This window comes from Drosophila novamexicana, unplaced genomic scaffold, assembly GCF_003285875.2.
Source record: "Drosophila novamexicana strain 15010-1031.04,08,12 unplaced genomic scaffold, DnovRS2.1 tig00000193-arrow-pilon, whole genome shotgun sequence".
Taxonomy (NCBI): domain Eukaryota; kingdom Metazoa; phylum Arthropoda; class Insecta; order Diptera; family Drosophilidae; genus Drosophila; species Drosophila novamexicana.
Genome location: NW_020824787.1, coordinates 3941940 through 4014028, shown reverse-complemented (window position 1 = coordinate 4014028; position 72089 = coordinate 3941940). Strand labels below are relative to the sequence as shown.

The 72089-nt window shown below is 39.3% G+C and overlaps 5 protein-coding genes across 6 annotated transcripts; 2 read left to right on the top strand and 3 right to left on the bottom strand.

Annotated features, from left to right (window-relative positions):
* Positions 1-40270: 40270 nt before the first annotated feature.
* Positions 40271-41542, top strand: LOC115759268 (aspartic proteinase A3-like). Its single transcript, XM_030700169.1, has one exon. The coding sequence runs from the start codon at positions 40271-40273 to the stop codon at positions 41540-41542; it is 1272 nt and encodes a 423-aa protein (XP_030556029.1).
* A 1523-nt stretch (positions 41543-43065) lies between these two features.
* On the bottom strand, positions 43066-44653 carry LOC115759078 (tektin-2-like). The gene is made up of 3 exons (XM_030699911.1): positions 44391-44653; positions 43906-44331; positions 43066-43781 (listed from the first exon to the last, which is right to left on the bottom strand). Exons 1-3 carry the CDS (start codon positions 44600-44602, stop codon positions 43124-43126), a joined length of 1296 nt encoding a protein of 431 aa, XP_030555771.1. The 5' UTR covers positions 44603-44653; the 3' UTR covers positions 43066-43123.
* A 1066-nt stretch (positions 44654-45719) lies between these two features.
* Positions 45720-47088, top strand: LOC115758649 (lysosomal aspartic protease-like). Its single transcript, XM_030699384.1, has one exon. It carries the CDS (start codon positions 45737-45739, stop codon positions 46967-46969), a length of 1233 nt encoding a protein of 410 aa, XP_030555244.1. The 5' UTR covers positions 45720-45736; the 3' UTR covers positions 46970-47088.
* A 772-nt stretch (positions 47089-47860) lies between these two features.
* Positions 47861-49726, bottom strand: LOC115759138 (putative uncharacterized protein DDB_G0271606). 2 transcript variants are annotated; one of them, XM_030699987.1, is made up of 3 exons: positions 49222-49726; positions 48733-49160; positions 47861-48663 (listed from the first exon to the last, which is right to left on the bottom strand). In XM_030699987.1, exons 1-3 carry the CDS (start codon positions 49253-49255, stop codon positions 47989-47991), a joined length of 1137 nt encoding a protein of 378 aa, XP_030555847.1. In that variant the 5' UTR covers positions 49256-49726; the 3' UTR covers positions 47861-47988. The 2 variants fall into 2 exon arrangements, with proteins under 2 accessions (XP_030555847.1, XP_030555846.1); XM_030699986.1 differs by having other exon boundaries at positions 48733-49726.
* A 14628-nt stretch (positions 49727-64354) lies between these two features.
* LOC115758693 (secretion-regulating guanine nucleotide exchange factor) lies at positions 64355-66516 on the bottom strand. Its single transcript, XM_030699438.1, has 4 exons — positions 66068-66516; positions 65718-65969; positions 64894-65660; positions 64355-64539 (listed from the first exon to the last, which is right to left on the bottom strand). Exons 1-4 carry the CDS (start codon positions 66089-66091, stop codon positions 64419-64421), a joined length of 1164 nt encoding a protein of 387 aa, XP_030555298.1. The 5' UTR covers positions 66092-66516; the 3' UTR covers positions 64355-64418.
* Between the last annotated feature and the right edge of the window lie 5573 nt (positions 66517-72089).

The window sequence follows — 72089 nt, the reverse complement described above, 5'->3', positions numbered from 1 at the left end:
ACAATGACATTGCATATACCGCAAGACGTGGGCATTGCCTAAGGACGGGGCACTCGAGTTGGCATCGAGTTGCGTCTGAGAATCATAATTAAAAGATTCCATGCGACTGCAGCCTGCGTTTCTATGGATCTTTTCTCGAAAAACAATTGCCATCAAAATAAAAACTGCCTGCCCTTTTCTAGCTGGTTTCCATGATTTGGCATTGAAGAGCTAAAGATTTGCCCGGCCTGGGGGAGGGGGGACGGCAGCTTTGTTAAGCGGCTTACAAAAATCTTGCGTGTTTCGCAGTTGCCTGTGTTTAACGAAAAGATTAACAACAGGCAATCGGCGAATCAGATTTGTCACAGGGGTAGCTCAGGGTTGGCCAAAAGCTTAATTACGAGTCACATGCACGTTGACTTGGCCCTGGAGAGGGGTAGCAAGCCCTCATGTTGCAGGTTTGGTATTAATTTTGTGATTTTTCGGTTATTTGATGCCAATTAACTGTGAGAAACATTCGGTGCAATTGTACAAGATAAAAACCAATCAGAATCAAAGGACTTAAGAGTCTTAACTGTTACAAATGTTAGAATATAGATCGGACAAATATATATCTTTATATATTATTCTGACTGACTGACTGATTGAAGATCAAGGCACACTCCAAACCGTAAGAGCTGGGATGAAACTTTCACGCTCAAACGGGCTTTTGCCAAATTTCACCCACCAGCGTGGAAAAATGGTGAAAAACGTTTGCATGAATCTTTTTTGTTTACTGCTCGATCGGTTCCTTAAAATGTTATTAAAATGTTATTAACATTCTTTGGTTCCTTACTCGATGGATCTTAAGAATATTGCCAAATATCTTTATAAAATATAACTCTAGACGTGGAGCTCATTAAAGGTGAGGTAAAACTACATTTCACATTTCACAGCCGGACATGTGTGAGCAAGTTATATCTAAGATATTAGGCACTGGAGCAATGGGGTAATTCTAGGGAAGGTCTTTTGAGAAGAAGAGCATTGAATATGTGACTAAATATATAGGCCCGACCTTTATTTGCGGGAACTGTCCAAAATTGGCCATTCAAGCTGATAAGATATTGAAATTTAATTCGTTAACTAACTCTTTATGAAATTGTAAATAACCAGTCTATTTTCTGGCTACCAAATGATATAAACTTCAATAATTACACAATAATTTTGCTTGAACTGCCAAATTTGCTTACTCGGCGCTAATTAACTAATGAATATTGAGCTTCAGTTTTGTGTGTGGGCGTCTGTCTGACTTTGGTTTTGTTATCATTTTCCAGTTGCATTGTTGCAAGTCTCTCGTGGCAGAGCCAGACAAAAGGCGCAGTTACAGCAGGCCATCAATCAGAGTGGAGTCGATGCGGGGCGGGCGGGGAGGGGAAGCAGAGCGACAGATCTGGCAACCTTTGAATGTGATTTACATGAACGCGCGTGTCTTTTGTTTAATTGTTGCTACCCACACACACACACACATACTCGCACAGCACACACACGCACACACAATGTATTGGTTTTCTTTGCTGCAGTGTCTAGATAATTGATTAATGCACACACACACTGACACACACACACACACACACAAACACGCTTACAGCCTTTGGTTTTAATTATGCGTTACCAGCCATCAGCGGACCAATAAATCATAATCCATCAAAGATTTGCGGTACATGTGGCGGCTGCCACCGTTCGCAACGTCTGTGTCCCCTCCCCCTTCCCCTTCGACCCCCCTTCGACCGTCTGGCATTCGATTAATGCGCAATGTTTAATTGGAGTAGCTTAGCTCAAACTATGAATTGGCAGCTTCTCAAGACCAAAGAAAAAAAAAAGAAAAAGCACAGAACCAGCGGAAATGAATACTTGGCCAACTACTTGATGTCAGAAACAATAAGAAAGCCGACGAGCTGCTGAAAAGGTTTTCACAATTAACTGCTTCAAAGGATGCGAACGGGCAGTCGGCAAGTCGGCTCGCGCTGTCAGGCTACCCCCATTCAGAAGCGAAGCTGCACAAGTTTTTACCCCACTGACACACACACACACACACAAACATACACACACGTATAGGCAAAGTCAAAAACGCACCGGAAAGGGCTGATGGGGGGCGTGGCTGTCGACCTCCCGCTGCCTAACAGAGCCGCCCCTTCAGTGCGTCGGTTGATTACAATCACTTGAAATTTGTGCGGCAGTTGGTTCTGCAATTGCAGCTTAACCCTTAGGCAGGACAGGCAACTAATTAAGCTACCGAGAAGTGTGGTAAATAAAAAAATATATTATTTTACAGATATATTTATAAATATAAACAGGAAATTACCCAGAAATTAAGCTCATTTTGCTAATAATTTAAAATAAAAAGTTAGTTAAATTTCTCTGTTTTTTTGAGTGGTAATTTTTAAAAATATTTAAATTTTCTGCACCAACCTCCAATCCAAAGCGTAGAGAAAAGTCCACTTCTAGAATATGCCTCAGTTATTCATTATAGGTATTCATTTCTCAGTAATATAAATAAGTTACCCATCGAAAAAATTAATCAGCATGAATTTCAGCCTAATACTTGCCTCCTAGCATTTGTGCCATCTTTTCTGAATTTATTATAAGTCACAGAACTGAATGATCAATATTCCTGGTACACTCTTTCATGGGATGTTTTTGTCAACAGCTGATCATTTAAGGGTTAAGGTATTTAAAATTTGTAGGGTAACATTTGCGTACACTGCGATTCGGAGCTGTGTTTACAATATTTCTATTGCCGGCTGTTGCTTTACGACTACAGCGAAAAGGCTGAACCGTTAATTTGATTCGATTTTGAAAATGGCAACAGCAAACAACAACAAGGAGAAAGAGAGAGAGAGAGAGGGAGGGAGAGAGGAAAATAACAATGGATGAAGACATGCAACATGAAAATGCAAAATGTGATTGAACCTTTGTTGGTTATGTCGAATTCATCGAATGTGAAAGAAGTCGTTTAAAACGTGGAATGAGTGCGAGCGGGAGAGGGGTAAAGCATTACATATCAGAAAGAGCGAGGGAGGGGGGGGCGGGGGGTGGACATAAACAGTGCTCATTTGAGCTCGAAAACGAGTTTGAAACTAGAGGGAATGAGAGAGAGAGAGGGAGAGGGAGACAGAGCATGGGCTGCGCTCATTTGTAAGTCTCTGTCCTGTTCGCAAAGTAAGGGCATTTGTCTTATTTAGACAGCGGCGAGTTGGAAAAAAGTTAACGCCACATCAGCATCTACATCAGCATCAGCATCAGCATCAACGTCAGCACTGCAAATCGCATTAAGGACTCTTAATGAAAGTTGCTGCATCCTGAAGCATGTGGCACACACTGCGGCAGGCTCATGTGGGCATGTGTGTGTGTGTGTGTGTGTGTGTGCTCTTTGTATTTGTATTTGTAGACATCGTTGTGCGATGATTGATTTCACGCCAAAACGATTTCAATCAGCATTTCCGTTCCAAGTTGTATTATATTATTTTTTTTCGCTTGCCTTCTTATTGCATTACGCGCCCCTGCACTTGGTTACATGCGGGGTGCAGCTGCTGCCAGCGGGGGGGAGCTGTGGGTTGAGTTTTCATCAGCGTCTTGGGAGTATGCGTCAATCTGTTCAATTTCCGCAAAACTGGGTCATGGCTGGGGCCGTGTCCATTAATTGTTTATTTCATTTCATATTTGCCACTTGATTTGCTCTCGACATGCGGGTGACACAGCGCTTTTGGGCTGCGGTACCCCCTTTAGTGCCCCGCCCCGCTCCACGCTCTGCTCCCTCGTGTCTAGACGGACATCGTGTGCATGCAACAACCTGTCATGTGGCATATATCCTTGCGCCAGACAACGATAAATTTATTACCTATTTAGCTTTAATAGCCTGGCTTGTTTTTATGATGATGCCGTTGACATTCCACATAAGTGTAGATGTGTGTGTGCCTGTGTGTGTATGTGTGTGTTTGCTTTTGGGGGCGACAGTTTAATTTGTGATTAATTGACGTTAAAAGGGTTTAACAGCCTCCAGCTCCAACAACTGATTCCAAAGTGACATCCACTTGATTCACCGCCCATCACTTTCACTCACTTTCGCCAAAAAAAAGGGGGCGTGGCCTGGAACTCAATTTGCGTTAATAGAACGGAAATTGCTTCATGAATGCGGATGTTGAATATAAAATTTATTTGAGGCATTTAATCAACATGATAAATAAATAAAAAACAAAAAACAAAAAAAAGCTTCAAAAACTAAAGTAAATGTGATTTCCATTTCTTAAACGAGCGCAGTTAAAAATATTTTGAATAATTTGTTGATCCTTCAAGGATTGATTTTGCATTTACAAGCTTTTTTAAAAGGTATTCCTTATCTCTCATTTTCAAAAATAAAACTTATTTGTTAATGGAAATATTTAGAGGCACAACGATCTATTGTTAACTCTTTCCCAGTATGGCAGTATTCGAAAAGAAAATCTTCTTGAACTTATTGATTTGAATTTCCAGTTAAATTTACACTTCAAATGTGTTGTCTGCTTTGACAGACATGCTTGCCATTTGAATACCCTTTCAGAGCGCAATTAAAGTTGTTCAGTTTGTTAATGAAGACAATTAGCATTCGAAAACAATTCCAGTTAACACTCAAGTTTGCCGCAGGCTATTCATTTCCGTCATTACCACAATTTACCTGCCTACCTGACATGCGGCACCGACAAAACTTGACTGGAAAACTTCCGTTTTAGCCAGCTTTAAAGGCCACAAGGAGAACACGATGAAGAAGAAGCATAAGAAGACGAGCCAAGGAACAACTGCAAATGACATTAATAGTCGGAATACGTGCGACGTGCGGCTTTCAAACTCTGAGAAAACAAAGAATAGTAAAAAAATCTCCCACGCCTCTTTGTGACGGGGCGCAACAACCAAAAGTCGAGTGGTTGTGCGTTCGTGTGTGTGTGTGTGTGTGGTTAAAGTGGTGTTCCGTATTCCACACTGACCGCTTGATTAACATTTCCTAAACATTTCTCCAAGCCCATATTAATATGCTCGCCCGTCTGTGGCCAATATGTCAACAAATTCCTAAGCGGAACACGTACTCGAAACACTCGAAATTCGTGGAATTCGTGCCTGCGGCCAAAAGGACACCACTGCCAGCTTGGACCTGGACTTGTTGGACAGTGCCAAGTTTTTAATGCGTTTGTTTTCCAACTTGAAGAGTTAATGCGACTGCGTTCTGTCAAATGTATTCCCCAAATCCCCGAGGGCACGGAACCCCCATAGAACCTCTAAATATGAAATCACTTTCACAAAGTGCTCAGCGCCAGACAACGCAACCGCTGCCGCCCACCGCACCTGCATTCAACGCTTATCCCTGAAGTACTATTTGCATGGAGTATGTGCGCATCCAGGGGTGGAGTGTGTGGAGGGGGGTGTATGTGCAGGGCAGGGGCAAGTTTATCTAGTCGACAACACGAGTAACCAATTTTCAGCAAATTTAATGCACAAAGGACATGCACAGATTTCCCAGACAGTCGCAAGGCTTTGTCTTTAATGTGTTTTATAATTGAATTCAATGCAAAAATTCATGTCCCTTGATTACACTGTGCAACAAAATAGAGCAGCTCACAGCATGTGATTTTTACGAACATTTTTCGATAAGTTCTGAGAACTATGGAAATAATTCATCATGATTTGTAATACTTTACCTAATTTCCTCTACTTTGTTGCGCAGTGTTAACAGCAGCAACAGACACATCAGCATTTCAGATGTGAGTTCATTTTCGTCATCTCTCGCCCTCATCAGTTTTCACCAGTTTTCCAGAGAACTGTTGCTGTTGTTGGGCCTCTTGTCTGGCTGCCATAGAGCTGCATCCTTTGTGGCGCCGAACCGGTATCTGAATGGATTTGGCTTTGGCGCTGGCTTTGGCACTCGCATTCATATTCGCATCTACTCATGTGTACATATCAGTTGTCTGGCAGCCGTCTGCGGCCTTGAATAGTCCCAAAGTCAAAGCCACAATTTAATCGCTCTTTTGAGGCCAACAACAGCAACAGGCGCAACAACAACAACAACAACAAGTACAACAATAACAATCGAGTTGCAACAATAACCAGTCCTACAAATATGAAATTATTTCATTTCGCATTATTGACGTCGTTTTGAAGTTGTTTAATTAAAAACGTTGATTTGTAGAAATCGAAAAAAAAAATACTACCTTTACTTTAATAGCGAATTTTAATTAACTGAATTAGATCAAAATTTCACATTATAATTATTAATTTAATTAGTAATTGATACAATTTAAATAACTTAAAATGATTAATTCTTAAAATTATGTTTACTTTTAGAAAAATTATTTTTAGTAAATATGTATTGCGACTTCTGGGAACATAGCGGGAAACGATCTGAAAAATGAAGAAATTAAGAATTACAAAAATATATGCGGAAATGACTTCAGCAGAATCTGTATCACAAGGTAAGTTATATATATACAAGTATAAATATAAACTTATGAATACATATCTGAAAATTGACAAACCAACCAACATATTAGACATATTGGGAAAAGGATCTCTAAAGATTTACGAAGATTTAAACGTTTCTTATGAATAACAAAATCTATAATATAGTTTACCTTAGCCTTCGACAATTTATTAAAAAGGTAAAGCTCGAAGAAAGCTAGATCTATTTTTTATCTGAACAAGTCCAAATCAAGCAAGTGTACGCTTATAAAACCCTAAAAATCTATCAACATATCAATTTCACTAGCACATGAAACGAAATCTCGTTAAATTTGCTGTGTTGAGGTCTTTAAAAACTTTGGTAATCACTTGACGAAACTAATGAAATAAGTTTTCAGTGTTGTAAAACTCTGCTAATATGATATAGATAACTTTTTGAATATAGTATGCAATTCATATGCCATCAGCTGTGGTGGACAGCTCATTGAGCCCGGCCAATAGCCAGTTAATGTTTCTAAAAATTATGTGGTTGCAACCCTGGACAATATTGTGGTCGAACGAACTTCGAAAGGCCGCCAAGTGGCATGACTAATGCCGTGTCATGGGGTTTTTGTGACGGGCGCAAGAGCGTAACGTTTGAACTCGACGTCGACGTCGGCGTCAGCGTCGACTGCAGTCGCTGCCTGGGTTAATAGAACGATTTTCGGTGTCGGCTGCCCCTTAGGGGCACTTCACTTGGGGGCACGCGCACGCTCTGGCACTTCCTTGCGCCTGCCTGGCCACAGAAGTGGAACAAATGGGCGCAGGACGTGCACAAGGAGGAGGAGCAGGCTGAGTGGATATACGAGACCCAGCTGCCTGCTTTGCATAGAAGGCGACTTTGAATCGCTCGCAATCGCGTCTCCTCGTCGCGTCGTCGGCGGCATTTTCAATTTCATGGTTAATTGTTTTGCACGCAGCATTTGGTGCTCGAGTCCACATCCATACAGATCGAAAGATGTGAAAACGAAGAGCGGAGGGCGACGGGCGACGGACGACGGGGGACGGGGGACGAGTCGGTGCGGCCAATGTGCGCCTTCAATGCCACATTAAGTTTAATAATTAGCACAACAAATGATTGGCATCCAGAACTGGCGGCATATGCAAATTGTCTCGTTGCAAATAAGCAACATATGGATACAGTCGGGATCGCATGGAGCACTGGCAAGTGGCATTCCTTGCTCTCTGACAACTGCCAGTTGTTGCAGCCCGCAGCCAGCTCACAGCTGCAACTTCTACTTTTATCAGTGACACTTACTAATGACAAATTTATTCACGCTGTCACTTAGTCGCCCAGTGCCCTGTCACGTAATGCCGCCGCCTCGGGTTTTTCCTTTTCCCGCAGCAATTGTTTCTTCCCTGTTCAAGCTGCAAAATGTCCTGGACCTGCGGCAACAGTCAGCCAAGTGTCAGGGATCTTCGCTTGTTGTGAAGTCAAGATTTGTTTGCCGCACTTCTAATTATAACTTTTCTTTGCCATTTCAATTGCAATGCCGTGTCCGATTCCCATTTCAATTCCATTGAAGTGCTGCCCTTTGATCTATTCGTGGCATAGATGATTGATTGATTTTCCCATACAGTTCATACACAAGAGTCTCTTGAACTAATTAATCAACTAAAAGTACATAAATAAATGACATTTATGGCATCAGTTGTTAAACTCAGAGTCCGAAGGCAACTATATAATGAGTGTCTTACAGGAGACACTATTGGGCTAACAGATACCCTGTAAATTAAATAATATCTATTCGATTCGAACCAGTGTCCTTCATCGTGCCATTATCATATACTGTACTTTTTCAAAGTTCTTTTAAACAAATCTTAAGCATTTTTAATTTATTTATACATTTTTTCATAATATCAATCAGCACACCCCTCAAGCTCCCAATATATTACTGGGTATATATGCAACACATACTTACTCTGACAATTTTGGTGGTCGTGTTTATCAGTTCTGAAAAATCATCAGCCCGAGGATCATTAAACTTTACACACACAACTGCAGATTCCCCCGCTTTAAAAGTTTTGTCCGGGGGATCGGTTAACGAAAGCGAAACGAGATCTTGATGGGCAGCCAGTGGCGCTGGAGCCGGCGCAATTTGGGCACCGTTTGGGCATCTTTTAATGCCCGCCAGACACGCACATTCAAGAGTTTTTGCCAATGAATCGAATACGAATACGAATACGAATAATGAATGCATAACGCAATTAATTTGTAAAATTTCAACAATGCAAAGCGAACAAATTATTGCCGCTTGAATGGATCGGATCGGGCCTGGCCGTGAATTGCGAGTATTACTTGTATTTGGCTGGGCACGCCCCGGACTAATCACAAAAAAATATATACATAAATTTTGCTCAAAAGGGTTGCACAATAAAGCCAATAACACTGCCTGCAAGTGCTTCCGCGCAATTTCATTCCACAGCCAATGGAAAGGGCTGTATTTTAATAAACAATGCCACATCAAGGCAAGAAGCTGGCGCCGAGCGGCTTTTAGGTATTCCTACCCTTCCCCCTGCCCTTGGCTTTTGTCAGCGGGCCTTTGATTTGTCTAGCAGCCTACATAATTAGCCAGCGTACGGGCAAAATCGACGGCACGGCGACGCTTCGAGTGCCACGGAGCGATCCCTAGGGAGAACTTGGGTGCTTTTCCAATGAGGAACTCAATTTGAATTGTCTTTAAAAATGTTTGCCCATGCTTTATGCTAATGATTCGCTAAAATCCAGAAGACTATACACAACCACAATACCAAACTCTAGTTGTCTTTTGCAAAATTGTATAGAAGAAATATTACGGAGCTGAGCTGAAGAGGCTTAAAGATTTATATATGTAGAAAAATAAAATTATTGTACGCCCATAAGTTGTATTTTATGATAATGGTTTCTCAGTTGAGGCCCTTTAGAACAATTCTAATTTATCTTATGTTCTTTGTGTTTGCACAACAAAATTATTTTGTATACGAATTATATTTGAAAATTTTTACATTTTCAATAGAGAATTGATCTGTTGACCAAATCATTCTCATTCATCAAACTCGGCTAAGTTTTTACAAATTAATGAAATATTGATTGGTTAACATTTTAAACCTTCCGCATACATATTTCTTGCTTGTCTTAAGCTGTTTTCTAACAAAAATGAAATTAAAGTAGATCAACTATGAAAATCGGTCCGGTGACGAAGTTATGGATGTTTAAAGTCTTGGAAGGGCATTTACTAGAAACTTGGGAATTATAAATGTGAGCGTAGACTGAATCGATCTGTAGAGCTCAAATATTATTCATTATTTGCTCTTATTTATTGATTTATGCTTTCCTCATTAATTATTACTTTCATCACGAGATTTTAATTTTGTATCCTACATAGATTATCGATTTTTCTTTATAATACAATTTTTAAACTATTTTTTCTACGGGAAATCATTTGAGTTAGTTTCTTAACATTCACTTTCTTAACCTTAACTATGGTTTCTAAATCACATACAAATATTTTCAATAGCTGCTATTTTCTATAAATATTCTCTGCTTTTTAATTTGGACAGCATATTTATACAACATGTGAAATCATGTAAAACAAATTCATTCCAGTGCTATAAAAATTCTTTGAAATATTGTATAGCCAGTTTGAATAATACACATGCGTTTGCCATTAAAATCTTATTAATTATGCATAGACTCAATTTCAAAGTCTTCAGAGTCCGCCCTTGGCCTAGGCCCTTAAATGCTGAAGCACCGCAAACGTCTTGTCATAGGAGTATATAACAATTTCCTTTTTTAATCAAGCAAAAGAGAAAAGCAGCTTCGTTTTCATCTTGATCAACATAAGGAACAGATTGTTAACGTGCCTCGTGCCATTAGTAGGCGCAAATATTTGCATAATGTCTAAGATTCTTTCCCATTAAAAGCAGCCGCTTAAAAGGCTGCTCGCTGGACAGGTGTCTGCCGTTGAGCTAGCTGGTCGCTTAAGCCAGAAAAACGGCGCACAATACTGAAGTAAAATGTGCTTTTCTAACGGCTAACAGTTGCGCTCTAAGGCTTAGAAGCAGAGAGAAAAACACTGTCCATGCTAATCAGGGCAATTTGAGTCCAAAATGTGTGACAGTTGTTGGGCTAATCTCCGCACAAATGTCATGAATTGTTGTGTGTCCGTGCGGGCACGAGGTGTCAGCAAGCCAAATGTAATAATTTTAATGATTTTTCATAAATGCAAAGTCCACGCGTAGATCGAGGTAGGGGTATGTTGGTTGGGGGCTGGCACGCGTTATACAAATGGTAAAAATGGAAAGGCATGCACTTAAGGGTAGCGTCTGCATCTGGGTTTGGGGTTGGCTTTGGGCATGTCCCGCTGTTATGACATCGCCCTCATCCGGGCTGCACCCTTTTCGGCCTATTAAACATGGAGACTCTACACACCACTGAACGCATTGTTCTCCTGCCACTCAATGTTCCCATTGTCGTTGTTGTTGTTGTTGTTATAATTGCGCATATTTTAAAACACAAATTAGCAACGCTGTAGCTGAAATTTCAATAGCGTTTTAAATGGCCGCAGGCCGACTCCACACGCATTCATACTCATATTCATATATATATATATTGGGAGTGTGTTAAGTTCTCTGACTTTTAACAGCAGCAAGAAACATGAGAGGGTTGCCTTGAACTTGCCCCCGCCACAGCTTGCCACAGTGCCACAAAGCGTCGTTGCACACATCCATCTATGCATCAGGCGTCAGCATTCAGTCTGTGGCATTGGCTTTGGCATTTCATACATAAAACACACACTCACATTCGCACAGCAGAGACCAGGGTGTCGAGTAGTTTGTCAAGCGAGTGGTTTAGTAACGGTTCGCTTTGGTTGCTCACTGCCATTTATAAATACCCTGTAATATGTGCAAAAGTCGAGCATCTTTAAAGGTTAGTATTTAGCTTGTTATTTTTACTTAGATCACTTAAAATAATAATAATTAGTTTATTTAAATTTTAGAATATCATATTAATCTTAAGCCCTTAGATACCCTAGACTGGAATTCTATGTACAAATCTCTACTACCTTGCATCTCATTTGTATTCGTATCAATCATATATTATCGTTTTATATTTCATAATTAAGGTTAGATCTTAAGTTGTCATTTCGAAAGCCTCTTTAGGAAATCTATAGCAGGATAGGAACTTAACGAATGCAGATCCCGCCTTCTCCTTGGCTAAAGTGAGAAGGAAATTTATATAAAACATGTTTCTTTACTTTAATTGCCGCAGATCCGTTACCATATACTGATAGGTTGCAAACAAAGTGAACTCTTTTCAAAATATTTATTTTGTTTCAGAGCCATAACTGATCATCTCTTGTTAGAAATAATGTTTATAGATAGGCTATAAAATCTTTGAGCTTCACTTTGCGCACTTTAGCTCACAGTCAGCAAGATTTATGTAAAAGGGCTCTCTCTCACTCTCTTCCTCTCTCGCTCTCTCTATCTTTGTATCTTTCCATCCCAGCTATTGCCACATGTCACAAGATAAAGGCCATTGGTCTTATACACTTACAGAGTATCTCAAAGTCTAGCAACATACAAGTAGCTGCTTTTTATATTTTTTTATACCTGAGCATAAATAGCAAACACTTTTCGGATTTGCAGCTTCAAACATGAAGCTGTAGCTGTAGCTGAAGCTAAAGCTATAGCTGAAGCTGCCTTGGCGCTACATTTATCACTGCCAATTCGGGGCAAACGTCGTCGTGACATTGCAGCCTCATCGGGCGGGGCCATGGGGACATGATCCCGGGGCCAGGGCCTGGTCAGGTTGGAACAAAGCGCTCGAGTGTAAATGGAATTCTGGGAAATGAAATTGCACAGGGCAAAAAGCAAGTTAAAGAAAAAGCGAGAAAAAAAATAAACGAAATAAGAAATGTTGTTAGCTGAAATGCAGCCACATGATTGTTGGATTGTCGGATTGTTGGGTTCTTGTTTTTGAGTTATTGGTTTTGAATTGATGTGGTGCTGTAGTCGCCGCCAGAGCAGAGCTCAAAGCGCTTAGAGATTTCACTTAAGGCTTTAGACAAATGTTTTTGCATAGCTCTTCTGACACATGTGGCCATGTGACATGGCCAGAGCGTAGACGATGTTCACATTTGCATTGAAATACCCTCGAAATTTGGGGTATAACTGCCTACGTTATGAAGCTAGATATGAGAACAAGTTACTAAAATATTCATTTGAAATAATTATATTATTTAAGTGGGCTATATGCCTTCCAGTTATCTTCTTAATTAATAAAAGTAACGGTAGTCACTGGCGAATTAAGAAAAGTAACGAGCAAGTGAGCGAGATATCAAATAGACAAATAGCGAGAGTAAAAAATCGTTGGCAAAAGGCGAAGTCAGAAAAGTAGCGAGTAAAAAGTAGCGAATAAAGAACGAGCAAGCAAGCGAGTTAGCAAATAATAAGAGCGAGGAAATCGTTGCTGACCAATGGCGAATTTAGAAAAGTAGCGAAAAAGAGTAAAGAAAGTAGCGAGTATAAGGTGGCGCATAAGAAACGATGCAGCGAGTTAATCTGTTGCGAGTATCGTTATAAGGAAAAAAATATTATTCTCTTTCTTTATAATAATAAGAGCATATCGTGCCATATTAAAACATGGTTATATACATTATTTTTCAATTACCCATCGAATCGCCTTCTGTTTTATCCCAATCAAGTTGAAGGGTATTTAAAATACGAGTTACAATCATTTACAGTCACTGGCTCGTTAGATTTTTTCATTTACCAAATTTGTCATTGCCACATTTTGCAAACGTTGGACACATGTAACTACCTACAACAATGCAACAACTTGCTGCACTTGTTACATGCTCCAAAGTTGTGAAATTGTAATTTAACAGCGACTGCTGTTAAGCCACAAACGTAAAACAGACCAATAGAGATTGCTTGACTGCAAGATACACTGTAGGCAGCTCAACAGTATGATATATAAATGAGTTCTTATGAAATGATAATAACCAGCATCAACAACGAGTAACGCGTATGCAAACGAGACTGCAACGAGAATAAGGGCAAAATCAACTGCTGATTTCTATACTTATTAAGCGATCTTTATAAAACTTTAATTATTATATAAACGTCTATCAGGGACATATCCTAACAAAATGGATATAACATATATTAAAAAGCTTTTACCGACTGAAAACTCAATTTGAAAAGCAAAATCAGCTTGGCGGCACCGATCATTAAAAACTATATATAGATAAGGCTAAAAAGGCTGCCCACATCTGTCGCCAAGGGCTATAAAGCTCAACATTTGTAATCATGTAGATCTACGGCTATTTAAACCTGCAGCATTTATGCTGTACAATCCGAACAAAAGTCGAATTTCGCCCTCATCGTTGGGCCGCGTGTCGCCTAGCTTTGGCAAAAACTTTTGCCAACCACATTCAACACTCAACTTTGAACAATCCGCATGCCACATCGAATCCAAGTGTGTGCCCCGTGTGTGCACTTCAGCCGCTGATAACTTATCTTCTGGCTGGGGCGATGTCTGTTACAAATGTTGCAATATTTATGCCCCACACACACAAGGCCGGGCCACAGGAAGTTCGTATTATGATTTGCACATTATGCAAATTGCGCTATCGTAAATACTTTTTTCCTGCTCTCCCTGCCCCTGACTCCCCTACACCCTATCAGCATTCAGTAGAAAAAGAACAATAGGCGCCGCCGTGTGCACATGATAAATGTGATAAGCGATATTTGGCAACAATGCGAGCCACATAATTTATAAGGCACAACTCTGTACATTTATTTGCTAATAAATGCGACTTGTTTAGCTTTTTGTCAAAGATAAAAAAAAATGATTATATCAAAGAAATTTTAGATATACATTTCATACTCAAAATAAAATGATATAAGCTTAAAGACTCACTGAAATTTTCATCTACGTTTTCTTACTGGTTTTAATCTTTTTAAAAATTGAAAATAACCCCACAAAAAGTGCTTTAAGAGCGCTGCTCTAAATGAGCTCAACTGAGTTTAAGGGATTAAGGCGTAAACGTAGACAGATATGTGAAAGGGAGTATAAATAATTAAGTAATTTATGTACAATACAAAATGCCAGAAAATTAAAAATGATATGTACGGGAATGAAAGGGATTAAAAAAAAATAATACAACTATCAAAAGTAAATGTAGTCAAAATATATACTTCCATTTAAATCAAGCCTGAGAGAACAAAGAATGATTTAACTAAAAGATTTGTGGCATGGAATAGCATATATAGGAAGAGTATATATGGTGCAGCTTATGCAGATGTCTTAACATTTATTTGTTTATTTTTTGAAGAACTAAATGATTTCATCGTAGTTGTCATACTGAATGACGTAAAGTATGCATATTGAAAATGAAATTGATTTATGTACCAAATTGTGACAGCTAAATTATAAAAGCTGTGCTTAACATCTGAGATATGCAAATTGATGATGTAGACTGTCACAAATTGGCAACATTTGATTTGCCATTTTAAAGATACATGAGTATTGCGCCAAGTGCCAATATGCAAATAAGACAGAGAGAGGGATCGAGGGAGAGAGAGAGAGAGGAAGAGGGAGAGAGACTCGAGCGGCGCTCACAATTATCACTTGAGTTGGTTGCACAGAATGCAAATGAATATGAATATGACCAGACCTAAATGAAGAACAACTAAATATGCGGCGGACAGAGAGTAAGCAGCTCGAAGATACCCTGTAAACAGAAGTAATGTGGAGAGAATGGCACGACATATTTGAATATATATTTGGGATAGTCAGATATCATGCTCGAACTCTGGATCTGCATTTAGACTTTTAAGAATTGGGAAAAATTCATTAGAAAATCTGAAAATCTGATAGTCTGGTTCGATGCTTTCGACTTTTGATGCTGATACTTCTTCCGACTATCGCTTACACGCTTACAGGGTATGCCAGACGAAAGACTGACTGCACTTTGAGACATGAATTGTTTATACGAGTACCACAAATATGCCTTTGTCTCAGCGGGGCTAGCTTTAAGAACTGCATATAGCCCGGCTGCATGGGTGGAGGCTGCTCATAAAAATATGATTCATTGTAAACACTCGGACTTGGAGTGACTTCCGCTACGCTGCGCAGCGCATGAAATATTTATAAATCCATTCGAGAAGCAGTTGCATGCAATGCCAGAGTGTGGGAGCTGTAGCCACTTGCTGCTGGCTGCAAGGATGAGGTGCGGATGGCGTTGTTTGGCTGGGTGATGTGGGCGGTGGCAGGGGGCAGGGGGGCAATGGCGGGGTCGCTGCATGTGATCACTCATCATCGACAACTTCAAACGGGAATGGAACGTGTTGCCACTTTAACTGCCATTTAAATACACAATTTGCAGTGCCAAAGAAAGACATGAAAGGAGCAACCTGCGGGAGTTGGCCAGGCACGAGGAGAGAGTATGAGAGAGGGTGTGCGGTGGTGGGGAGAGGTGGGTTACAGCTGCCGCTGTGACATTTATTGGCCGCATTATTTCAGCGCCAGCAGCGACGCCGTCAGTCAGCACCCCGAGGGATCTGTCGCTGATGCTGCAACTGCATCTGCATTTGAGTTTCGCCTTCCTTTTTTTTTCTTTAGTCTCTAGATTTTTGCAAAAAACCTGAGCTGGGCCGTCAGGTTAGGGCCGACAACGCGACGGCAATTTATCAATGCTGCCGGCAGCCTACGAAACTCTGAAAGTTTCTCGGCTCGCCCGCCTCCATGCGGCTATAAAAGTTTTCAGTTGGCGCCGCGGGCGGGCAGCTGCAGCAGAAACGAAACCAAAACCAAATCCAAGTCCCAAACCCACCTTTTTGGCCATGGAACACGATGCGGCGCTAACGAGGACAAGCGTTTATGTCAAAACCCAATACGTGATGCATTTAGTAAGCTAACTCCTACTGCCAGTCTCTCTCTCTCTCTCCCTCTCCCTCTCTCTGCCTCTGTCTCCCACTCACTGCAGATATTTTAAATGCATTTTGCTGCAAGCCAACGACAGGATTTACACGTTACGCCATTCTTGGTCTAATTGGATGGGCAAACGTTGAACTGTTCAAGGCAAACAGCAAGTCAAGTGCTTAAAAATTCCTTTTTGCACTTATCAAACACTGAAAGTTAAACAGCAGAAACTAAAGAGTTGAATGGGTATGAACCAGCACAAATTGCATAAGCTGCTAAGTTTAATGTCCAAATAGGGTGTCTTAAGAAGGAAGTCTATTATTTGGCAGCATCAACTTATTATAAATTATTGCTCTTTCTCGCTCTATCAATTCCCATTTGCAAGTTATCGGTTAACATTTAACAGGCTGGTGATCAAGATGCATAGTTTAAGCATAAATAGATCACGTTCCATGAATTTCTCTCTCTCTCTCTCACTCTCTCTCTCTCTCTCTCTCTCTCTCTCTCTCTCTTTCTCTGTCTCAAGAGCAAATTTTTTTAAGATACCTCCTTTTGCTTAGTCCGCAAACGTTTCATAGTTATGTACACTTCACTATTTATATGAGGATAATAATGTGTGTGACCACTCTCTCTCTCTCACACACATACTCTCTCTCCTCCCTCTCTCTTTTACACACTGTATTTCTCACTCTGTCTCCCTCTCTTTTTCTCTCTGTCATTTGCGTACCTTTTTTTCCGCTAAGAAGTTAATATACAATTATTTGCTAGGTGTCTTCCTTAAACGTTCCACGAGCTCCGTTTGGTGTTTTTCACCATATTCCTTTGTGAGGCATCCGTAAAAGAAGCATCCTAAAAGAAAAATTGATATTCGAAGTATCTGTTTTTATTTGATAAATCAATTTTATTTATTTAAGCTTTTAATGCGGACATTTTTAAATTGCTTATAAAAGAGCCTTAATAAATTTTATTGTGAAGTCTCTGAGGATCTCTTTAACATTTCAATTTGATGCTGGCCACATCGTTTGCCAGAATACTTTTGGTATTAACAATATCCCTCACAATCTATTAATTTATTTTTTGCACTTGTCAACAATTCCATTCGTTGACAAAATTAATGATTGCCGTTGAAAAACTTTTACAAACTGTGCCTAAGATTTTTGCCAACTTTCGGATTACTTTGAGGGCGTGCAAGCCAGCAATTGTTGTTGTTTACCGTATTTTGTTGCTGCAAATATACATCTATCATACAGGTCTTAAGTATTTTACACAATTTATTTACGTCACCTGGCACTTGCCACTTGCCACACTTTGCATATCTCTCCATTAGTTCAGGACGCATTTTTTTTTTTTTGCTCATTACCTTTTTTTTCATTTGTTTGGCACTTGTTGTTGTTGCAGTTGGTGTCAATGTTGTTACCAAGTTTTTTTTTCGTTGTTTTGCTCATTTTTCTTGTGGTTTTTATTTGTTTAGGACGAGGTGTGTCGACAAGGGTGCTGGGTCGGGGGATGGGCGACTGCTTGCTGCCAATTTGACACTCTTAAGGATTTTGCGAGTTTGACATGCGTAACGCCATTAAATTTATCAATTGCTCAACGCACCCTTCGCTGTCAACGTCTCGTTGTTGTTGCTGTTATATATATATATATATATATTTTTTTTTTTATTTGTCGTTAAAAAATTTACAAGTTTTTTCAATCAACGCTCGACGCGTGGCTCCTGCGGTTGATTTTGATTATTTACTGGAGCAACTTTTGGTTTATCCCAGACCCAACATAGTGGCAACTTATCATTAAACGGTGAAATGTTTTGCAAAGTGCAAGTTAAGGGGGTTTCCTGTCTGCCTCAGAAAGGACTTTCGACAAGTGGTTCGAAAAGTGTTGACAAGGCAATCGCATTTTCGCTGAGCATATAATTAATTAAATTATTTTTTAGACATAAAATCTGTATATTTAACAATATCGACTACATTTAATGCTAGTGGTAGTATTTTGAAAAAGGTTAAACCAATGCATTTAGTCAACGCAAGAGTTTTATTGATTAAAAGCTGGCTAGAATAATGAAAATTGTTTACTAAATTTTATAAATAATCGACATAAAATGAAATACGATTCTTATTTCGCCAAATATTTTCTACATCAGAACTTAATGAATACGTGGTCAAGCGATTTGCGAAATTTCGCCCGTATTAGTGGAATACTATCTCACCGTCCGATCAGTTTCAAAATCATTTCGAAGATCTTTGAGAGAATTTTTTTATTCGTACCACCGGCATGGCCGGGGTATACCCGCTAGTTTATTAATATATTTTTTTATATTATAATATTTAAGCATTTATATACTTGGTGTGTTTCTATAGGTGTGACATTATCTATTGTTGTTTGTTAAGCACTAGGGAATAAGGATAATTTGGCAGGTGCACACTGGTTTATTTTATGTAATATATACAATTGAACAGTCTTGTTCAGAATTAATTTTCCGCCTCAACTTTTGCAATAGTTGACCTGAGATGTAGTCTTTTATTCAGTGAGCTTGGGAAAAAGTAAAGATTTTTTATAGCAATGTGGCATTCTCAAGCATATTCTTGACCACAAGAGCAACAAATAATTTGTAATATTATTTACAATTTTTGTACATTTAAGATTTATGGGGTCCCGCATAACTTGTATTTGCATTTTCTTTATATGATTTTATGCCCTGATTTATGGATACAATAAAATTCGATGGTTCTTTTTCATAAATCGCAGCACTCGTTAGGTTTATGGGTTGTGTCACAGGTGCGCTTAAGATAGAGAAGCGTTAAGATTGAAGGAAAACGCATGTGGGGTCGCGATGGGGCAGAGAACTTTGAGAGTTGAGTTGCTTTATGGCTGCTTCTGGCCACTAAGTGGCAAACTAACGGTACAGCCATATGACAAGAGTTTTCACTTTTATTGCCAACATTTAACAGGCCATGACACGAACACGAAGCTTGGCCCAGCGGCGGCGGCTGCGGCGGCAACTTTTTCATCATCAATTTGCTTTATGGCTCGGAAACGGCGCAACGTTGCAGCCACTTGTCATAACACAGCGTTGAGTTAGCAGCGCCAGTTGCCAGTTGGCTTAAACGAAAAAAGATACAAGATACAAAACTGCAACAGCCAGGCTTGCGGGCAGACAGATTCGGTGGCAGGCAACCTGGCCAGGAGGCGAGGGGACCAGCGGCAGCCAGTTCTAGCAATCCCAGCAGCTAACCGGGCATTGTCATTGCCACTTTGCCAACATTTTCACACCCAAGTTGCGAGGGCAGCGACAATTTGTCGACGTCGGGGGGAAGGCATAAGCTGGTCGAGAGAGCTGCCTGAAAGTGTTTAGTCGGGTTGCATGTCCATGGCGTGTAACTGGCTTGTATCTTTTGTAGCTCTGACTCCCCCCCTCCTCTTACTCTCTCTCTCTCTCTGTCTCTCTGTCTCCCTGCCTCTCTGTCTCTCTTCTCTGGCTGCACCCTTCGCTGACCGCCATCGCTTCAGCGATTTTGTCAACATTATTCAAGCATAAACATGACCCAGCGCTGACGAGCGCCCCGGCAACGTGATGCCACGAATCCAGCGAGTCCAATGGAGTCGCCAACGACTCCAACGGCTTCACCGAATGCTACAAATGGTGCAAAACGTTCGGAACAAGCATTTAAACGTCGTTAGGTTTGTACAAATCAAGATAAATGGCCCCGGAGCATGTGAGCATTGAGTTGGCCGGGCGGATGGTGTGAGTCCTTCACTGTCGGGCGGGGTTCAGGTGGACTTGTCTGTTTGCATAGGACAATGCAAAGTAGTAGCTAAAGAAAAGCTGAAAATGCTTCAAAAATTCAAAAACTTTAGCTGGAAGTTTACCAACAGTTGTATTAAAGAAAGTGCGAATATAAGCTATGTATAGATATCCTTGATAAATTCGATATAATATCGATATCTCTCCCAATTAATATCGCGAGAAATCAAAAATCAATATACTTAACTACAGAGCTGAGTTTTGGTATAAAAATCTATTTGAATGGCCCGAGTAATGAAACTATAAATGCAGAAGATGCTTATGATACTTATTTTCATTCACAACTTTGTGGCTAGACCATACGAAGGCTTGTCAACTCTGGCACGTAAAGTTCCAGCGATCGAAGAGCTCATTTAAACAGGCAGCCAGGCTTATATACCTAGGGATTTTATTAATATTTGACTGTATTTGAATATTTAAAAAATATGTTTGTTTTTTTGCACTGCATTGAAAGTCTGATAAGTAGGCGAAAGCTTTTTATAAGTAAGTCGAAGATTAGGTATTTCGGTGAGCAACAAATATGCTCGTCACTCACTTCATAAACGTCACACATACGACTACCAACAACACCCCCTGGCACACTCCTTTGGCAATGGCAAGCCGCAAACAAAGTTTATAGCTAAACAATTTCCGGCCGTGCGTTTACATTATTAGCATATTGACGAACCGGGCCCAAAAACTGTCTAGTCATAAAACTTTTACCAGGGCTTAGTATGATTTTGATGGCAAACTTTTACTTTGCCTTGGCACAAGTCAGAGCACATTATCATCGCCCGAGCTACTCACAGACATCATGCCAGACGTCAGAGGAGATTAATCTTAAGGGCGCGGAATGAGCAGATTCTGGGGCAGCTATATGTAAAATGAAATTAAGTCACAGCTGAGTAAACACACTCTGCCATTGGCTTTAAAAAGCCAAACAAATTGGCTGCACTTGCCCCCAGCCAAGAAGCGACCATGCTCACTTTAACTAGTCGAGCAAATAACTACGGTAGTTGTGCAGCATATAGCTACTACTAAGTAGATAAGTTCCTTGTACAAGGTCAATATTAAAGACTATTTTCACATACAATTAAAATGGGGGTAAGATTGTTTTCCCAACAATACGAACTGCCTGCCCTCTCAAACAATGTAACTATTGAAGAGCAAATCTAGTTTTACATGCATGTTAACTTTAAACATGAGAATGGAAACTTTTTTACTTAGAATACGAACTGTCTGGCAGCTTGTATCAGGTCACTATAAGAGAACACTATTTTAACATGCATGTTAAAAATTTAACAAATTTAACATGTTAAAATACATGCGAATAAAAATTAGCTCCTTACAGGTCGATAATAAAGTACAACACAATTTTAAAATTTAACAGAGGTAAACTTTGAACATGAGGGTAAACATACTTATCCCAACAACGCCAACTGTCTGTCAGCTTGAACTAAAGTATTTAGATTCTCTATAGATTACATATTAATCTATTTTATATCAACTTTTAACATCCATGTTAAATTTAGCATTAGCAAGAAAGTTCCTTGCTTTGCTGCTAATAGGCCTGCACTTCATAGATTCTCTTTATATATTTGCATAAGTTATTCTTTGTTTTTGGATTCTTTCGATCTATTCATTTCATTTTAATGCTATGCACATCATCGCACATCAAACGTCGGTGCTGCCTCATTTACAGCATAAAACGCACAATTTGCCAAGCGTTTATTAAGACAAGCAAGTCCAGAGGTTGCCCGTCCACTTCAGTATTGCCGCTCTTCGCTTGCCTAAAACAGAGGCAAACATAATCAGCATCAGGGCAGACAAGAGACACTCGAAACTTCAAATGCATTTGCCTCGCTGACTTGGCCAAAAGCAAAAGAGTACAACGAGAAATTATTTCAATTAGCGCAATTATTAATAGGTATTCCAGTTCATATCGGCATCTGCTGCATTCGAGTCAAAAGCAAATCGCTTACAAGATTGCATTTCTACCCGGAAATTGGATTAATTAGTGCCTATTCTGAAAATGCATGAACAAGATTTAATTAAACGAATACGAATCCATATGGCAAAGAATAAATACATTGAAAATGCGTTGATGAAATTGATAAATCAGTTGATTTTAATTTAGAAATGTTATATAGATTAAAGATATTGTAGGTTATGCATGAGTTTAAAATAGAACTACGCGAATTGGGTATCACAAAGAAAATATTAATAATAAGCAACAATATTGGACTTGAACCCTTTAAAGATATGGGCCACTACATTGACAGTGAAAACGATCTATCCCACAATTACGTTAATAGAAAAAGTGATTTTATTTTGAATTTTAAGCTTTTTTCATTTTAAGATATTTGCGCACAGCCTCTTTTTGATATATTAAAATTATAAAAAATTCTTTTTATATACCCATGATGAAGAATGTAGAGTTGCATTATATACAGAGTAGATAGATTATTACTTATTTTTTGTACTTCGCGCGAATCCGATTTATTATATAATTTAACTAAGTGTGTTCTCAGAATTTGTGTGTATATGCTTATATTATAAATTATGATAAGCTAACCGCGCCAGCTCATTGCGCCTTGGCCTTGGCGCTACTTATCGAATTCCGTTCAGTGTTTATGGGTCTTAAGTCCGACACGGCTGGGTGCGACGACAATTAAAATGGGAAAGTATTTTGCTGTGTTTGTGGTTCAGCTTATAATTTTGGCACTATGCGTAGCAAGATTACAATCCGAAGAGATAAGTGAAAAAACAATCGAGGAACTTCAAAAAGATTTGGGTTATTATGATCAATTGATCGAAATAAATGAAGATGAGCTAAAAAAGCTGGAATGGGAATTGGAGCTGGAGATTAAGAGCTTGGATTTTAATACAGCAAAAACCAACATGCACAACCAATACACGGACTGGCAAAACCAATTGACAGAATGTCAGCAACAGTCGAACAACCAAACCAAACAAAACACAATAAACACCGAGTTAACAAGGAATTTTATTACCAAATTCAGTCAACTAATTGATGATAGGGCAAACGAAATACAAACATTGCAGTCTAATATTGCGGATGCTGACTCAAAAAATTCTCAAATTTCGAACTTAAAAAATGCTCAAAGGGAGATGCAAGCAAAACAGCATACTCTTGAAGAAAAAATTAGAGAACTTTACAATACAATTCACATAAATGAAAATCAGCTAAGAAATTGCCAAGCTGGCATTGTCGAGATTAATCAATTAAAGCAAGAAATACCAGCAATGGAATCTAAGCTAAAACGAGAAGAAAATACCACCCAGTTGCCAACTGCAAAGATCCAGCTCAACGTACCGGACAGTTGCATTTCCTCAAATGGAATTCAATTTATACAAGTTGCCGGTGCCAATCCCTTCTACGTATTTTGCGATCAGAATGTTCTCGGGCCCGGCTGGATGATAATACAGCGGCGTATTGATGGAAAACTTGCCTTCAATCGCAAATGGGCTGATTACAAAAATGGATTTGGAGGTTTTCATAATGAATTTTTCCTTGGGCTGAGAAAACTACATCTAATCACAAATGCACAACAGCACGAATTGTATATTCGGTTAACTGATTTTAATAATCGAACGTATTATGCTCACTATGCTGATTTTAAGATCGGTAATGAGCAAAACGGATACCCTTTAGAGGTACTCGGAAATTTCAAAGGAAATGCAAGTGATGCCTTGACTGAAAATAGGTTTCAAACATTTAAAACTTATGATCGTGGTAATCCCTATCAAAATAATTGCTCGAATAAGTACTCTGGTGGCTGGTGGTTTCCTTCTTCTTCTTGTGGAAACAGGTAAGTAAATATTTGTATAATTATTTGTAACGAATATCAAAATAATCCAAATCTCGTTTTGAATGAATTATAGTAATCTAAATGGACAATACGACTCTAGGAAACAAAATTATATGTTCTGGGGTAATTCTTTCCCCTATTCCTTAAAGACTGTCTACATGATGATTCGTCCAAAGCAAGCAAGAAAATAATTTTGTTTTAAATTATAATACGAATAATTACTAATTATTTTCGTTATATAAATATAGATATAATTTTTCTGCAATTGTACAATTCCTCTTTAGCAATTCCCGTAGCTGCATCCATCGATAACTGCGACTGTTGCCCGGGCAACGGCCTATCCTCTTAGGAGTTCTCGACTAGCGCCTTGACAATGGGCAGCTAATAATGCAATCGATATTAAATTAATTAATATAATCTCTAAACCTATAATACCTCTCTCTATATATATAAACTCACACTATGTCTGCATTTAATGCCAATTTCACGCTCGCCGGACCGTAAGGCAGAGTACGCTGCACATTGGAAACCGCCAATATTTAGCTTTTCGCTCCGCGGAAAGCCAGCAGCAATTAAAGGCCAATAAATTAGTTGAAAATGTGCAACTGGGAAAACTGTGGCCGAGGCCACCAACAACCAGGGGCTTAAGCTGCTTTAGCGTATTTTATCGCTACAAAGAAGTCACAAAAATAAATGACTGAAGATGCTTAACTGGAGGAAATCACTAAATCAAATATATTTGAATATCCTGCATCCATTGCAATTAGGTAAAAATGTGCATACGAAACTAACAGGCAGAATATGATATATATCCATAAATCGACGATCAGCATTATCAGCCGAATCGATATGGACATATGCATAAAACCGACTAATCGCCAGCTCGTCAAATGTTTAACTTACCTTCAAAAACCCAACAAGTTCGGAAATTAAATAGAAAATAGAAATGTTTCAGATTATTCGGACACCATGGATGTTTCCTCATAATTCAGTACGTTTTTTATTTATAACATTTAACTGAAAAAACAACTGAAAGCAGTAGCTTCAAACATTTTATGGCAAAGGACATGGCGAGAGTCGAAAGTATTGGATTGCAAACACCCCTCTGTACCACCTGGCAGTGCCACAAAAACTGAGAGCCTGCCACCAAACAGCAATTGCGAGCCGTTGCTCAGGTGACGAAATGCGTCTTGAAGGTACGTGATGTGCCTGGCAAGGGCCCCAAAATTGAGGGTGGTGAAAAAAAAAAATGAGGAGACCCAAAACCCGCACCATGGGGTGGCACATTAAGAATGAGCAGCTAGCTCGGCGAAAAGATCCCAAAATCCCAAGTGGATGGCAGTCGTTTTGGCAGCCAGACAACAATGGCTGGCATAAGGTGCGAGTTGAAGTAAATGCAATCAATACGCATAGACGGCACATAACAGGTATTACGAGTATGTATTACGTATTACGTATTATGTATAATGCATGATGTGTACCCGAAACGGCCCTCAGCCTGGGCCTGAACCTGGGCCTGTCTATGCTACACATATGAAAAATCAACGCCAAGCATAATCTATTAAATTATCCTAATTTCATCACGCACCAAATCCCTTTAGCCGTGAACCGTGCGAGCCGGGCCACGCCGGGCACCCGCATGAAAAACAATAAAAATTTGCATAATATCGGTATAATATTTTAGCATTATGTGCATGACAAAGGTGCAGAAAGTAATGGTATTATGTGCCAGACATTGCCAGCAAGATTTTCACATTCAGCTCTTCACGTCAATTCGATAGCGGGACGCCATTTGCGGGTGTGCGGGTGTGGGGCTACGATAATGGCCCATAAATGTGGCAACACATGTTGCCAAACATTTTCAAATACATTTGTTATGCGCCTGCCGGGCCGAATCCACGGCTTCCACTTGAAATATAGAACTAGAGCTTAGCTGCCTTAGTCGGATATATGATATAAGAATTCAGCGCGCAACTAACCAAGTAATTTATTTTCTCCGGTTTTGCTTTCTACTTTTGAAAATCCCGACTAATTACTTGTCTAATTACTGGCCATTTTTTACAGCAAATTAACTGCAATTTGTTTGCTAAATCGTATTTTAAGCAGAGTCAAGCATGGGTGCAAAAGAATAGTATACAATGGCTGCATTGGAGTTTCAAACAAATTTTCACGCTTTACATTTTAATATGTTATTTAAATTCTAAATTCTTGAAGCGAAGAGCATTAGGCTGCGCTAGCAAATTCTTCAGACGTGAAAAGGACAAAAATTGTAGCCATATACAGACTCTTTTACAGCCACAAATTAAAAGAAAATATGCAATTCAGCTTTACTCTATATTATTTTATTATAAATATTGCTTAAAGCTTTAATGTGCTTTCAAAGTTCTTTTCAAAAGAGCAAAGAAACGGAGGACTGAAATAAAAAAGAATTGTGTGTAGTAAAACTTGCATAAAGTTTTTGTGCTTTAAAAAAAAGCTGTAATGTGGTTTTTAAATATATTTGCAAGAGATAAGAGAAAAGAACAACTTGCTGATAATTCAGCTTAATGCTTTGATTGTATTCTATTAAACCCTACTTAGAAAACTCTTAAATATAAATCTTACATCAATTCTGAAAATACTTGACTTATTTTATGAATGTGGCTATTAATTGTAAAGTTATTGCTGATTTAAGCCATTTAATTCCATTCTTTAACTTTATATTCTATTAATTTAAAGATGGAAAAGACAATAAATGCAAGCACTGTCAGCATTTATCACAAACATAAATTGGCGTCAGTTAGTTATGCATATTATTTTTGGCTAGCTATAAAAATCAGATGCATAAATCTAAAAGCATATTTGTCTCCAATGACTTGGCACTCGCTCAGCAATCAGCCATAATTTATCATATCAGTAAGTAGCTCCGGGGGCGTTGCTCATTTGCTAGACTGCGTGCAATGAACTTCCCAATAAAGTATGAAACCACATAAAATCGCAAAGAAATAAAATAAAAATAAAACAAAGTATGCCAAATAAGCGCACATTTTAGCCAGCATACTTATAGGCAAATTCGTCGCATATGTGAGCTGCAATGCGGTTGAGCTTTGATGATTCGATTTGGTGGCAGGACGTGCCGCGGGACATTGATGCGTAAGAGAGCGTAAAATGAAAGGAAATTGAAATGCGGGCAAATTGAATTGGACAAGGACGAGCAGCAGAAGCCCCAACCCACACCTTGCCCGCTTGAAGCAAGATGTTCTATGCTTCGTTTAACTAAGAACCAGAAACCAAAATCGAAACGAGACATAACGCCCGCAAGTATGCAACAACTTTCACTTGCCGAACTTATTGGGCTCAATCAAATATTCAAAGCCAAAGCTAAGCACGATACTCCTTTATTTTATTTATTTATTTTCACTTTTTTTCTTTTGCTTTTTAGCTGCGAGACTTTTGCCAATGCATAATTAAAATCCATTAAGTGTAATTTTCCAACTCTTTCGATTACTTTTTCTTACAGAATCCGGTCTGGGTAAACTTTTCTTAATGAATCCAATTGAAAACGTAGAATCTGTGGGTTGCCGAAGTTTAAATACCCTGGTGATTCGCGAGATCCATAATCCACTTATACAATGTAGTCTTTCAATATGTCCAATATGTCTGGGAAAATATGAGAAACCGGGTTAACTTGTTTTTTCATAAAAGAGTTTTTATTCACATTAAAATTTTATTCTTATTAAATCTTGCGAATTGATAAAACGTGGTATATATAAATATTTCAAACTATTCTATTTAACTACGGTTCGTGCTAGAAGAAATATTAAAAGGCAATAAAGCAAGATATCTAGTTTAAGTTTAGACACAATAATTATTTAATATTTCATTAATAAGGTTCCTTAAATGTATTCAAAATGAAAATTATTTTAAAATGCTGTCACCAATGTGTTTCATATTTCATAATATATTTAAATAACGTCAATGTCAGTAAGCGTATATTACATATATACCATATATACTCTATAAATATAAGAGTTGATTCTCTTAAAATCGAGCATTCTTCGTAAGCTATTAATGTTATTTGTTTGATTCGGTTTTGGACAGAAGAATCATTCGTTTTGGCTGTCATGCTTCATAAATTTTGCAGCAGGCAAATTTGTTGGCCTCATGAATGCCAAAGTGCAAAATTCAATCAATTTGAGCCATTTACCCATTCAAGTGTGTGTGACCTGGCCACAATGGTCATTCACTCGCTGTCCGTACCTCAAATATCTCTGTATGTGTGTGCGTGTGTGTGTTTGTGTGTGTGGCTTGTGTTTTTGACATTCCTACCAAAGGACAACCATAGAAATATTTGAAAAGTTCATCAATTGTAAGAGTTTTTCAATTAATACACACACACACTCGCACCGCAATATATTGGCTTTTGATTTAGTAATGTACATTGCAAATTTACATGATCCAAACTACATAATTGTTGTTGTTGTTTTTGTCGTTGAAGTTGTTGTTGCTGGTCTTGCTGGGATTTCATGTCATTGATGGCTTGTTAATATTGTAAGCTCGCTCTCTCAGATATTGTAGAGCTCAAGGCTAGAAATACGCATTTAATTGAATTTTTTGCCTCGTTTTTCTCAGAAACTGTTGTTAAGGGTACATTGAATTTGTGAAAAAGCTTGCAAAGTATTAAAATAAAACAGAAAAGCTTCTTAAATATAAGTAACTAGTATTTGTTAAGGTACTAATAAAGGTGACATGATACTAGCTGAAATTATTTCTATAATAATTAAAAAAAATACATTTTTTCAAAAAAGTTTTGCAGTACTTTTCCACCGCTTCTGTATTAAATTATTTACATTAATGTTGTGACATGTTAATCAATACTCTATAATATTATTTGCTTAACTTTTAATGCCCACTCATAACTCAACATAGAGCATTCCCGGGTCGACAACAAATTTTCATCCAATCATTAATTTCTTTATATGTGTTTTCAAGTTGACTTTTTGCCGCTTGTTGGCTGCTGGTTTTTTTGTTGGCCGCTTATTGGCCGGGGCCATAAATTGGCAGCATTTTGTTTATTAAAACTGTGCATAGTGCTGGGTAACGACAAAAAGTCAATTTGTGCCATAATGAACTGTAAACCGGTAAACTGTCGCCCAATCGGAGTTTATAGCCATTTAAACGCGCTCACCGACAAAAACCAACACACACAGACAGACTGGGCTAAAAGGCAGAGCGGGGGTATTGCATGTATTGATTTAATATCTGTGCTGCCTGAGGCCAATTTAATCATCATTTGTAGAAAATAATTAAAATTTACAATAAGAGCCAACTGGCGACGGGCAGCTGGGCCCGGGTCTGACCATGCGATATCTCGTATTCGTAATATTCACTGAAAATGTTTTAATAACTTGTAAAAACAATGAAGTGCGGGCCTGAGCTTGCCCCCACATACAGACAGACATACAGACAGACAGGGGGACAGGCAGAGAGGTAGACAGACATCTCAATGAAATTTGAAGAGGCAAAAACTGCAACTCAACTGCCGCGTGGAGACTGGCAGCTTGCCTCAGTTGCAAGGCACAAAAAGTGTGCAATACGCCACGCGATAGTACATGACTTAATGATACCCTGTAATGGTGTGGTAGTACATTGGAAGCAAGTTCAAAGCTAGAGTTCGACAATAAATAATAATTTCTAGCTTACAACTAGTTGTTATTAGAGTGTTTGTAACTATCGTCAACGTATCTTCCAGGCGATACTATCTTCCAGTTTATACTAATCAAACAAGCATTTTCTCAACAGCATATAGAAATGTATATGCTCCTTTTTGCCTGGCACTTTCTGATGCCATTGCCACCAGCAGGGTATAAATAGTGTCTGCCTGGCTGCTGCTTAATATAATGTTGTGTGAGTGTGTGAAAACTTAAACAAAAAATTCCTCTACCCTTTATGACGGCCCATAAAATGTGCTAATTTCGTTGACATTGCGCAGACGATTTGTAATTGTGCACCATAATTTTGTTTAATTTGGAACTGCTTTCATTTAAATAGCTGACGCCGACCACAGCCCAGCAGCTAAATGCATGTAGTTTGCCACGGCTTAGCCTCGCAGTTGGCACAGCTCATAAATTAGTGCCATATACGAGCATACGGATCCTAAGTGCTGTATGGAATACATTTGGCTATTGGTTGGTCGCCTTTTGTTGCCCCTTTTACGATGCTAGCAAATGTCTAAATACGAAGTAATACAACTTGTACGCACTGCTCTATATGCATTGTGTCTTGGTCTTGTGTGTGTTTTTGTTTCGGCTTGTGTAAGTGCCATTTCAAGCTCATTAGTGGCCATAATTAGCCAGCTCCAGTTTATGGCCCACAGACACAACAGGCGTGGAGACAAACGCATCACTGCAGACGATATTCCCACTACAAATGCGAGTATAAAAACATGGTGCGCTCCTTTAGCCATTTCTGCATGCTCTTTACTGCGACAAAAGTTAGCTATAAATTTTAAAGTATTGTTCATGGAAAAAAAACAACTTTTATATATGGTCTAAGTTGTATCAAATAAATATCAAATAAAAATATAATTTTACCATTCGAAATTTAAACATTTCTTTTCCTATAATTTATAATATTTCGATATTTCCAAAAATAAGTATTTTTAAACAAGTTATCCGAATACGAATAATATTATTAATAATTAATGAAGTCTGAGCAACGCCGTAAAAGTCTGTGAAAGTCTATGAAGTGCACACAAACTTGTGTAATTTATAGAGAAAAAAGTTTAAAAAAATGTCTGAGCCTTGACCAAAAACAGCTCCGAAGTCGTTTTGCAAAAAATGTTTAAAAATATCAAATGGAAAAGGGAAGAATTCGTTAAATATTTATTTACAAATTATATGTAAATAAATATAATATAGTTTTTGTGAATAAGTAAATATGTATTATGAGTCAAAGCCAAGCTCTGTCAAATTCGCTCATAATTTATTCAGTTTTCACAACATTTTGGCATAGAAACGACTGGAAACCGTATTCAACACGTATTTGAAAGGTCTTAGCCTGAGCTCAAAGAATGTTTTCAATTACAAGTTAAACATGTTTATAAACTGAAAATAGATTATGTTATATGTTTGTTCTCAGATGTCCCATTGTCAAGCATAATCCCCGTTTGGGCAGGCCGCGTGCAAAAGCCAACCGTAAAGGGCATATGTATTCGCAGAGAGTCAACAAAACAAATAAAAGGAACAGAACGCAGATACTTTTCGGCTGCCCTCGCATTATATTTTACTTTTCTTGTATTTGTATTATTTTTTCTTCTATTTTTTTTTTTTTTTTTGCACCATTTAAAGAGACTGCTCTGTGCTGGCGGCGCGGGGCGGGGCAGGGCGGGGGCTGAGCTCTGCGGTAACTTTATGGCCCCGTGCATTACAAACTGAAACATGTGTTTATTGTCCGACAGCCTCTTTGTTCCCGTCTCTGTCCCGACCTGGGTATGTGTATCTGTATCTGCGTCTGGGCTGCTGAAAAATTTTTATTTTCGCTGTCAGCGAGGCGACACGAAGAACGAAGCTGCAACACTTCAAATGACACTGGCCCCACTCCCCCCATTTCACCACCCTTTGCCCCTTCTCAAGCCAACAAATTGCTAGTAAAATGTGAGACGCCGTTTCTGCTCATTTGTTTGCATTTAGTTCAAGTCTCTGTGTGTGTGGAATGCAGTTTTTGCTAGGTTGTCATTAACAAATGGGAAATTAAATTGTGCTTTAATTTGTTTAGCTGCACCTCCCCTAAACAAGGAAATATCGCAGCTGCCGCAAGAACTTATTTAGCTCATGTTGCCACGGTTCTTTGAACTGACTTGCAATTTATTGTTGATGAATAAAATAGATATTTTCTTTCAACTAAACATAAGAACTAAACGCTGATTGCTGTATTTCTGATAGAGTATTTTGATCTTAAGTATCTATCTATAATTAACTCCTATGTATTTGCCAAACAAAGTCATAAAACTTACACATGCCTTACAAAGTTCGCCCAAATAGTAACATATTGAAGCTGTGAAGAATTTTAAAGTTACTTTTTGCTCATATTATCGCAGTTATCCAATCTACTTTGAAATATTACCTGCTTTTTTGACTGCCAACTGGGACACAATGCAACTTAAGAGCCCTATCAGGTGGACACGCCCATACAATTCAAGCCAAGCCAAAAAAAAAGTTGCCGAGCTCCAATTGAAATTCTCAAGAGCAAAATAACTCAGCATCGTGAACGCCCACAAAATTCGAATGTGCCGCACTTCAATTAAATGCCCCAGAAATCTCAGAACACATGTTGGGTGGGGAGGCATGCGCCCCTTACACCCTTAGAAGCACAATGCAAGCGGTATTGAGGGTCTATGGGGGGGTCGAATCTATTATGGTTTGACATTAGCATGAAAAACGCATTTTTCTTTACAAACGAAAACCGAAATGCGAACGGAAATGTTTTAAATAACTTCCGAAGTTTTGTTGGCTACGTTGTAGGCAGACATAGGTGACAAAATATTCAACATCAACAGGGTGGAAGAGGGCTAAGGGTTGCCTTTAGCCAAAGTTAACAATTCTTTCAATTGGGTTTTTCGGCTGCTTTTGTTAAACGGAATCGAGTCGACACTTTGATTGAATAAAATTGTAAAATTATTTCTTGCACATTACCCGGCTATGAAATAAAGTGTGTAAATGTTGTCGGTTTTCTTTTTCCCTACCGTCCTTCAAATTTTTTTGTTTGTCAACTTTTTGAAAACTTTCCATATTTATGCAATTGAATTGTTTACACCAAAATGATGCTTTTGAAGGGCTCAAATTTGACAACTTTTCGGATGTGTGCAGTTTAGATAGGAAAAGTTTCATATGAGCTGCCTCCGTACCTGGCAACGTGTCGTATACTTTATCAATTTTTATGCCACTTACACAAGAGCTTTGATTGATTTTAGTTAAGCTTTGACTTACGGAGAGGTGCTTAAATGGGCAGAGAAAACGCAGCAGAAAACGAGAGAAGTTACTCGACAAATTGACAGATCAGTTAATCATTTTTCAGCATAAAGTTTTGGATAATATAAAGATGAAACTATGCGAAAGCATAGCTATAAACGAAGTATGGAAAGTCTGATTTAAGCTTTAAGCTGTTGAAGAAGTTACTTAAATTAATTGTTTCTTTTAGAGAAAACAATCTAAAAGCTTTCATTGCGCCTTCTTGTATTTAGACAAAGCATTTAAATACGCTTGAAGCTTTAATGATATACGATTTTTTTAATAAAAGCTTTAAGCTTTCATTTCAATTTATTGGATTTAGACAAAGCAATTAGAGCTTGAACGCGCAGCTTGCTGAAAAGCTTTCTTTGCACATACGACTAATATTATAGTTTAAAATAAATTTGGAAAGTGGTATAAAAAAAATTAAATCAGTTTTAACTTTGCATATTTGTATTTATTTTCTATGTACGCATGTGCGTGGTACTTTTGGATAAGCTACGTTCAGCCGCATCGCTTCCAGCCCTGGCCCCCATTTGCTCTGAATGTTATCTTAGCCAAATCTCAAGCCAAAAACGTAGACAAAACGATGCAAGAACTTGGCAAACAGACGTCTGCGTGGCAAAGGAAAAGTTTTGCTAAAACTCTTGGCCCATTGACAAAAGTTGACATATGCAAAAAAACACATACAAATTATCAGCACATTTATCTGGGGAAATAATGCACGAATGAAAAGTTTTGATTTATTTTTAAGCGCAAAGTTTTTGCCCTGTCACAAATTCTGATGAGGGTGCAAACGACAGACATCCAAATCGAAGCACAGCACGAAAATGCAAAATCAAATATGACAACTCTTCCCCAGAGACAATGGGCCATAAAACGAAGCCAATAGACAGCAGCTCCAGCAGCTGGGATTAACGAGCTTAAAGGCGCTTAAAACCTATTAACTTCTTTAAGTGTCAAACTTGCTTTGCTACTCGCTCACTCTCCCTTTCCTTCTCTCGCTCAGGTAGTTTTAAGAAAGGAGCTTAATACATTTCGAGTTCCTTAAGCTCTTAGTTACCCCTAATTATTTATTAATTATCATAAAATAATTAAGAATTATTTTCTTTTCGTGTGATTTGATGAATATTTTTAAAGCTTGCAGCTATTTATATTTTTTAAAAAGCAACCTACTCTGCTATTGTCTTTCCATTAAAACGAAGGAGTCCTGTTTTTATTAGGGGTATTCATTCAGTCAATCGCATTGGCATTAAATAGACGTTCAATAACTCTACACTTTTAAATACTATACAAAATATTCTACCCTTGTTAAGTGTATTTTTTATTAATTTTGTCATAAAATATGTATCGCATTGAAGAATACGATTCTGACCCAAGATACGATTCTGACCCTAGATCCGCATTAACAGACCAGTTGATATCACTATATATCCGTCCATCCGTCCGTTTGTCTGTTTTTTGTATCCCATTTTAGTAACTTTAAAGTTTTAATGAGACTGTTTACATTTTTTAAATGTTAAGTCAATTTAACCTTTTTTTATACAATCTATATAACTAGTTATAATATTAATATTCTTTAATTTATTTAGTTTAACTTAATAGTTTATTCAGCTGTAAAAATTATCTCGTCTTCAATTGGCACACAATATCTCTCCCTCTCTCTCTCTCTTTCTATTGCTCTCTCTGTCTCTCTGGAACCCTCTCTTAAGGAATCGCATAAGAAATATCTTATTTAGTTGAGCCCCGCATTGAACTGTCACAGCCCAAAAGTCCGGTCTAATCGAGTCAAAGTGGACTATTACATCGATTTATCAACATGTCAACATATTTAATGAGACGGGGTTAAGGACATTTTGCTGTTATGTGCACGATTCTCAAAACGGATTCAATGGATGCCAACTCGATATGCCAATATTGCGTATACGCGCCATAGACCCGGTCATTGTTCCAACTATTGTTGTTGTCGCTGTTGCTGTTGCTTTTGTTGTTGTTGTTGCTTTTGCTTGTGATGTTTTGCTAGCTGGATTTGTTTGCAGTAAGCGGAAATAGTTGTAGAGGGGCATTTCGGTGTGTACACGTATGTTGTTGAAGTTTATATACTGGATAAACTGTACAGCCATCTGACGTATGCATGTCCTCGACAGACACACACTCACACACACAAACGCACATACACAGCTGCCATAAAAGCAAATAGCTGTCATGTGTGCGTGGGGGATGGAGTGAGGCATGAAGCATGGCTGACAATTTGAATGGATATCGGTGAACCAAACCAAACCGAAATAGTTGTCAGCATATACATATACATATACAACATATTACATGCGAGTTCGGGAGAGCTGTGTCCTTGTTTATCCTGTCAATTGTCCTGGCGACTGGCTGAGCCCATCAGTGGGCCACAGAAAACATGGGCCAAATCCTTATCGTACCGCCTAAGCCAACAGCTTATAAATATTTCCTCAATCAATAAAAAACGTATATTAAATCAAGTATATTAAAAGCAGAAATTTCTGCGCAATTGCAAAATTTTGCAGAAATTGTTGAAATTGTTGGGCATTGTTAGTTTTGCGGTTTGTCCTGTTATTAGGCTAGCAGCTGTTGCATTTCACAAAATTTAATGAAGTGTTCACACACAAACATAACCACACACACGCACACACACACACACACGCACACACACACACACACGCACAACAAGTGTATTTTATGTTTATTTGGTTTTAGGCACAAAAGTCTTTCAATTTGCCTGCAAAGCTTCTGTTGTTGTTGTTGTTGCTTTTGGGCCCAGCTAAGTATAGAGTAGTGTAAACAGAATGTGTTTAGCCGTCCTGTCCATAAATACAAATTAATTGGCCTTGGCTATTGTTAGCAATTATTCTTGTTGTTGTTGTTGCCGTTTTTGCTGCCTGACTCAGTCGACTGCGAATGTGTGCAAAGAGTTTTGCTGAAAACTGCTTGCAGTTCATTCATTTTGCGAGATTTTGTTGATATCTGAGACTTATTTCACATATTGGGCAAATAGAAATTCAAGAAGAGAATTCTCTAATTGACCAATTACTAAAACAAATTAATAATCAAATCAAATATCAGCATTTTTCAGTTTAATCTGTCTGACGAAGCACAATCTGGTTTATAGTATTGCCTTTTTTTAACTCTTTAACATCCTCTTTTTGCTGCTTTACATAAATGGGAAATACAGAGCACAATTAAATTCTTTTACTCGTCACCTATGGCATATTCGTTGTTATTTGCCTTAATATATTTGAATCTATACTTACTAACTCTGTCTCGAAATACAACTCTTTAGCATCCACATATTGCTGCTCGCTACAATCGCTTCCCTTTACCAATTTTAATTCTCGCTACTCGTTGATTTAGTCTTATTGTTAATTTTCTCTAGCTACTCGTTACTTTGTCCTCATAATCTTTTTTCTCGCAATGCTTTAGTTTTTTGTATTTTCTCGTTTTCATTTACTCATCTATTATCTCTAATTACTCGTTAGTTACAAGCTAGACGTTATTAGTTGCTTTTGATTTCTTCTCTCCCGCTTGATTATCCTATTTTCTTGCTAGTTTTTCTATATCACTGTCAGCTCATTGTTCTGTTTGATCTCATTGTTCTCCTTTGCGTCTAGCTAATGTTTCTAGTTGCTCGTTATATACAATTTTATAATTACTCGTTACTTTTTGCTTGGTGTTTCATAGTTGCTCGTTACTTTTTTCTTGATGTTTTCGTGTGCGTTAAATAAATATCCTAGTTTCCTTGCCGTGTTGACTTCCGTTGCTTTTAACTTTTTTTAATTTTTACTCACTACTTAAAGTATGGCCAGAATTATGTGTTGGATTCTCACACATGCAAAGCCATATATATTGAATATGCTCGTAAATATCAAATAATTTTGTTCACAATATCTGGGATTATGCTCACGTCTTAACCATTTTATGGCTCAGAGGGTGTAAAGCGTTGAATAAAAGCCGAAAACAAACCCGAAATACAACTGAAAACATGTCACCAGCTGCCGTTTTCAATCTTAATATTTGATGTCACACGTCGCACTCGCACAGCAGCTGCGACCTGCTTCGGGTTCTTCATCTTGTGCTTTTTTGCCCCGTCGTATGTTACCGATTTATTGTTGAGCCCCGTGACCTAGTCCCGGGCTGGTAACAGATAGTAAAACTGAAAACTGATAAAAACTAATAAAAAATGTACAACATTAACCATTTAATGCGCTTGCACTTGACTTTTCTACTAGCCCATCTCCTGCTTTCCTTTCACTTTGCATAATGTAGAGTACAATGCATAAATTGGCCATAACTAAGGGTCCAGTTTTTTGATGGTACTCTGCATACGAAATGAGCTCGAGGCTAGAAATTTGCTAAAGATGTTCGTTATAAATGAGCGAATGAATGGAAATGAGTGGATTGTCTGGTGCGCACGGCTAAACACAAATGAAGTGATTTTTTTCGTTTTGCCAAAGATTTGCAGCTAATGCTTGAAAGAGATTGGCAGATATTTTGCGAGACATGCAGTTTGGGGCACATCTAAAAAGGAATTGTAACATCAACTCAAACTCTAAAATGGCAATACAATTTAATGCTTCATTGATAACCGCACATGTCGACTGGCAAATGACAGCCAATTGGGCGATAAGAACAGTTCCTAACTCAGACAAAAAACCAGATATAAAGGCTCAGCAAGGCACTGGGAAGATTCAATACCCTTGCAAAGCTTTCTTTGCAGACAATTGTTTTTTTCATTTATTTATTTATAGTTTGCAGATATGTGAGACAAATAGTGCTTGGTCAGGAGATCTGATTTTTCAACCAAATTTTCCTATATGTATCCAAATGTGGACAAAGCCTTGTTTATAAGTAAAAGCATGGTAGAGCCTGTATATCTAAAGTTTGGTCGAGACATCTTCAAAACAAAAAAAAGTTTTTTACACAAGAAATCAATTTTCGATCGATTGCTCCTATGGCGGCTATATGATATAGTAATCTGATGTTCAAAAGATTTTGTATATATATGAGGAGAAGAGTTTAATTCAAAAATGACGAGTTTGGTTGATATATCTTCATAAACAAAGAAGTTGTCACACAAGAACATAATTTTCGACCGACCATAGACATAGATCAAGAATATATACCCAATGTAGTTGCAGAATTTTTTTCCATGTGTTACATATTTCGTAAGACATTAACAATACCCTCGTCCTAGGATATAATAAGCTACCAGCTCGCAGGCAATGTTTTTCAGTCTCGTCGCAGTCACTTTCATTGCGCAGACTTGTCAGAAAAAGCGGCCCAATAACAAACCAAGTGGCATCGGGTTAGAGCAGGGGAAATTGTGGGTGAAGGGGCATGGGGGGTTAGATAGAAGAGGAGCATTTATATTGAACACTGCGATAAACATATGAAAAATGCACATGCGGCTGGGCGCCAAGTTCGATTCCGCAGGCCAAAAGTTTACGCCACTTAATAGAACTTGACGCAAATTCAATTACAACGTGGCGCCCCAAACCCTTGCCACACACTCACACACACACTCACACACACACACACACACACACATACACAGAACTTGCTAAAGAAATTTGCGGAAAAACGTTGCCTTCGAGTTTTCTGTGGAAAACTTCTGCCCACCGGCGGCGGTTTTTTGTGTGATTTCTGTAAACGTTGTCACAGCTCCAGGGCTAGCCCGCAACCCCCGCCCTCTCTCTCTCTCTCTTGCTTTATATCTATCTATTATGTCTCCAACTCTGTCTGTTTCTATGGCTCTTGGCCAGCATTGGAATTGCAAGTTTTCTGCTTGCGGCTGTTTACACTGCAGCAGCTGCCCCCCGCCCCCTTGTCCCATTCACTTGCCTCTGCCCTTTCGGCCCGCTGCAATTAGCAAATAAAACTTGGCATATTTTAAGCGTCAATGAGGCGGCTGCCTGCGCAAAAACTTTTGCAATCACTTTCATTTCGCTGCTTATTGGCCCAAAAGTATTGGCCAACTGCTTGACTAAGCTGCGTTCTTTTTAACTTAAGAGTCAAAGAAGTATTACGTTTGGGTCTTCCCTATGTGACTTTCTGCTTATGTTTTGTGGCCAAAGATCAGGCAGAGTTATTTGCACGAATGTATAAAAATGATTCAATCAATTTTCAATTAATTATGCTGTAAGTCTAAGCCTATTCTCTCTTCTAATATTTGTATTGAGTACCCCAGGCAATTGGTATGGACGGATGGAAAGTATACATTGCGGATCGCTGGGCCATAGTTAAAGCTGCAAAACCAAATCTTTATTATTTCCGCAAGATAAAGATTTAATATCAAATCATAAATATAATTTATATCTTGTTTGGTTCTAGAGACTTTGAGCTCTTTTTTATACTTATACATTTTTGCTTAAGGGCTTTGAATAAAATTAGGTTCATATTTTTCCATATTCTTAAAATTAAAAGTAAAATTATATTTGAATTTTATTTTTTTTTATTAAATTAAATTGTTTTATTAAAAGTGTTATGCTAGGGTTTTTTTATTATATACTCAATTTTTAATTTAAAAAAATTAGAATATTTACTTTGGTCATGAGTCTTTTCATTTTAACCATTGGTGAAATATGAAAAAAGTTTTTAAATTTTCCAAAAAAAAATTTGTTAATTATTTTAAAAAAAATGTTAATATAATTATTAACAAAAAACCTATTTTAAAATAATTAAGAAATTAGGAAATGTTGGTTATTGTCTTGGCTATTCAACAAGTACTGCACTGCTCGCCAACAGATGGCGCAAGATTCAGGCCGTTAGAGGGCGAAAGTTGCGCTTCCATCGGCCGCACGATGGCGCCACACAAACAAAATTTTGGAAGAATAGAAATATATCAAAATTAAAAATTGTTCTTGAAAAATACAATACCAAATTTATTATGCCCAGATATCTTTTTTTTTGATTTAAGGGATTTTAGAACTTGACTTGGATCTTTGAAAATATATATGTATATATTTTAAAGGTTGTTATCCATAAGAATCCCAAGCGTTTTGCAGCTTCTTATTACTAGCAAAAAGTAAACGATTTCTATATTTGATAATAAATTGCCTATGCGGCACGTTTCTTAGCTTGAGCCGAGCTGATCAAATCCATCCTCTTGAATGCCCCAGAAAATAACTGAGCCCCTGAGATAAACAGCAGCACGCAGCAGTATTTGAAATATTCGGCACTTTTCGCATATGGTATTACAATTATTATAAATACGTGAGGTTGAATGAATTGCGGGCCACATTAAGTTGAGAACATGCATTGGAATTGGATGCCGAATTTGTTACTGGGACTGGCGCTACTGCAACTGCTGCTGTTTAGCGCCTGCGTGGAGGGGAGACGACGCAGAAGGGGGCATCAGGTGCAGCTGAAGCGGCAGAAAAATCGCGAGGAGTCGCTCAAGTATCTGCAATACGAGACGACGGCGCTGCGTGCCAAGTTCGGGCTAAAGACGGTGAGAGCGCTGCAGATTATGTCTGCCAGCAAAGGGAATGCGGAAGTGCCGCTGGGCAATGCCTACAATACGGAATATTATGGCAGCATTAAGATCGGCAGCAGCCAAACCTTCAAGATATTGTTCGACACGGCCTCATCCAATCTATGGGTGCCCTCGGTACAGTGCCCCGCCGACAGCTGTCTGCAGCTGCAGCGCTACGACTCCAGCCTGTCCAGCAGCTATGTGGCCAATGGCAGCGCCTTTGAGATACAGTACGCCACGCGCAACAATCAGGCCACCATTCTGAAGGGTTTCCTCTCCACGGACACCGTTCAGCTGGCAGGCCTGAGCATCAAGGGGCAAACGTTTGCGGAGATTACCTCGCTGCCCCCGGACGTCTTCAGTCGCTCCAACTTCGATGGCATCTTTGGACTGGGCTTTGAGCAGATCTCGATTGGGGATGTCAAGCCGCCCATGTACAATCTGATCGAACAGGAGCTCATCTCGCAGCCGACGTTCTCGTTCTATCTCAATCGCAACAATACGGGCAGCATCGACTCCAATGGTGGCACGCTGCTGCTGGGACCCAGCGATCCAACTCTGTACAGCGGCTGCCTGACCTATGTGCCCTTGTCCAAGGTCGGTTACTGGCAGTTCACCGTCGCCAGCATTGTCCTCGGCAGCAGCAACAAGCTCTGCAGCAAGTGTCAGGCCATTGTCGATGTCGGCACCTCACTAATTGTTGCTCCTCGCGCCGCACTCCAGAGCATCAATGCGCAGCTCGGACTGACCGAGGCGGACAAGCGCGATGGCGTCTATACGTTGCCCTGCTCCCGTGTGTCCACGCTGCCGAGCATCACATTCAACATTGGTCGGCGCGATTTCGTGCTGCCCCCCGCCAGCTATGTGGTTCAGTATAAGGATGTGTGTGTTTCGGGCTTCACCAGCTTGGATGATGGCAGCGCCGAGCTAACCGACGACCGTGGCACGGACTACGCTAACATTTGGGTCTTGGGTGATGTGTTTATGGGCCCCTTCTATATGGAGTTCGACATGGAGTACAAACGCGTTGGCATAGCGCCTAAGATCTAGTATCATGACATGCGACATCAGTACTGTTAAATCAATTGGGAAGAATTTATTATCTTAAACTATTCAGACTTTATAATATATAATATATAATATCTTGAAAAAGATTTCTTAAAACGAACTTTAAAACTCTGAACCGATTGAAATATAATATTATATATACATATATATTCATTATCTGCATCAGTTACCAAGTAGATCTAGCTATGTCCGTCTGTCTGTCCTTCCGACTATTCATCTTTCCGCATGTATGAACGCGTCGATCTCAGAATAATACAAATCTTTACCAGGGTATAAAAATTGCACCATAAACTATCGAACAAAAAAATGTATATAAGACTATTTACATAGCATATTTCTATCAATTGTTACACCATATTTAATTTTATTACACATGCTACCAAAGTTAATAAAACTATATGCACTTCCAAGAAATTCCTCTCAACTGTCTGTAAGAATACAACATTGAAATATTATAGGATTAAAACTAAAACTATCCAAAAAATATATATATATAGTAAATTCACCATATATTTTACCATAGAGTACATGGCATTTCAGTTTGAAATTTAGATTCCGATTTCAATTTCCTTTGAAAATCCTAAGCCTTATTTATGATAATTTTCCTATTTCTGTACATTTCACCCCATTATAGATTACTTTCGCATTATCAGACATTATCAGACACACTTAAGACAGATAATAATATTCGGTTAACATTGGTAAACAATTCGCATTGTTTACCTCTCAAAAACTGATGAGTAATAATGGGCTCACATTTGTTCAATTAATTTCGAGAACTTAAGATAGCTTCATTGATAAATACCTGAGCTTAGCACGTGTAATTTTAGAGCACGTTAAGAGTGCGCAGTAGCATGACAACACTGGAAAAAATTATGAGTTGTTTGTTATGAGTTTAATTAAAATAGAATTAATTTAAAATTATGAATAATACTTTTAAAATTAATAAACTGTTTTATTTCCATTTGCTAGAGCGCTGCTGCCGTTGCTAAAACGTTTACGAATGCGACACAAAAAAAATGATAAGTGCTCTTAAGATGGCGTGACCTGAGAAATACCCTGTAATCGTCTAGAATTGCCGCAATATTGGTGAGTTAGTGCATAAATATATTTTATTTGATCATAAAACATCTTCTGTATGAGGATAGTTTTATATGAAAACAATTTAAACGTTTACGAATGGGACGCAAAGCAAAATTAAAGAGCTTTTCCGCTGGCACGATAAATACGCTGTAATGCGAGTTTAAGTTTCAACATATTTAATTTGTAAGGTATATATTATAGTTAAGGATGAAACATCTTATGAATATGAAAACATCTTATGTCAAATTTAAACGTTTACGAGTGCGGTGCAAAGCAAAACTTTAGAGTTTTAAAGACGCAACGTGTTAAAGAACTCGTACTTGTTTCATATCGCTTAACTGGAGAGTTGTTGCTAAATAATTATATTTATATGAAATTTCTTATGATAATAGATGAAACATCTTCTCAACAGTTTTCAGCTATTCATTCCGACACTTTATTAAAAGTAAAAATGATTACACTACATTATTCGATGCATTCTTAGTCCTTTTCAGTTATATTCTCAGTGTGTGTGAGAACAATATTTCGATCGGTCTGGGGACTCGAACTGGGCAACTTCAGTCCAGCCTCGTCATTCTTGAAGTGCTGACGCTCCACCAGCATTTGCTTGTCATTCATCAGCGTAAGCTGCTTCTTATCCAGATCATAGCTGATCTTTTGTGCATGCTCCGATATTATTTGCCAATTCAACCTCAATTCATCCAGCTTGTTCTGCAGACAGCGACGAATCTCGCGCAGATTTTCCAGCTCCCGACACAGAAGATCGTGTGCATTGTCCAGGCACAGTTCAGTTTTGTAGCGTTGTGCACGATTCTCCAGTCGCGTCTCGGCCAAACGTATATCTTTTGAGGCATCGCGCACTTCATTCTCCAGCGTCTGAATCTCGCAGACGGTCACTTTCATCTCTTCGCCCAGCCTCATCTGCTGCCACAACAGCTCATTGATCACCTGCTGAGTCTGGAAAACCCGAATGCGTATATAGACTTCGGTACACTCATCCTGGCCAGCCAGAATGCCGCGTGCCTTTAGGCTACACAAGTGCAGCGCCTCCCGCATGGCAGCTGCATCGACCAGTTCGTTTTCCACCGACGTCTTTACATTTTGTGTATGCTCCAACCATGCACTATATGTCTGGAAGCTGCAAATATTCCGATTTTAATGAGAAGGCCATTATGAGAAACCTTAAGTTGCAGTCATATTCCTTCATTGGCACCAAATAGAAAGCATCGCACCTTTAAGAAACCCCCTATTTCTGTACTTACTCTAGGGGAATAGCCTCCACTTTGTAGGATATTTCAGATGAATTTCTATCTAGCGACCTTTGTGCACTGTCTATCTCTATGGTCTCCAGCTTGTTCTTGACTTCTTGATCAACCTTGAAGCGCACCTCCTCAAGATGTAAAAGCTTCTCCCATGCCTTCTGGATGAGTTCCGACAGCAAACGCCGATTGTTTTCCAATAAGACCAGTTCATTTTTGATCTCAAAGCTCGCCTTGTCGTAGGTCAGCTCGGATGCGATGCGATTGTCGCGCAGACTAAGCATTTCTTTTATCACCGATATTTGGCGTGACTCTCGATCCAGCTCTTGTTCTGCCGCCGTTTTCGCCCCCTTCAGCAAATTAATTTCGTTCTCCAGGCGCTCAAATGCCTTGGAAATGATCTCACGCCAGCTTGTGACCTCCAAAATGCTGCGCACAAATATCAAATCTCAGCATACTGGCAATCGCAAAGGCCTTGTACAACTTACCGATTGTCCAGCGCTGTATTCGTCTCGTTTTTTAACCAGTGGCGCTCTATGCGCGTCTCATTGCACAGCTTACGCGATGAATATCGCAAGTCGAAGGTATCGGCACAGCGTGCACTGGCCACATTACAAAGACAACTGACTCGGGCATGCCAGTCGGCCATCATGAGCTTCAGGAACGGCTTTTCCTGTGTCGATATCGCATTATAATTCATTTTGAATCGGTTTATTTTTTTTTATTTATATATTATTATTGGTTTTTATTTTATTATTATTTTTTTTTTTTTTGTTTTTTTGCTATTTTTATATATTTTATATTTTTGTATATGTGTGTGTGTTCTTTGAAGTGTAGTATTTTAATAACATTTTATAAGTTTCATTGTGCTACATTTGCTCTGAAGCTGGCCTACTAGATCTCCGGATCTCTATGCTGACAATGCGAAAACATTTTGCGAAATTGCAATGCAAAATTTCAATTTGTTAACATTTTTTGAAACAAATTTATGAAATTGAATTTTTAGCTCCGCAATAATGGAGGTTTGTTAATAATGAATGATGGTCAACATTTGACATATATAGGATGATTTCACAAAAGAAATTTTAATTTCGTCCAATCGACCTAAAGGATAAATAAGAAACAAAAATAAGAAACAACCTATTGCTAGTCTAAGTAGTTCCACCCGAACGGAAAAGAAACTGGGAATTCTTTGGGACTTAGTTCTTAATGAAAATATGTGTAAAAGTTGTTCCACCACATGAGCGGCAAGTGACAGTGAAAATCAAAATGTAATGATGGGAATTGAATACAGTCATAAAAGAAAATTCGTGACCGGAAATGGATGAATGAGATGGATATAATATAAAATAAATATTAAGCCCGGAAGGGTATTTATACTAGAAAGTGCGTGGGAATTCTATTAAGCGTGCAAGCGATTCACCACGTCGAGCGGAAAATGAGTGAAAATCAGATTGTTTAAATGACACAAAAAAAAAAACATAAAATCGGTCGTGCTTCATTACAAACAAAATGCTTGCCCAAGTGGAGAGGAAAATGTGTGAAAATCGACTAGTTAAAATGATAGATATAATTAAAATATATATATATATATATATATATAAATTAACTTTAGAATACCTACACCTTTTTCTCTGAGTGTATACAAGCCCAGCTATGTATCAATCACTTCATTTATCAATTATGCCACAATTAACGATAAGTTTAAAACATTTTTATCGTACTGTGATCAATCCTAAACAGCTTTAGCCTTATCGCAGGCATATATAAAGCAGTGTCTGACCGCAGTGCCCGCCAAAGTGGCCCAGTCAAGGCTACAAAATAGCTAAAAAAAATGTCACAACCAAACAAAATGTTCAAGTGTCTGCTGCTGCTGTTGGCCCTTGTGGCGCTGGTCAGCGCCGAGCTGCACCGCGTACCCATACACAAGCACCAGCACAAGAAGACACGCCAGCATCTAAAGTCGGCCACCCGCTGGCTGCACCAGAAATACCATCCGCAGCAGCAGGAGCTATATGTGCCGGATTATGCGGCGCCCAACTATGATTATCCCAGCAGCGATGAGAGCAGCGAGAGCAGCGATGACTACACAATCGAGACGCTGTCCAACAACCAGAATATGGACTACTACGGGGTGATTGGCATTGGCACGCCCGCGCAGTACTTCAATGTGGTCTTCGATACGGGCTCTGCGAATCTGTGGGTGCCATCGGTGCAGTGTCTGCCCAGCGATGTGGCCTGCCAGAATCACAATCAATACAATTCAAGCGCCTCCAGCACGTATGTGGCCAATGGCCAGAGCTTCTCCATACAGTATGGCACGGGCAGTCTGACCGGCTTTCTGTCCACCGATACGGTCACCATCAATGGCCTGAGCATTGCGTGTCAGACCTTTGGCGAGGCGATTTCCCAGCCAAATGGCAGCTTCACTGGCGTGCCGTTCGATGGCATCCTGGGCATGGGCTACAGCACCATTGCCGTGGATCAGGTGGTGCCGCCCTTCTACAATCTCTACGAACAGGGTCTGATCGATGAGCCCAGCTTTGGCTTCTATCTGGCACGCACTGGCTCCGCCCAGGACGGTGGCCAGCTGGTGCTCGGTGGCGTCGATTATCAGCTCTTCAGCGGCAATCTGACCTATGTCCCAGTCTCCCAGGAAGGCTACTGGCAATTTGTGGTGACCAGCGCCGTGATGAATGGCTTTGTTGTTTGCTCAAATTGCCAGGCAATTGCCGATACGGGCACCTCCCTGCTGGCCTGCCCTGGCAGCTCCTACACGCAGCTCAATCAGCTGATCGGTGGCTACCTTATGGACGGTGACTACTATGTGGACTGTTCCACGGTGGATTCTCTGCCCGTGCTTAGCTTTAACATTGGCGGCAGCATCTTCAACCTGCCCGCCTCCGCGTACATAAGCAGCTTCACGGAGAACAACACCACCTTCTGCATGTCCAGCTTTACGTATATCAACACCGACTTTTGGATTCTTGGTGATGTCTTCATCGGCCAGTTCTATACACAATTCGATTTCGGAGAGAATCGCGTGGGCTTTGCACCTGTGGCTTAAGCTGCGAACCATTCTCGATGAAAACTCAGTGTGCACTGAGTATCATAACTCAATGGAATGAAATGAAACAATCAGAATTAAACGATAAAAACGTTTGAAAAATTACACAAAAAAAAGAACTGCGAACAAAAATTATAATTAAAAAAAAAAAAAAAACATTTCTATTATTTAACTAATTAAACAAGTGGATCGAATGGCAAACAAAAAGTTACAATGTTTCTTTCATTCTACTTTCGTGTGTTGGCATTAAAAAATTCAATGAAATTTCAAGTGTTTTCTTTTTAACACTGTAGAGCTAACAATATAAGTTAAAAGCGAAAATTCAATTTTCTCTTTTAACAAATTTTGAAGCACATTTTTCAAGCAAGAAGACAGAATTTTGTGCAAATTTTCTAAAAGAACTTTAAAAAACCACATCGAAACACATATGTAAATGCCAAGTTGGGTTAGGATATCTTGATAAACAAAATGTTTTCCATAAAACCTGCCCGATCCGATCTATTCCGAAATATCAAATATCTTCAACGATGAGACGGACGCATTTCTAAACTGAAAGTCTAATTGATAATGATCAATTATATATATACCTCGCGTGGTCGGCGACCGTTTTCTTAAAAATGTTACACATTTCGTAATAAAAAGAAATTTATGCTCTGACAAATCTATCTATATCTTACCATATGTAAACCATAATTAAATCATATATATATATATATATATATATATATATATATATATATATATATATATATATATATATATATATATATATATATCTGTCTGATGCCCATGAAACTCAGGATCTGTAGGAGATCTTGATTGATTTATGATAATATAAAGCCAAATATTTGGTTTTATTTGAAATAAACAAATAGAGTTCTGTAAAAATATGTTGAAATAAATTTGTAAAATTATTTTGTTGGCCGACAAAAAAAAATTGCAAAATAATCGAATGGAGCTCTGCCTGAGAAACTACATATTGTCAAAAATTTTGTAAAATTGTATGTTTTTTTTTTTAATTATTTGTTGTCCGGCGTTGGCGGCTTGTTGCCAGCAGCTGAGAAGTTGCCGCCGTAGATGCCCCGCGGCGTGCGTGGCATTTGTTGGGCCTGTTGCTGCTGTTGCTGCTGCAGCTGCGCCTGTTGCTGCTGCAATTGCTGTTGCTGCAGCTGATGGTGCTGTAGCGCGCGTTGCTGCAGCATTGCCTCGTAGAGTATAGCGGCAGCTGCCGCATTGGACGACTGTTGCTGCTGCTGCTGCTGTTGTTGCTGTTGCTGTTGCTGCTGCTGCTGTTGCTGCTGCTGGTGCAACTGCTGATGATGATGCTGATGATGATGCTGTTGCTGCTGCTGTTGCTGGTGCTGCAGTTGCTGCTGCTGATGATGTTGTGTGGCATTCTGACGCAAATTGGCCGCCAGCAGCTGGGCATACACCTGGGTTATGTCATTGGCGTTGCCCGAGGCCATGCCATAGATGGGCATGGACATGTTGTTCGAGGCGCCGGCAACCAAGTGCTGCTGCTGCTGTGCCTGTTGTTGCGGCAGTTGCTGCTGCAACAGCTGCAAATACAGCTGCGAAAGTTCGTTAATGGAAGCGGCGCCTGGTGGTCCGGCCCCGCGACCGCTTAGATCGCTGCCTCCATGCGAGCCCTGCTGATGCGGCAGTCCCGGCAACAGCTGACTATAGGCAGAGCTCTGGAAAAGTTGTTCAAGGCAATTTACTTAAGATCTGTTAACTTTGGCAGCCAAATTCTATTAACTTACAGCGCCAGGACGTGCGCTGTGCCCAACGATTGCTGGCTGCTTGCGATCGTAGAGTGCCTTAGCTCCTCGCTCGAAGCCGGGCGGCGGCGGCTGCTGCGATTTCTGTGCACCACCCGCTGCATATGACTGGGTCTGCTGTGGAGCCTGGGGCTGCGTCTGCGTCTGCGGCTGATAATCGTCACCGGAGAGCGCATAATGCTCGGCTGCCTTATGATAGCTAAAGCTGCCGTTCTCCGGATGGCCAGTGGTATCGCCATAGAGTGCATTCAGTACCTCATTCAAAAAACCAGATGTGGCCGCTGCACTCGGCTCCATGAGAGACTCCGAATCGGGCGGAGGCGAATCATCAATATGAACGGGCATGGCCAGCTGTGAATCGGTGATGGTGGGACGCCAGATCTTCTTGGCCAGCTGCTCATAGGCATTGGCTATGGAAAGGGAAGTCGAAACTGATTTAGAAATGGATTTAATTTGATTTTGACAACTTACGTTCAGCGGCTCGTTTGGCACCGTGTGCATCCATTCGATTGTTCAAAATTTAAGGCACACTTTATTATATCACAACCCTAAGCTGCAATTATTGCTCGACAGACTCGATGCCACAAGTTGCGTTTTCTACTGAAGCTGAATTTGTGGCTTACGAGCGCTTGGCTTTGTTTATGACAAATGCTATTGTTTACGATATCGAATTAAGGAATTTCTTGTTATCGAAGCAAACACATTGAATAGGCCTGATTAATTATTTATTTAGATTTTTCCCTACTCTCAAATATTTGCCTGGTACTTAAAATAAAATAAACGACGTGACATTCACATAGGTTTGCCGAAAGAGAGGTCCATATTTGTGAATGTGTGCGAGAGATGGGCAGCACTGGCGACTGCAAGCTTGGATATTGCATATTTTCATAGGGGAATGACACCTGCCGCCAGCTGGCTTGTTGCGCCTATAGTCCATGTGGATTACATATAGATATTACGATATAAATAAAAAGACTGAGTGCTTGGACTGAGTGAGCGTGGCTATGAATTGAGATATATGTGTATCAAGTTTATGGATATCGATTAAAAACTCTCAAGAGATTAATATATATGCATCAAAGAGTTAATATATTCATTTTGCGGTTTGGATATATTTTTACGGCCAGAAAGTAAATAGGGTATATTAGCTTTGAGCAATGCGCAGTGCTGCCCATTATACTTCAGGAAAGTAGCTAAGTTCAATGTTAAGAAATAGCTAAAAATTTCTAAATTAGCTTTTTTGAATAACTGAATTGGCAATAAACAGAATGGCTAGTACTTGGAATTGGTATACAAGGTAGTGAATTCAATTTAAAAATTTAATTGTTTCCAGCTGACGATCTATGAAATTAGCCATTTTAGTTAGAAAAAGCTGAATTGCCAATACTGGTGCAATGTTTGTCTTTCTGTTCGTCAATGAATACAAGTAAAGCTTAAGAGTGGAAATTTGGAATATAAGTACACTCGTATGTACCCCCGTCAAATACAATGTTAAAATTATATGCATATATATATATATATATATACAAGTGGGCGTGACAAATCGAGGATATCTATATTCTTAACTATCTTAAGGCTAAAGGGAACATATTCTAATGGGGACTGTTAATAAGCTACTCCCCTAGAGACGTGGCAACTGATCTTGCTTCTAACATAATTGGAAAACAAGTAGGAGTTTCTAGTCGGGAGCTCCCGACAAGGGGATACCCTGAACCCCCTTCTTCCAACATCAAATGCATATATATATTCTGTTTTAGAAGCTATACGTCAAGTTTGATGACTCTAGTTCTTATTATTTACCAAAATTGCCCAAAAAACAGAATATCGATATCGATTTTTATCGATTGCTTGGAAAGAGAGTAAGTTATCGATTATCGGAAACAAACTCGATCTGCGCGGGAGCTAGGAGCATCTAATCTAAAATTTCAAGTCTCTAGCTCTTATAGGTTCTGAGATCCTTTGACTCATACATACGGACGGACGGACAGACAGACGGACATGGCTAGATCGACTCAGCTATTTATGCTGATCAAGAATATATATACTTTATGGGGTCGGAGTTGCTTCCTTCTGCCAGTTACATACATTTGGCTTTCGCACAAATACAATATACCGTTATACCCATTTTTAATAGGTTCAGGGTATAAAAAGCCAAACTTCGTAAAAATCGGATGAGATTTGACCGATTTATGGGGGTGGTAATTTTTGACCCATGTCTATATACGAATCTTGGGGTAAGATTTGGACATGAATTTCGACCAAAAAATAGGTGTCGAGATTTGAATGCCAGATTAATCTAGAGGGAAAACCATGAAGAAAACGCCAAACTTCGTGAAAATCGGATGAGATTTGACTGAGTTATGGGGGTGGTAATTTTTGACCCATGTCTATATACGAATCTTGGGGTAAGATTTGGACATGCATTTCGACCAAAAAATCAGTGTCTAGATTTGAATGCCACATTAATATAGAGGGAAAAACATGAAGAAAAGGCCAACCTTCGTGAAAATCGGATGAGATTTGTCCGAGATATGGGGGTGGTAAATTATGACCCATGTCTATATACGAATCTTGGGGTAAGATTTGGACATGCATTTCGACTTAAAAATCGGTGTCGAGACTTGAATGCCAGATTAATCTAGAGGGAAAACCATGAAGAAAAAGCCAAACTTCGTGAAAATCGGATGAGATTTGACCGAGTTATGGGGGTGGTAAATTTTGACCCATGTCTATATACGAATCTTGGGGTAAGATTTGGACATGAATTTCGACCAAAAAATCGGTGTCGAGATTTGAATGCCAAATTAATCTAGAGGGAAAACCATGAAGAAAAAGCCAAACTTCGTGAAAATCGGATGAGATTTGACCGAGTTATGGGGGTGGTCATTTTTGACCCATGTCTATATACGAATCTTGGGGTAAGATTTGGACATGAATTTCGACCAAAAAATCGGTGTCGAGATTTGAATGCCAGATTAATATAGAGGGAAAACCATGAAGAAAAAGCCAACCTTCGTGGAAATCGGATGAGATTTGACCGAGTTATGGGGGTGGTAATTTTTGACCCATGCCTATATACGAATCTTGGGGTAATATTTGGACATGAATTTCGACCAAAAAATCGGTGTCGAGATTTGAATGCCAGATTAATCTAGAGGGAAAACCATGAAGAAAAGCCAAACTTCGTGAAAATCGGATGAGATTTGACCGAGTTATTGGGGTTGTAATTTTTGACCCATGTCTATATACGAATCTTGGGGTAAGATTTGGACATGAATTTCGACTAAAAAATCGGTGTCGAGATTTGAATGCCAGATTATTCTAGAGGGAAAACCATGAAGAAAAAGCCAAACTTCGTGAAAATCGGATGAGATTTGGCCGAGATATGGGGGTGGTAAATTTTGACCCATGTCTATATACGAATCTTGGGGTAAGATTTGGACATGCATTTCGACTAAAAAATCGGTGTCGAGACTTGAATGCCAGATTAATCTTGAGGGAAAACCATGATGAAAAAGCCAAACTTCGTGGAAATCGGATAAGATTTGACCGAGTTATGGGGGTGATAATTTTTGACCCATGGGTATATACGAATCTTGGGGTAAGATTTGGACATGAATTTCGACTAAAAAATCGGTATTCATATTTGAATGCCAGATTAATCTAGAGGGAAAACCATGAAGAAAACGCCAAACTTCGTGGAAATCGGATGAGATTTGGCCGAGATATGGGGGTGGTAAATTTTGACCCATGTCTATATACGAATCTTTGGGTAAGATTTGGGCATGAATTTCGACTAAAAATTCGGTGTTCATATTTGAATGCCAGATTAATCTAGAGGGAAAGCCATGAAGAAAAGGCCAAACTTCGTGTAAATCGGATGAGAGTTGACCGAGATATGGGGGTGGTAAATTTTGACCCATGTCTATATACGAATCTTGGGGTAAGATTTGGACATGAATTTCGACCAAAAAATCGGTGTCGAGATTTGAATGCCAGATTAATCTAGAGGGAAAACCACGAAGAAAAAGTCAAACTTCGTGAAAATCGGATGAGATTTGACCGAATTATGGGGGTGGTAATTTTTGACCCATGTCTATGGGGTAAGATTTGGACATGAATTTCGACCAAAAAATCGGTGTCGAAATTTGAATGCCAGATTAATCTAGAGGGAAAACCATGAAGAAAAAGTCAAACTTCGTGAAAATCGAATGAGATTTGATCGAGTTATGGGGGTGGTAATTTTTGACTCATGTCTATATACGAATCTTGGGGTAAGATTTGGACATGAATTTCGACTAAAAAATCGGTGTTCATATTTGAATGCCAGAATAATCTAGAGGGAAAACCATGAAGGAAACGCCAAACTTCGTGAAAATCGGATGAGATTTGACCGAGTTATGGGGGTGGTAATTTTTGACCCATGTCTATATACGAATCTTGGGGTAAGATTTGGACATGAATTTCGACCAAAAAATCGGTGTCGAGATTTAAATGCCAGATTAATCTAGAGGGAAAACCATGAAGAAAAAGCCAAACTTCGTGAAAATCGGATGAGATTTGACCGAGTTATGGGGTTGGTAATTTTTGACCCATGTCTATATACGAATCTTGGGGTAAGATTTGGACATGAATTTCGACCAAAAAATCGGTGTCGAGATTTGAATGCCAGATTAATCTAGAGGGAAAACCATGAAGAAAACGCCAAGCTTCGTGAAAATCGGATGAGATTTGACCGAGTTATGGGGGTGGTAATTTTTGACCCATGTCTAAATACGAATCTTGGGGTAAGATTTTGACATGAATTTCGACCAAAAAATCGGTGTCGAGATTTGAATGCCAGAATAATCTAGAGGGAAAACCATAAAGAAAACGCCAAACTTCGTGAAAATCGGATGAGATTTGACCGAGTTATGGGGGTGGTAATTTTTGACCCATGTCTATATACGAATCTTGGGGTAAGATTTGGACATGAATTTCGACCAAAAAATCGGTGTCGAGATTTGAATGCCAGATTAATCTAGAGGGAAAACCATGAAGAAAAAGCCAAACTTCGTGAAAATCGGATGAGATTTGACCGAGTTATGGGGTTGGTAATTTTTGACCCATGTCTATATACGAATCTTGGGGTAAGATTTGGACATGAATTTCGACCAAAAAATCGGTGTCGAGATTTGAATGCCAGATTAATCTAGAGGGAAAACCATGAAGAAAACGCCAACCTTCGTGGAAATCGGATGAGATTTGACCGAGTTATGGGGTGGTAATTTTTGACCCATGTCTATATACGAATATTGGGGTAAGATTTGGACATGAATTTCGACCAAAAAATCGGTGTCGAGATTTGAATGCCAGATTAATCTAGAGGGAAAACCATGAAGAAAAAGCCAACCTTCGTGAAAATCGGATGAGATTTGGACGAGATATGGGGGTGGTAAATTTTGACCCATGTCTATATACGAATCTTGGGGTAAGATTTGGACATGCATTTCGACTAAAAAATCGGTGTCGAGACTTGAATGCCAGATTAATCTAGAGGGAAAACCATGAAGAAAAGGCCAAACTTCGTGAAAATCGGATGAGATTTTGCCGAGATATGGGGGTGGTAAATTTTGACCCATGTCTATATACGAATATTGGGGTAAGATTTGGACATGAATTTCGACCAAAAAATCGGTGTCGAGATTTGAATGCCAGATTAATCTAGAGGGAAAACCATTAAGAAAAAGCCAAACTTCGTGAAAATCGGATGAGATTTGACCGAGTTATGGGGGTGGTAATTTTTGACCCATGTCTATATACGAATCTTGGGGTAAGATTTGGACATGAATTTCGACCAAAAAATCGGTGTCGAGATTTGAATGCCAGATTAATCTAGAGGGAAAACCATGATGAAAAAGGCAAACTTCGTGGAAATCAGATGAGATTTGACCGAGTTATGGGGGTGATAATTTTTGACCCATGGGTATATACGAATCTTGGGGTAAGATTTTGACATGAATTTCGACTAAAAAATCGGTATTCATATTTGAATGCCAGATTAATCTAGTGGGAAAACCATGAAGAAAATGCGAAACTTCGTGTAAATCGGATGAGATTTTGCCGAGATATGGGGGTGGTAAATTTTGACCCATGTCTATATACGAATCTTGGGGTAAGATTTGAACATGAATTTCGACCAAAAAATCGGTGTCGAGATTTGAATGCCAGATTAATCTAGAGGGAAAACCATGAAGAAAAAGCCAAACTTCGTGGAAATCGGATGAGATTTGGCCGAGATATGGGGGTGGTAAATTTTGACCCATGTCTATATACGAATCTTGGGGTAAGATTTGAACATGAATTTCGACCAAAAAATCGGTGTCGAGATTTGAATGCCAGATTAATCTAGAGGGAAAACCATGAAGAAAAAGCCAAACTTCGTGAAAATCGGATGAGATTTGACCGAGTTATGGGGGTGGTAAATTTTGACCCATGTCTATATACGAATCTTGGGGAAAGATTTGGACATGAATTTCGACCAAAAAATCGGTGTAGAGATTTGAATGCCAGATTAATCTAGAGGGAAAACCATGAAGAAAACGCCAAGCTTCGTGAAAATCGGATGAGATTTGACCGAGTTATGGGGGTGGTAATTTTTGACCCATGTCTACATACGAATCTTGGGGTAAGATTTGGACATGAATTTCGACCAAAAAATCGGTGTCGAGATTTGAATGTCACATTAATCTAGAGGGAAAACCATGAATAAAAAGCCAAACTTCGTAAAAATCGAATGAGATTTGATCGAGTTATGGGGGTGGTAATTTTTGACCCATGTCTATATACGAATCTTGGGGTAAGATTTGGACATGAATTTCGACTAAAAAATCGATGTTCATATTTGAATGCCAGATTAATCTAGAGGGAAAACCATAAAGAAAACGCCAAACTTCGTGGAAATCGGATGAGATTTGACCGAGTTATGGGGGTGGTAATTTTTGACCCATGTCTACATACGAATCTTGGGGTAAGATTTGGACATGAATTTCGACCAAAAAATCGGTGTCGAGATTTGAATGTCACATTAATCTAGAGGGAAAACCATGAATAAAAAGCCAAACTTCGTAAAAATCGAATGAGATTTGATCGAGTTATGGGGGTGGTAATTTTTGACCCATGTCTATATACGAATCTTGGGGTAAGATTTGGACATGAATTTCGACTAAAAAATCGGTGTTCATATTTGAATGCCAGATTAATCTAGAGGGAAAACCATGAAGAAAACGCCAAACTTCGTGGAAATCGGATGAGATTTGACCGAGATATGGGGGTGGTAATTTTTGACCCATGTCTATATACGAATCTTGGGTTAAGATTTGGACATGAATTTCGACCAAAAAATCGGTGTCGAGATTTGAATGCCAGAATAATCTAGAGGGAAAACCATGAAGAAAACGCCAAACTTCGTGAAAATCGGATGAGATTTGACCGAGTTATGGGGTTGGTAACTTTTGACCCATGTCTATATACGAATCTTGGGGTAAGATTTGGACATGAATTTCGACCAAAAAATCGGTGTCGAAATTTGAATGCCAGATTAATCTAGAGGGAAAACCATGAAGAAAAAGCCAAACTTCGTGAAAATCGGATGAGATTTGACCGAGTTATAGGGTTGGTAATTTTTGACCCATGTCTATATACGAATCTTGGGTTAAGATTTGGACATGAATTTCGACCAAAAAATCGGTGTCGAGATTTGAATGCCAGATTAATCTAGAGGGAAAACCATGAAGAAAACGCCAAACTTCGTGGAAATCGGATGAGATTTGACCGAGTTATGGGGGTGGTAATTTTTGACCCATGTCTATATACGAATCTTGGGGTAAGATTTGGACATGAATTTCGACTAAAAAATCGGTGTTCACATTTGAATGCCAGATTAATCTAGAGGGAAAACCATGAAGAAAACGCCAAACTTCGTGAAAATCGGATGAGATTTGACCGAGTTATGGGGATGGTAATTTTTGACCCATGTCTATATACGAATCTTGGGGTAAGATTTGGACATGAATTTCGACCAAAAAATCGGTGTCGAGATTTGAATGCCAGAATAATCTAGAGGGAAAACCATGAAGAAAACGCCAAACTTCGTGAAAATCGGATGAGATTTGACCGAGTTATGGGGTTGGTAATTTTTGACCCATGTCTATATACGAATCTTGGGGTAAGATTTGGACATGAATTTCGACTAAAAAATCGATGTTCATATTTGAATGCCAGATTAATCTAGAGGGAAAACCATAAAGAAAACGCCAAACTTCGTGGAATTCGGATGAGATTTGACCGAGTTATGGGGGTGGTAATTTTTGACCCATGTCTACATACGAATCTTGGGGTAAGATTTGGACATGAATTTCGACCAAAAAATCGGTGTCGAGATTTGAATGTCACATTAATCTAGAGGGAAAACCATGAATAAAAAGCCAAACTTCGTAAAAATCGAATGAGATTTGATCGAGTTATGGGGGTGGTAATTTTTGTCCCATGTCTATATACGAATCTTGGGGTAAGATTTGGACATGAATTTCGACTAAAAAATCGGTGTTCATATTTGAATGCCAGATTAATCTAGAGGGAAAACCATGAAGAAAACGCCAAACTTCGTGGAAATCGGATGAGATTTGGCCGAGATATGGGGGTGGTAAATTTTGACCCTTGTCTATATACGAATCTTGGGGTAAGATTTGGACATGAATTTCGACTAAAAAATCGGTGTTCATATTTGCATGCCACATTAATCTAGAGGGAAAACCATGAAGAAAAAGCCAAACTTCGTGAAAATCGGATGAGATTTGACCGAGATATGGGGGTGGTAAATTTTGACCCATGTCTATATTCGAATCTTGGGGTAAGATTTTGACATGAATTTCGACCAAAAAATCGGTGTCGAGATTTGAATGCCAGAATAATCTAGAGGGAAAACCATGAAGAAAACGCCAAACTTCGTGAAAATCGGATGAGATTTGACCGAGTTATGGGGTTGGTAACTTTTGACCCATGTCTATATACGAATCTTGGGGTAAGATTTGGACATGAATTTCGACCAAAAAATCGGTGTCGAGATTTGAATGCCAGATTAATCTAGAGGGAAAACCATGAAGAAAAAGCCAAACTTCGTGAAAATCGGATGAGATTTGACCGAGTTATGGGGTTGGTAATTTTTGACCCATGTCTATATACGAATCTTGGGGTAAGATTTGGACATGAATTTCGACCAAAAAATCGGTGTCGAGATTTGAATGCCAGATTAATCTAGAGGGAAAACCATGAAGAAAACGCCAAACTTCGTGGAAATCGGATGAGATTTGACCGAGTTATGGGGGTGGTAATTTTTGACCCATGTCTATATACGAATCTTGGGGTAAGATTTGGACATGAATTTCGACTAAAAAATCGGTGTTCACATTTGAATGCCAGATTAATCTAGAGGGAAAACCATGAAGAAAACGCCAAACTTCGTGAAAATCGGATGAGATTTGACCGAGTTATGGGGATGGTAATTTTTGACCCATGTCTATATACGAATCTTGGGGTAAGATTTGGACATGAATTTCGACCAAAAAATCGGTGTCGAGATTTGAATGCCAGAATAATCTAGAGGGAAAACCATGAAGAAAACGCCAAACTTCGTGAAAATCGGATGAGATTTGATCGAGTTATGGGGGTGGTAATTTTTGACCCATGTCTATATACGAATCCTGGGGTAAGATTTGGACATGAATTTCGACTAAAAAATCGGTGTTCATATTTGAATGCCAGATTAATCTAGAGGGAAAACCATGAAGAAAACGCCAAACTTCGTGGAAATCGGATGAGATTTGGCCGAGATATGGGGGTGGTAAATTTTGACCCTTGTCTATATACGAATCTTGGGGTAAGATTTGGACATGAATTTCGACTAAAAAATCGGTGTTCATATTTGCATGCCACATTAATCTAGAGGGAAAACCATGAAGAAAAAGCCAAACTTCGTGAAAATCGGATGAGATTTGACCGAGATATGGGGGTGGTAAATTTTGACCCATGTCTATATTCGAATCTTGGGGTAAGATTTGGACATGAATTTCGACCAAAAAATCGGTGTCGAGATTTGAATGCCAGAATAATCTAGAGGGAAAACCATGAAGAAAACGCCAAACTTCGTGAAAATCGGATGAGATTTGACCGAGTTATGGGGTTGGTAACTTTTGACCCATGTCTATATACGAATCTTGGGGTAAGATTTGGACATGAATTTCGACCAAAAAATCGGTGTCGAAATTTGAATGCCAGATTAATCTAGAGGGAAAACCATGAAGAAAAAGCCAAACTTCGTGAAAATCGGATGAGATTTGACCGAGTTATGGGGTTGGTAATTTTTGACCCATGTCTATATACGAATCTTGGGTTAAGATTTGGACATGAATTTCGACCAAAAAATCGGTGTCGAGATTTGAATGCCAGATTAATCTAGAGGGAAAACCATGAAGAAAACGCCAAACTTCGTGGAAATCGGATGAGATTTGACCGAGTTATGGGGGTGGTAATTTTTGACCCATGTCTATATACGAATCTTGGGGTAAGATTTGGACATGAATTTCGACTAAAAAATCGGTGTTCACATTTGAATGCCAGATTAATCTAGAGGGAAAACCATGAAGAAAACGCCAAACTTCGTGAAAATCGGATGAGATTTGACCGAGTTATGGGGATGGTAATTTTTGACCCATGTCTATATACGAATCTTGGGGTAAGATTTGGACATGAATTTCGACCAAAAAATCGGTGTCGAGATTTGAATGCCAGAATAATCTAGAGGGAAAACCATGAAGAAAACGCCAAACTTCGTGAAAATCGGATGAGATTTGACCGAGTTATGGGGTTGGTAATTTTTGACCCATGTCTATATACGAATCTTGGGGTAAGATTTGGACATGAATTTCGACTAAAAAATCGATGTTCATATTTGAATGCCAGATTAATCTAGAGGGAAAACCATAAAGAAAACGCCAAACTTCGTGGAAATCGGATGAGATTTGACCGAGTTATGGGGGTGGTAATTTTTGACCCATGTCTACATACGAATCTTGGGGTAAGATTTGGACATGAATTTCGACCAAAAAATCGGTGTCGAGATTTGAATGTCACATTAATCTAGAGGGAAAACCATGAATAAAAAGCCAAACTTCGTAAAAATCGAATGAGATTTGATCGAGTTATGGGGGTGGTAATTTTTGACCCATGTCTATATACGAATCTTGGGGTAAGATTTGGACATGAATTTCGACTAAAAAATCGGTGTACATATTTGAATGCCAGATTAATCTAGAGGGAAAACCATGAAGAAAACGCCAAACTTCGTGGAAATCGGATGAGATTTGGCCGAGATATGGGGTGGTAAATTTTGACCCTTGTCTATATACGAATCTTGGGGTAAGATTTGGACATGAATTTCGACTAAAAAATCGGTGTTCATATTTGCATGCCACATTAATCTAGAGGGAAAACCATGAAGAAAAAGCCAAACTTCGTGAAAATCGGATGAGATTTGACCGAGATATGGGGGTGGTAAATTTTGACCCATGTCTATATTCGAATCTTGGGGTAAGATTTGGACATGAATTTCGACCAAAAAATCGGTGTCGAGATTTGAATGCCAGAATAATCTAGAGGGAAAACCATGAAGAAAACGCCAAACTTCGTGAAAATCGGATGAGATTTGACCGAGTTATGGGGTTGGTAACTTTTGACCCATGTCTATATACGAATCTTGGGGTAAGATTTGGACATGAATTTCGACCAAAAAATCGGTGTCGAGATTTGAATGCCAGATTAATCTAGAGGGAAAACCATGAAGAAAAAGCCAAACTTCGTGAAAATCGGATGAGATTTGACCGAGTTATGGGGTTGGTAATTTTTGACCCATGTCTATATACGAATCTTGGGGTAAGATTTGGACATGAATTTCGACCAAAAAATCGGTGTCGAGATTTGAATGCCAGATTAATCTAGAGGGAAAACCATGAAGAAAACGCCAAACTTCGTGGAAATCGGATGAGATTTGACCGAGTTATGGGGGTGGTAATTTTTGACCCATGTCTATATACGAATCTTGGGGTAAGATTTGGACATGAATTTCGACTAAAAAATCGGTGTTCACATTTGAATGCCAGATTAATCTAGAGGGAAAACCATGAAGAAAACGCCAAACTTCGTGAAAATCGGATGAGATTTGACCGAGTTATGGGGTTGGTAATTTTTGACCCATGTCTATATACGAATCTTGGGGTAAGATTTGGACATGAATTTCGACCAAAAAATCGGTGTCGAGATTTGAATGCCAGATTAATCTAGAGGGAAAACCATGAAGAAAAAGCCAAACTTCGTGAAAATCGAATGAGATTTGACCGAGTTATGGGGTTGGTAATTTTTGACCCATGTCTATATACGAATCTTGGGGTAAGATTTGGACATGAATTTCGACCAAAAAATCGGTGTCGAGATTTGAATGCCAGATTAATCTAGAGGGAAAACCATGAAGAAAACGCCAAGCTTCGTGAAAATCGGATGAGATTTGACCGAGTTATGGGGGTGGTAATTTTTGACCCATGTCTAAATACGAATCTTGGGGTAAGATTTTGACATGCATTTCGACTAAGAAATCGGTGTCGAGACTTGAATGCCAGATTAATCTAGAGGGAAAACCATGATGAAAAAGCCAAACTTCGTGAAAATCGGATGAGATTTGACCGAGTTATGGGGTTGGTAAGTTTTGACCCATGTCTATATACGAATCTTGGGGTAAGATTTGGACATGAATTTCGACCAAAAAATCGGTGTCGAGATTTGAATGCCAGATTAATCTAGAGGGAAAACCATGAAGAAAACGCCAACCTTCGTGAAAATCGGATGAGATTTGACCGAGTTATGGGGATGGTAATTTTTGACCCATGTCTATAAACGAATCTTGGGGTAAGATTTGGACATGAATTTCGACCAAAAAATCGGTGTCGAGATTTGAATGCCAGAATAATCTAGAGGGAAAACCATGAAGAAAACGCCAAACTTCGTGAAAATCGGATGAGATTTGACCGAGTTATGGGGTTGGTAATTTTTGACCCATGTCTATATACGAATCTTGGGGTAAGATTTGGACATGAATTTCGACCAAAAAATCGGTGTCGAGATTTGAATGCCAGATTAATCTAGAGGGAAAACCATGAAGAAAAAGCCAAACTTCGTGAAAATCGGATGAGATTTGACCGAGTTATGGGGGTGGTAATTTTTGACCCATGTCTAAATACGAATCTTGGGGTAAGATTTTGACATGCATTTCGACTAAGAAATCGGTGTCGAGACTTGAATGCCAGATTAATCTAGAGGGAAAACCATGATGAAAAAGCCAAACTTCGTGAAAATCGGATGAGATTTGACCGAGTTATGGGGTTGGTAAGTTTTGACCCATGTCTATATACGAATCTTGGGGTAAGATTTGGACATGAATTTCGACCAAAAAATCGGTGTCGAGATTTGAATGCCAGATTAATCTAGAGGGAAAACCATGAAGAAAACGCCAACCTTCGTGAAAATCGGATGAGATTTGACCGAGTTATGGGGATGGTAATTTTTGACCCATGTCTATAAACGAATCTTGGGGTAAGATTTGGACATGAATTTCGACCAAAAAATCGGTGTCGAGATTTGAATGCCAGAATAATCTAGAGGGAAAACCATGAAGAAAACGCCAAACTTCGTGAAAATCGGATGAGATTTGACCGAGTTATGGGGTTGGTAATTTTTGACCCATGTCTATATACGAATCTTGGGGTAAGATTTGGACATGAATTTCGACCAAAAAATCGGTGTCGAGATTTGAATGCCAGATTAATCTTGAGGGAAAACCATGAAGAAAAAGCCAAACTTCGTGAAAATCGGATGAGATTTGACCGAGTTATGGGGTTGGTAATTTTTGACCCATGTCTATATACGAATCTTGGGGTAAGATTTGGACATGAATTTCGACCAAAAAATCGGTGTCGAGATTTGAATGCCAGATTAATCTAGAGGGAAAACCATGAAGAAAACGCCAAGCTTCGTGAAAATCGGATGAGATTTGACCGAGTTATGGGGGTGGTAATTTTTGACCCATGTCTAAATACGAATCTTGGGGTAAGATTTTGACATGAATTTCGACCAAAAAATCGGTGTCGAGATTTGAATGCCAGAATAATCTAGAGGGAAAACCATAAAGAAAACGCCAAACTTCGTGAAAATCGGATGAGATTTGACCGAGTTATGGGGGTGGTAATTTTTGACCCATGTCTATATACGAATCTTGGGGTAAGATTTGGACATGAATTTCGACCAAAAAATCGGTGTCGAGATTTGAATGCCAGATTAATCTAGAGGGAAAACCATGAAGAAAAAGCCAAACTTCGTGAAAATCGGATGAGATTTGACCGAGTTATGGGGTTGGTAAGTTTTGACCCATGTCTATATACGAATCTTGGGGTAAGATTTGGACATGAATTTCGACCAAAAAATCGGTGTCGAGATTTGAATGCCAGATTAATCTAGAGGGAAAACCATGAAGAAAACGCCAACCTTCGTGAAAATCGGATGAGATTTGACCGAGTTATGGGGGTGGTAATTTTTGACCCATGTCTATATACGAATCTTGGGTTAAGATTTGGACATGAATTTCGACTAAAAAATCGGTGTTCATATTTGAATGCCAGATTAATCTAGAGGGAAAACCATGAAGAAAACGCCAAACTTCGTGGAAATCGGATGAGATTTGGCCGAGATATGGGGGTGGTAAATTTTGACCCTTGTCTATATACGAATCTTGGGGTAAGATTTGGACATGAATTTCGACTAAAAAATCGGTGTTCATATTTGCATGCCACATTAATCTAGAGGGAAAACCATGAAGAAAACGCCAAACTTCGTGAAAATCGGATGAGATTTGACCGAGATATGGGGGTGGTAAATTTTGACCCATGTCTATATACGAATCTTGGGGTAAGATTTGGGCATGCATTTCGACTAAGAAATCGGTGTCGAGACTTGAATGCCAGATTAATCTAGAGGGAAAACCATGATGAAAAAGCCAAACTTCGTGGAAATCGGATGAGATTTGACCGAGTTATGGGGGTGATAATTTTTGACCTATGACTATATACGAATCTTGGGGTAAGATTTGGACATGCATTTTGACTAAAAAATCGGTGTCGAGATTTGAATGCCAGATTAATCTAGAGGGAAAACCATGAAGAAAACGCCAAGCTCTCATAGGTTCTGAGATCCTTGCGTTCATACATACGGACGGACGGACGGATGGACGGACGGACGGACGGACAGACAGACGGACATGGATAGATCGACTCAGCTATTTATGCTGATCAAGAATATATATACTTTATGGGGTCGGAGTTGCTTCCTTCTGCCTGTTACATACATTTGGCTTTCGCACAAATACAATATACCCTTATACCCATTTTTAGTGGGTTCAGGGTATACAAATAATAGTAACTTAATAGGAAACGTCACTTTTATAAATAACAATATGCGATTTATTATACAATTATAACAACATTTTAAAACAACAGCCGTCAGAGTCAGGCGAGGGTTAATATTTCCCATTTTTAGAGCGTTTGTGGAGCCGCAGTCTCCACATCAACCGCTTCCACTATAGCATAACAGAATCCTGCGCCAGTTCCGGCCAATTTTGCGTATCCAGGCAGCTTTATTAATGTTGGAACACATCTGAAAAATAGAAATGAAAGGGTTTACAAGTTGTCCATGGTTTATCTATACTTGAAAATTTCTAATTAAATCTAACTCTCTAACACTTTGTTATAACTTAGCATATCCCATCAAAATTTTCGACTAAGTTCTCATTTATAGACCCAAATTACAGTCATAATCGCATTATTCTGATCAAAAAAGGTCACTTACAATTATAAATTATAGAATTTCATTCAAATTTAGATTCACTCCATGTTCTAGTAAAAAACCATATCTGTTAAACTTCAATACGATTAAGCCCTAAACTTCAGACACTCAAGTAGAAAAGTTTATCTAAATAAAAGATTTCCCTTATCTCCCATTTTCACTTACAAATTCTCTGTGGCATTGTTGCCGCAATTGCCATGCTCATTCCAGCCCCAGGTATAGATCTCGCCAGCTGTGGTGCGCAGCAATCCGTGCTCGGCGCCCATGTGAAGGCGTGCCGGCGTTCTTCCCTCCTCCAGTTGCAGCTTCAACGGGGTTGGCGTTGCCTGCTGCTCACTAAATTGGCCGATGCCCAGTTGGCCATAGCAATTACGCCCCCAGAGCAAAACGTCGTTGGTTTTCAGCAGAGCCGCATTGTGGGTCCAGCCAACGGCGAGCTGTCCCACATCCTCCTCGAACTGAAAGGCATTCGCCTGGCAGTACTTGTTGTCGCCTAGTGCCACAATGCGCCTGCTGTCGCCCGCTTCCATATTCACGCACTTCAGCAGCATGTGATTCTGTCCACTGACCAGTGTGACAATGCGCAGCTCATTGGGATTGTGCGCTTGTATTTTCATCACGTTGCAGCGATGCAACGTGGTTGAAGTAATGTCCAGTTCGATGGGCGCGGGATCCATAATGCGCAAACGGCCGAATATATAGATTTTTCTATCCTGTGAGAGCACCGCGCAGAAGCGCAGACCAAAGCTCAAGCGCTGCGCCGCCTCATCTCGTGGTAGACGCACAGGCATAGGGCGACGCACTGACGTAAATCCTCGCTGACAAATCCCGAGCTGCTGAAACGCATTGGAGCCCCAGACAAACAGGCGCTTGGTCAGCGTAATGGCGCCTGAAATATCCCAGCCGCAGCTGATGGACTCCACGGGTACTTCCTGCGTGAAAGATGAATTAAAAGTGATTCAGCTGTTTGTGGATTATCGGCCGCCCACCTCAAAGTATTCTGTGGGTACCATGGCAAACTCATTGTGGCATTCCTCTGTTGAGTCGAGGCCCAGCTGGCCACGATTGTTCCAGCCGCAGGAGTGCACCCGCCCATTTCTGTCCAGGATTAACACATGACCACCACCGCCGCGTATGCAGCGCACTAGCTGCGGCTGAAATGAGCATTTGGATAGCCGCTGCGGTACCATGCACAGCTCCGACTCGTAGCCAAGGCCAAGCTGACCGTGAGAATTGGCGCCCTGTGCGCAACCAAAGGAAATCGCTCATTAATTTGCATTGCAAATGACATTTGCTTAGGGTCGTCAAAGCTGGCGATGTCGCCCGCCGGCTCACTTACCCAGGCATAGACATCGACATCCATTGCGACCACCAGTTGCGCCTGGTGTGGGCCAGACAGGGTCAGGGTCGGTTGTGGCGGCGGCGATGCACTTCCGGTTTGTGTTTCACACGTTGATTTAATGCGCCGCAGTCACGCCAACAATGTTTTTGTCGCTGCCTTAGACTCCTTCTTTTGCCAACTGCAGCTGCTGCTCGTCCTCGCGCGTTGCTCTGCCCTGCGCTGCTCATGTAAAACTGAGCCTTTCACTGCCGGCCAAATAACTTTTATATCGTTTCGGCGAAAATTTTGTTTCGCGGCCGTTTTTATGGTCGTTTTCGCTATTGTCGTTTGCTGCAGCTCGGCAAAGAACTGTCAAATTTCATGCCGGTCATGCGTGTGGGCTAAAACCTTGTTCTAATGAGTTTATTTAATAATTTTTAGCGATCAAAACTATTTTTAAAGTAATTCTCTTTTTTTTTCTGTAGAGTAAATAACGCAAATATATTGCAGCGTTGCCAATTGAACCAATTCCAATTTATTGTTTACAAAATGTGCGCATATGTGTTGCTCTTCTTGCCGGTTTATCAAGGTGGCAACATTAACGGCGCATATGTTTGCTCTTTTAGAATTAGTATGCTGTTCACACAAATTGGAAGCAGACCAACATAATTATGCGCACTAGAAATCATAATACGTTCTACATATTTGTAAGGTTAAAACTTTATTAGGAACATATTGTTAATAATTGCTATAAGCATATATTATAGCACACACATATTATGACCAAATTTGTTTTGCTTGCCTTAAGATAAATTATTTGCTTAGTTAAGCTGCATACTAGCAAAGGTTTTAACCTGCATACATTGTTCAATTTATTTTACAGTTAAATTTCGCGCATTTTGCTGTGATGAGTGCATGGTGAAGAAAATATGTTAAAACGCCTGTTTTTCAAGTTAAAAATAATAAAAACACATAATCGGTGTCCATTAATTGTGATATTCGCCAGCGACTTTGTAAAAACAATAACAGCACATCATATTCACGCCAGACAACGTGGAAAAACAAATTGGCGCAAAAAGCCCGGCCAAGTGTGTGTCAAGCAGCTTATCGACTTAAAAATACCCTACGAAAAATGGAAAAGGATTACGGCTCGTAGGCTTTTGCTGCACATGGTAAGTCAATTCAATTAATTACCAGCTATTGGGCTGAAAAACTGTACATGCAATCAGAAGTTTGCCTCCGACTGCGTTCGCTTGCGTGCGGCGGCTTTGCCGGGCTGGTATAATGTGAAAATCATTAGTTTTTATTTGTGGCGTTTAGGGCGTATGCGAAACCGATGTTGGGCGCCTGTTTTGCATTGCAAATACAAATTCAAAGTGCATTTTTCACCTGAACCAGCTGCTACTTTTTGCCATACGGTTGCATGTTAGCTGGACATTGCAGTATTTATTATGTCCTGCGGTTAGTGTTGGTTAGTGTTGCGCATTTGCTGTTGCCGTTAGTTCGCTGGCCATAATTAAAAACCAGTTGGCGTACAATTTGAGTGGACATATTGGTTTAGATGAACAATTATTTAAAAAGCAATTTATCCATAAATAATCAATTCAAAAACCTGCTTTTAAGGCTTTAAGCATAAATAGAAATTTACACACATGAACAACATTTTATTAATTACATTACTTTTAGTCATATTTTCACCCGAATTCTTTAGACAATACTGTTTTTTAATTTCCATATGCCATTTAAATTTTAATTATCATACTAAAGTAGGGAATTCAGTGTTTCTTAGCTGTGGCTCATATTTCAGCGCGCCTAATGGTTTTTTCTCTTACCAACTCGTGTGTGCACACTTAGGGGCCAACTTGGTGGGAGTTCTCTTGTTTTCTAGCGACAATTAAAGCTTAATTAAAATTGCATGCACCTTAACCTTCGCCATGAACTTTGACAGTTTTAATTGCAATATGTTTATATGCGGTTCGCGTGTCGATGCCAGCGGAAGGCGGGCTTTATAATCGCTTTATGAAATCAAAGAAGACATTCAATTTGGGTAAATATATAATTTTGGTTTTTTGCTAAATTGAAGATAACGTGACTAGAAGACATTGTTATTAGTGTTTTAGTTGAAAATAAGGCGTGGTACTTCATCTAACTTGTTAGCTACAAGCTTATTGTTCCTTATCATCTTTCATTATTGAGTGTCTTATACATTATTTTTATTAATTTTCAAATATTTTGCTTATGTTCGCAAAATTTGAAAATAAAACTTGCTTAAAAGTACCGCTTCATTTGACTACCAGTTCCGATTTCTTAACAGCTGCTCGGAACTGCGCATTCGATAGCCGCACCGATAGTTAAGACACGCCAAGAGTGTTGCAAGTCGACACAGCCAGTGTTGCCTAGCAGCCGTAGCTGAAGCATGCGCGCGTATTCAAATGTTATGCAGCTTATGGGGAGATGTGTATGATTGTGGTTTTCGTTCCCAAGAGACTGATGCCATTGAGGGCAAACGTGACTCCATTTTCTATATGATATTTCTATGTTGTGACTTTTTACGTCTTTTCGCGCTTATTTTTCTTGTTGTTCGCTTTGCTTTTGCTGTGTGGGTAGAAAAACATTTTTGCCATTTTCAAATTAAATCTAATTTAATGGGAAAATGTGTTGTCTCGGCATTCGCACATTTGCTTTTAGCTGTACTCCATTCAACACCCATTTGCACACACGTGCAACCACACACGCACACACTCACACTCACACACACGCAATTAAAGTTAAGAGTGAAAATTGCACATGTTTGCATTTCTTTCGCATTGTTTTTATATTTGTTCTTCCCTTTTTTAATGGTGTGGTTCAGCTGAGAAGCTCTGTAAATGTCGATTGCCACTTGTAATTAAACGGTTGCCTTTTTAATGTCAATTGCTTTTCCTCTTTTATCTGGTAGATCTCTTTTTCTGCTATTGAATTATCTGCGGTAAGCGAAAAGTAAATATACATGAAGATGGGAGTCCAATTTTAAAGCGTATATCGTATTTGTTATAAGAAGGAGTTCATTTTAACCGGAGGAAAGTATTTTCTATATATATAACATGTATTATATTTAAAGAAAGTAATTTATGTTAGGCACAAATTATAAAGTGGAAAAGATTAAAAATGTTTGAATGTAAAAAAAAGAAAGGAACAAAATTTCAATCGATTTCGAACTATTTTAAGGTATTGAAAACATGAAAAGTCCTGACAGTTTAAAGGGGAAGAAAAAACTTGACTCGATGAGCTAGTTTTATTGTTTTAATTTAAAACGCCAATTTTTTGATAAACAACATTTAATTTTCATAATGTTAAGCGCTGAACACCCGAAAAGCTCTTAACTGCAGCAAAATAATGAAATGCAAATTGATGGACTCTCTGTCAATACCAGGCACATAAAACTGGAAGTACCCATGATGCAGCCCAGCCCAAATGCCAGAGCATCGAGTGCCGCACACACACACACACACACACACGAACATTAACTGTGCCGTGGGGCAAGTGGGGGCTGGGGCTTTAAACAAATTCAACTGCGGCCATGGGCGATGGCAGCGCACAAAAGTCATTTGACCACTAATCATGACTGTGGTTTCTGCTGTTGTCCATTGCATGGTCTGGCCACGCCCACTGTGGCTCAAGCGTGAAACCATAGTTAAATCCATAGCTAAACCCACGAACTGAATTCCCTATCCGCAGAGCAGTCAAATTATGAAAAGTGTACACTTTGCGTCTGACACTTCAAATTAAATTTCAAATTTCAAATGCCAAACTCACCCCCCATCCCAGTCGCCGCCTGTGCTTTTCTTGTGCATTCCCTAATTGCTCAATCAAAAACGTATGCAATTCCTTTGGGGTAAATCCAACATTGGAGCTTAAAATATATTTTGGAAAAAAATGCGTTTCATACTTCAACTTTGCGCAACGTCGCGACGCGTCGGAAGCCAACGGAAGTGTTTGGCGGTTCAACGAGTCGGCCAAGAGGAAGGTGTGCAGGGGTTGCCTGGCGAGGGGGTGTGTGTGTGTGTGTGTGTGTGTGTGAGCTGGTGGGTGTCTGCGCTAACTAAAGAAGGAACTGCTAGAACGAAAGTGATTGCCGCAGGCAACGCCAAAGACAACAATGCCAAAGTTTGGCTCCTGTCAGGGCGTTGCAGGGGGCTGTCGGTGTGGGGGTTAAACGGAAACGGAAGCGCATTGAGCAAAGTTGTTGCAGTTGTTGGCCTTTGTTTCGGCATTGCTGCAGCAGCAGCAAAGCAATTTAAGTTAAACAAGCGCGCAGTGTACACTCACCAGCCCACGCCCACCAAGCGCCCCCGCACCCGCCCCGTCCCGCCCGCGCAAGAGCACCCTGCCACCGCACAATAAACTTGTCAAATATACTTAACCATTTTTATTTTTATTTTTATTTTTGGAAAATCTGCTCAAGTTTTTGGCATCGAATTTGTGCTGCACACTTTTCAAAAATTGTTTTTTTTGATTGACTTAAAGTTTCGACAGCGTGTCGCGAAATTTGTGACATACTTTGCTTGACATGCCGGCAAAGAAAATAGCTGAACTAAGTTTATTTAACCTCTATTTTTATAAGATCAAGTCAAGTGTTCAATTGTCTTTTACGCAACAGTTTCTTTTCATCACATATTAACTTAAGTTTACCTTAAAATGAAAAACTATAGCAGATTCAGTGTTAATCAAGAAACTGGAACTGAAACATCAATTTAAACCCTAATCAAAGTTCAATGCTTTTTTATCCTAAGTTAGAAAGGGTATACTGACTATTACCGACCACTTAAAGAGTATACATTCTTTAGCAGAAAGCTTCAAATTGATCAAGATTTATTGAGAAATATAAAAACTAGTTACACCAAATTGGTTCTCATATAGCTTATACAGATTGCCAATATATCCTTTTTGGATATTTCCACCGATTTTCTCTCCAAAATTGGAAAAGCCTAAAGCTTTGCTCTTTGGGACCTACACAACTATATTTAAGCTTTGTCAATTTTATAAAGATCGGACTTTATGCACCGAAGATAATCAAAAATGAATTCCCCATATTGTTAACTCTATAATTTTTGCAACTATAGGATATCTGCTAGTTGTGCACTCCCGACAACAGAACTCTTCTTCGTTTTATTTGCTCTAAGTCATAATTATTTACAAGTATATTATTGCTCAATGAATTGTGAATTTCGTAAAGCTTCAAGTACTTGCTTCCCAAATTGAGTAGACTTTAATTGATAACCCGTTAATATGTTTCTTCTTCGATAAACTGATCTCGGTGGAAATTGTTGTTAAATTTTCCAGCTTAGAAGCTGGCGAAAACTAATTATGTAGTTGCCATCGAGTTGTGCGAAGTTTTTCAATATTTCAAACGGCGTCCGCCCGTGGGTGTTCATCGTTGGCAATTTTCGCAGCCTGCCCGTTTGGCTCTTCAACTAGCGCCTGCTCGATAATTATTATGTAAATTGCTTAAAAATGCACCGCAGGTAAGCCCAAAGGATTCACTTTGTTCCGGTGCCCCTCCCGTCTAGTCGTCTCGTCGTCTCGGCCAGCCGTCGCGCTGCATTAAGCTTGATTGCATTAAGTTTGCTTTCGCCTTGACAGGAGCTCTGTGCTTTGCTCGCTCAGGCTCGCCAAGGGGTTCACATTGCCTTTCCCTCCCCTTTCTCCCTGGCACATCTTGCCTTAATCTATGCACTCGGAATTTCTTAGCGTGCATTTCGTATTAGCCAAATTTTCGCATGCTTCGTTGAATGCCTCTTGGTCTTAGAGACGCTTACGTCTAGTGTTGGGCCCGGATACTGATGGGTGCCACGGTGGACGGTTGATTGAACCATTGCTTTACAATGGTATCTAAAAGAAATTTAAAGATTATATTTTGCATCTTTTTGAACTCATCCCACATAAGTTTATTATTTGAAGCATAATTGAAGATACTTTTTGACTTATTCTATATCAGGTTTAGCTGCTTTCAACGACCCATGCTAAGGCTCTTAGATTCCAATGCTTAATCCAAATTCTT

What these genes read in the sequence shown, in the direction of transcription:
- LOC115759268 (XM_030700169.1), top strand. Translation starts at nt 40,271, where the DNA reads ATGCATTGGAATTGGATGCCGAATTTGTTACTGGGACTGGCGCTACTG.
- LOC115759078 (XM_030699911.1), bottom strand. Translation starts at nt 44,602, where the DNA reads ATGAATTATAATGCGATATCGACACAGGAAAAGCCGTTCCTGAAGCTC. An exon ending in AATACAGCGCTGGACAATCG is followed by an intron (nt 44,332 to 44,390) that starts GTAAGTTGTACA and finishes ATTTGTGCGCAG; the next exon opens with CATTTTGGAGGTCACAAGCT. An exon ending in GTGGAGGCTATTCCCCTAGA is followed by an intron (nt 43,782 to 43,905) that starts GTAAGTACAGAA and finishes GAATATTTGCAG; the next exon opens with CTTCCAGACATATAGTGCAT.
- LOC115758649 (XM_030699384.1), top strand. Translation starts at nt 45,737, where the DNA reads ATGTCACAACCAAACAAAATGTTCAAGTGTCTGCTGCTGCTGTTGGCC.
- LOC115759138 (XM_030699986.1), bottom strand. Translation starts at nt 49,251, where the DNA reads ATGCACACGGTGCCAAACGAGCCGCTGAACGTAAGTTGTCAAAATCAA. An exon ending in ACAGCGCACGTCCTGGCGCT is followed by an intron (nt 48,664 to 48,732) that starts GTAAGTTAATAG and finishes CAACTTTTCCAG; the next exon opens with AGCTCTGCCTATAGTCAGCT.
- LOC115758693 (XM_030699438.1), bottom strand. Translation starts at nt 66,091, where the DNA reads ATGGATGTCGATGTCTATGCCTGG. An exon ending in TACCCACAGAATACTTTGAG is followed by an intron (nt 65,661 to 65,717) that starts GTGGGCGGCCGA and finishes TCTTTCACGCAG; the next exon opens with GAAGTACCCGTGGAGTCCAT. An exon ending in AACAATGCCACAGAGAATTT is followed by an intron (nt 64,540 to 64,893) that starts GTAAGTGAAAAT and finishes TCTATTTTTCAG; the next exon opens with ATGTGTTCCAACATTAATAA.